At 44.2% G+C, this 72,089-nt stretch overlaps 1 protein-coding gene across 2 annotated transcripts; it reads right to left on the reverse strand.

Annotated features, from left to right (window-relative positions):
* Window positions 1–17,467: 17,467 nt before the first annotated feature.
* ZWINT (ZW10 interacting kinetochore protein) lies at window positions 17,468–50,100 on the reverse strand. 2 transcript variants are annotated; one of them, XM_060643024.3, is made up of 9 exons: window positions 49,989–50,100; window positions 48,908–48,998; window positions 48,694–48,817; window positions 48,392–48,558; window positions 48,225–48,281; window positions 47,523–47,665; window positions 47,287–47,446; window positions 47,095–47,198; window positions 17,468–18,083 (listed from the first exon to the last, which is right to left on the reverse strand). In XM_060643024.3, exons 1-8 carry the CDS (start codon window positions 50,027–50,029, stop codon window positions 47,121–47,123), a joined length of 861 nt encoding a protein of 286 aa, XP_060499007.3. In that variant the 5' UTR covers window positions 50,030–50,100; the 3' UTR covers window positions 17,468–18,083; window positions 47,095–47,120. The 2 variants fall into 2 exon arrangements, with proteins under 2 accessions (XP_060499007.3, XP_060499008.3); XM_060643025.3 differs by lacking the exon at window positions 17,468–18,083 and adding an exon at window positions 36,225–46,659.
* Window positions 50,101–72,089: the final 21,989 nt, after the last annotated feature.

A 72,089-nucleotide genomic window follows, 5' to 3' on the forward strand; every position in this document is an offset into this window, starting at 1 on the left:
TCTATTTAACATGCAAGGTATTGCTGTGGTGATAAGTTAAAAATAATCATTTTTAAGTGAAAGTAGCTAGAGTTTTGCTTTCATTAAACTCATAAAATGGAAAAGACAAAATTGATCATCAGTAAGGGATTATGTAAAATACTGAATCCTTTTTTGATTCAGAGACAGGTACCTGAATGAGTGTCTGACTATTTGGCACTGGGGCGTAAGGGGTGTCCTGAAAAGCTGTCAGAATTTGAAGTGGACTGAACACGTTTAGTATAGATTGTGACATTCTAGAAAAGACAGCAATTTATTCCACACAAAAAGACACAGATGTGTAAGTAGAGAGAAAAGGAGGATGCTGATAAAGATGATGGAAATGATATTAGAATCTATATTGCATTATTTCAACAAATTTATTTATTTATTTATTTAAAATTTTTTTGGATTTTTTTTTTTTTTTTTTTTGAGAAAGAGAGGGAGAGCATGAGCAGGGGAAGGGCAGAGAGAGAGAGAGAGAGAGAGAGAGAGAGAGAGAGAGAGAGAGACAGGATCCGAAGCAGGCTCTGCACTGACAGCAGCAAGGCCAATGTGGGGCTCAAACTCACAAACCACGAGATCATGACCTGAGCCGAAGTCAGACGCTTAACTGACTGAGCCACCCTGATGCCCCTCACCAAATTTACGATGCAGGTATTGATAGCTATTCCCATTGGACTGCTAAAGGACTTATGTCTCAGAGAGGCTGAGTTTTGCCCAATGGGACTGGTCAAATCTAAAAATTCTAAAATCTACCCTTGTAACACTGGCTGGAAGAAGAGTTTGAGTATTTCTATGACAGACAAAAACTACTGGGAAATAAAACTCATATATCCATATATCTTTTTAAAATGTTTATTTATTTTTGAGAGAGAGAGAGAGCGTGTGCACACAAGTGGGGGAGAGGCAGAGAGAGAGGAGAACACCGAATCCAAAGCAGGCTCCAGGCTCTGAGCTGTCAGCACTGGTAATATGACGCAGGGCTTGAATGCATGAACCGTGAGATCACGACCTGAGCTGAAATTGGGAGTCAGGTGCTTAACCAACTGGGCCACCCTGGCACCCCTCCATATATCTTTATGAACTCTGTATTTAACAATGCATATTTGAAAAGAGTATCTGATACAAATGAAAGACATTCCATGCTCATGGATTAGAAGAACCCATATTGTTAAAATTTCCATACCACCCAAAGCAATCTACAGATTTAATGCAATCCCTGTCAACGTACCAACAACATTTTCACAGAACTAGGACAAATAATCCTAAAATTTGTCTGGAACCACAAAACACCCTGAGTAGCCAAAGCAATCTTGAGAAAGGAGAACACAACTGGAAAGTATCACGATCCCAGATTTCAAGTTATATTACAAAGCTGTAGTAATCAAAACAGTGTGGTACTGGCCGAAAAATAGACACACAGATCAACAGAACACACAGCCCAGAAATACCCACACTTAGATGATCAATTCATCTATAACAAAGGAGGCAAGAATATACAATGATGAAAAAGCAGTCTCTTCAATAAACAGTGCTGGGAAAACTGGGAAGCTACATGCAAAATAATGAAACTGCACCACTTTCCAACACCACATATAAAAAAAAAACACAAAAAACAAAAATAAACAAACAAAAAAACCCTCAAAATAAATTAAAGACCTAAATGTGAGACCTGAAACCATAAAACTCCTAGAAGAAAACATAAGTAGTAATCTCTCTGACATCAGCAGTAGAAACATTTTTCTAGGTATGTCTCTTTAGGCAAGGGAAACAGAAGCAAAATTAAACTACTGGGACCAGAACAAAATTAAAAACTTTGCACAGCAAAGAAACCATCAACAAAACAAAAAAGCAACATACTTTTGGGAGAAGGTATTTATAAATGATGTATCTGATAAGAAGTTAATATTCAAAATATATAAAGAACTTGTACAACTCAACACCAAAAAGCTCAAATAATCCAATTAAAAATGGGCAGAATAGACATTTTTCCAAAGAAGACCTACAGATGGCCACTAGACGCATGAAAAGATGCTCAACATCACTTATCATCAGGGGAATGTAAATTAAAACCACAATGAGATACCACCTCACACCTGTCAGAATGACGAAAATCAACAACATAAGAAACAATAGGCGTTGGCGAGGATGTGGAGAAAGGGAAACCCTTTTGTACTGTTGGTGGGAATGCAAACTGTGCAGCCAGTGTGGAGAACAGTATGGAGGTTTGTCCAAAAAGTTAAAAATAGAACTACCCTATGACCCACTATTTCCACTATTGGGAATGCACTCAAAGAAAATGAAAACAGTAATTTGAAAAGATATATGCACCTCTATGTTTACTGCAGCTTTATTTACATCAGCCAAATTATGTAAGAAACCCAAGTATCTATCCATGGAGGAATGGATAAAGGAGATGTGGTATACACACACACACACACACACACACACACACACGCGCACGCATGCACGCACACACACTGGAATATTACTCAGCCATAAAAAGAATGAAATCTTGTCATTTGCAACAACATGGAGGGAGCTGGAGAGTGTAATTTTAAGTGAAAAAAATCAGTCAGAGGAAGACAAATACCATATAATTTCACTCATATGTGGAATTTGAGGAAAACACAATGAACAAACAAAGGGGAAAAAAAGACAAATGAAAAGACTCTTAAACATACAGTGCAAACTGATGGTTACCAGAAGGTGTGGCGGGGGTGGGGAGGGGGGTGATGGATTAAATAGGTGATGGGGATTAAAGAGGGCACTTGTTGTGATAAGTACTGAGCAATGTATAGACGTGTTGAATCACCACATCATACCCTTGAAACTAATATAACACTGTATATTAATTATACTTAAATAAAAAAGAAACAAAAAATGAAAAATGAAAAATGAAAAAAGAAGAGATCAACTGGTAATATCAGAATTAATTAATTAATGTGCTTATTTGCCGGCTGACAGGTCACTTTTTTATTTAAATTTCTTAGTTCAATAGACTTTTTCTCACCCTCTGAAATATAGAGTAGCTAAGGTAAGTCATTTTGCCACTTAAAGTCACTTTCAACCAGTTCCTAAGCAACTGAATATTTGGGGGCCATTCCTGCTTTGTGCCTGTTATTTCAGTCCCTACAGGTAAACTATTAACACATAATGGAAATTACATAGTTTTGGCACTTAGGTAGAGCTGGGTCTGAATCCTGGTTGAGACCATCACTATGTTGTGACTTAGAACAGGTAATTTGTCAAGATGAGGCAGGGTGAATGCAAAGTGTGGTACATCCACAATCCACGTCTGGCATTCTTTTGCTACTAAATAGACTCAGTTTTTCTGTCTGACATTCTAACCCCCAGGGAGATAACTCCTGCTTGTAGCCTCACCGCAGTTACTTGGAATCCTTCCTTCTCCATAACTCTTCTCCACCTGATTCTGTGGGAAGCTGGACCGTGGCTTCATGCTATATGTGGACTTCTCACCAAGGACCATGGAAGACTATGATGGCTGTTGGTCACCTGAACAATGTCCACCATGATGTTAACCTGAAGCTTCATGGATATGGCATGTTGTTTGATATACAAGAGTCTTATTTTCCTCATCTCCACACAGGAAACAATACTATCAACTCAATGGGTTGTTTTAATTAAATGTCTATCACCAAACATTTATCACAATGTGTCTGACACATAGAGACTATTCAAAATACAATAGCTAGAGTTATAACTGTCTTTAGTATTATACATGAATGGATATTGTAACATTCCTAAACCAAGTTCAGGCCCCTCATGTCCCTTTTTTCTCAAGCCTTAGATGATTAACTGCCGTAACAGAGGGAAATTCCACATTTCAGTAATTTTCCGTGGGCCCTTACTCCACTTGGTTTTGCTTCTTTTTCTTGTTATTCATTCATATTTGTGCAACATCAGACTGTAGCTAATTTAAATAAAGCAATGTATCTTGTACATTTGGGATTGCTCTATAATTCTCATGGTAGAAAAGAGACTTAGAATATGGTGCCCAGTACAGTGAGACTTTGCCCCACCATAGGCCATCTGAATTTGTTAAAAATAATTTAACTCTAAGTGATACCTTAGATCTTCCAATGTAAATCAACCCTCTTTTATTTTTATTTATTTATTTATTTATTTATTTATTTATTTATTTATTTTAAATATAATTTATTGTCAGATTGGCTAACATACAACCCTCTTTTAAAGTTAAATTATAGGAAAGGCTCGGAATAGTCTATTCATGAAATTCTTATACTTCACCTTCATATATTCTCAAAATCTCTGATTCTTTTGTAGCTGACTGAACTCAGCCCCTGGAATTCTGAAGAAGCGCTGCTCTGAGAAAACACAGGGAAGAAGTGATACCCATCCATACATATGGTTCTTTGGGTGTATGATAAAACCTCTGGATTATTTTAGCATTTGTTCCACAAAGTCCTAGATGTGGAGGCAGTGGGGTAGAGTCTTCGATCCCTTCTATGTCTCCCTTTGTCAGAATGCTTGATCTAGAGCCCTGATGATCTGCTGTCCACTCTTTCCCCCAATTCATGCTACACTGACAATGAAGAGTCCAGAATGCGATGCCTGAGTTCTAATCCTTTCTGAGGGCATATTTTTTATGACTAAATGTTTTAGCTCTAATTAGCTTACCTAATGTCTGTCATTGCAAGTAGAAAATAAAATAATGATGAAATTCGAATCTAAAATGTAAAGTGATGGAGATAATTGTTCAACGTATATCTTTAGGTCTTGTTGCCACAGCTGAATGAACGAAGTCATATTGTACCAAATGAATGTGATTTGAAGACCTAAGCAATGATTCTTAACTGTCACCAGTTAATCAGGACCATGTTAAGTATAATAAGCCCCACTACTTACTGGGATTTAATGTCCAGACACATAGACTTCAGAGTCTTTGGATTCAACAGGCACCGCCTACAGGCAGGCTAGCTCCGTACAAATCCACCCCGCGACCCAGCTGCTCGACGCAGTTGTGTTTTAGGTCATTCAAATTATTTTATTATTTATTAAGAAAAATCGACCTAATACAAAAACTGCTATGTCTTTTAATCTTTGCTCCCATCCCATGATCACCAGTCATATGCTTTCAAGGAAACGTGGCCACGTGAACTGAACTGTAAATCTCATTTACACCATTGCCACTTGGGTGGTATCACTGTAACTAATAAAGCATTCTCTGTACGTTGTCAAGATTACCCTAAAATATTTTAATGTAAAGTAACGGTAAGTTTATGGAGCATATTCTTATATTTTTAGATACATTTTTTTTTTCAATAAAGTATCCATATTACTTAATTACACAGGTAGCATAATTCCTCCTGCTATGGACTAAATTCTTCCTTGCAAAGAGATGTGATGAAGTCCTAACCTCCACTACCTCAGAATGTGACTTTATTTGGAAATAGGGTCTTTATGGAGGTAATCAAATTTTAAAATAAGGTCATTAGGGTGGGCCCTAATCCAATATGATCGTGCCGCTATGAAAAGAAACAACTTGGATATAGATATGGATACATACAGAGGGAAGATGGTGAAGAGACACAGGGAGGAAACCATATGAAGGCGGATGCAGGGATTGGGGCTATGTTGCCACAAACCAATGAACGTCTGGGGCTGCCGGAAGCTGGAAGACACAACCCCGTGGGGTCTGGATGGAGTAAAGCCCTATCAACACCTTGATTTCATACCTCTGGCCTCCCAAATCGTGAGGCAGTAAGTTTCTGTTGTTGTGAGCCACCCAATTTGTGATAGTTTGTTACTGCTGTCACAGGAATCATACATCTTTCTTCCTTCACTTATTAATTTTATTGTGTAACACTTTGGTAATGAGTCTATTCCTTTATAATTAGAGCCAATTAAGACTTATGAATTCCCTTTCTAAGTGCAAGGTTATGTTCTAAATGTTTTGCATATACAAACTCATTTAATACCTACAACAATCCTTTGAAGTAAATGCCATTATTTTGCCTTTTCCAGACGAGGAGGCAGAGTCACACAAAGGTCAAACAATAGGCTCAAAGAAACACAAAACTTTCTTGGATACATTACGTGTGTTTGTCTTTCATATTGATGGTGGTGTATGTTTCCTATGGACTTCACTTTGCTTGATAGATTACCAACCACTCAAAATAAATGTGAATTACTTGGGAGTCAGGTTGCTTCATCCAAGTGGTTACAACCTCTCAAGCATGAACATGTAAACATGGGAAGTGACCTCATCTTGTTATAGTTGTCATTCTCCACTTGCTCAGAAAAAGAGACCAATGGAAAGACCCAAAGAAAAGGAAAAGTCAGTCCTCTTTATCCAAGAGGCTATTACTTCCTGCCACTCCTTATGTTTTGATATGTCCCAGACAGAATGGTAAGGCAAGCAGTAAAAAAACTCCTCAAGACTCACTTAGTTTCAGTGAATTTCTTTTGATGCATTGATGTTAAATTTGACTACCAATTCAGGAAGTGTGCCAAAATGTTTCCTTCATTCCATTTACTCACTTTCAAGAGATGTTAGCATGATATATCATAGCACACCAGTGTGGTCTAAAACACCCTTTTTACATAGCTGTCACACATTAATAATGATTTAAAACCAGTAGAAGAAACTTATTCCCAGTAGTAATTCTATTCAACCTGCGTTTGCAAATTATTTGCAAAAGCGCATCAAAACTGTAAAAAGTCTGAGATTTTGCCCTTCTTTTAAGTGAGAATTTACTCCGCCACAGTAGCATGAGCATTGGCAGAAGACATAGGATTCCTTGGTCAGAGACACAGAATTTTATGACTCTCAGAAACAGCAGCAGTCAGAATACTAACAGTTTCTTGTGCTGGTTCCCTAGGCGCTAATTCCCAAAGGGCTACAAGGAAAGGGCCAGATTACAGGTGGGTAGAGAGTACAAGAGAGGAAACCTGAAGTCAGATAACCCGAGTGTTTTATAAAGGGCACTAAACATGCCTGCCCTTTGCTCTGGAGGCACAGGTTATCTCTATCTTCCAAGACTGTAAGCAAACATGCCCTTCGCTTTACACGACAATGTCAGTTCTGTCTTCCAAGGAGTCTCCACGCAAACATCTTTGAAAAGATAATCAAGAAGAAGTTAGTTCCTCTGCTTACATGACACGCAGAAACACGAGAACCCATAGAGCTGTCTCCCCAAAAAGCGTGCAATTAATTCATCCTGACTGACCCTTAGAAATAAATGACTTAGTTGATTTATGGAGATCTAGTAATGTATTCGCTCAATTCCATTGACAACTCTGGAGTCAACAGTAATGAGGCTAATGAAGAAGCACATGTCACAGCAGTAAGAGCGGGACAGCAAAACGACTATGTAACAGACACAAGATTAGGAAAGGGGAGCGAAATAAGTGGATGTCAGGTCGACACCACTGGGTCTTCCACTTCTCCACTTCTGGCTGAGACAGACTAACAGGGATAGGAATCACCCAGAACGAATGAACAACTACACAAAGACACGAAACAACGGTGGTGAGACCGTATACAACACAGATTGCTGAGGAAGGGGAAATAATGACGGTATCCCCACGATTGCCTCACCTGCTGCCTCAAGACAGCTCCCAGGCTGTGGCCCCAGCCCAGAAGTCCCCCTGAATTGAGGGGGTGGAGCCAGAAGGCCAGGAGGCTGAGGAAGCCAGGACACACGGTGAAGAATACTGGACAGGAAAGAAGTGAACAGAGAGACACCAGCTTGGGGATGTGAGAGTCCTCCTCGTGTCGATGTGTTCTGAACACGTGTGTGAAGAGGCCACTGGCCTCCAGAGAAAGAACCACCGGAACAGAGCACAGGGCGTAACCACAGAGCCACACAGGGCTAAGAACGGCCGGGCCAGAGACAATATTTGGGTGGGGCAAAGGTTTCTTACTCACAGCACCACATGCATGGGCCGTAAAAAGAAACAACTGATCAATCATAATGCATCAACGTCAAGGATCTTTGCTCTTCAAAAGTCAAGGGAATGAAAAAGAAAACAAACCACAAATTATTTTCAGATCGTACATTCAATAAAGAACCCGTATCCACAATATATAAAGACTCACAATAAATAAGACAACTAATTTCTCACAAAGAGGCAAATGGTTTGAGCTGGCCCGTCAGCAAACAGGATACATGATGGTAAAAATGCACTTGGAAAGATGTTCAACATTAGTAGCTGCAAACCAATTAAAGAGTCAAACTCAAGGACACACCTGTTAAATCCCCATAAAAATGTCTAAAAATAACAAAGCTGCACCAAGTGTCGAGGACAGGGCACAACCGGAATTCTCGTACACGACTGTGGGATTGTAAAGGGGCAGAAACACTTGGAGAAGCTGTCGGCTTCTTCAAAAGTTCCTGACACTTCCATGTTATTCAGCCCCTACAGGAATGGGGATTTACCCTTGATAAATACGAGCGCATGTTCACACAATGACCGTACACGAAACGTAACAGCAACTTTACTCGTGGTAGCCAGAACCAGGGACAACCCAAACCACAAGCCCATTAACAAGTGATGGAAGAAGAGAATTGTGACAGGTCCATATAATACATTAAAAATAAAATAAAATAAGCCAAAATGCAACAAGCAAAGGATCCACACAACGTGGTACCTCAAACTGACTACACTGAGTGGAAGCCAAAGAAAGAAAGAGCGGGTATTACATGATTCCGATTCTATAAAATCCTAGAAAATGCAGGCAAACTCAGGGTGACAGACAGCACATCAGTTGTGCCTGGGGACATGGTCAGTGGCTGGCGAGGTGGGCTGCGAACGAGCAGGACAGTATTCCATGTGGTACATTCGTCATCGTGACCATCATAGTTTCACCTGTGTACATGGATGTGAAAAGCAACCAGATAGTACATTCTCAATATGTGTCGTCAATTGCTCATTTGCTCATAAGGTTGTAAAAAATATGGGCAAAAGTGTCCTACAAATAGTCTTGTTGATTAAGAAACAAAATGCAAACAGCAAAAACGGTTCATTTTGTAAAGTTGAAAGCCACAATATCCCCTTTATATATCACTTTTACATGATCTCAGTTTAGATAATACATATATTTTTAAACCAAATCCAGAGGGAAAACAATAGTCGTTTTCCCGCCAAAAGTATTTTAACGGGATTGTCATGGCGATTTTAGGAAACAGGTGTAATACACATAGATATAATTATGGAATTTTCCAAGCGAATTACTATAAAGGACTTTGGAAACTTAAAGCAGGTAGTAGGATCGTAAAAGCGCCATTGAAATACCAGCGAAGACAAGGGGTCCTTCCCCCCTTTGTAACATAGTTGGCCGCGTACTATTTGCCCAAACCGCCTGCAGGTCAGGTGCGGTGTGTGCTGCTTTACCCCTTCATGTTCCTAAATTCTACAAAGCACTAAACAAGGCCAAGCAACACAATGAACTTTGCCGGATAATAATAATGAAAAAGCAAACACTATTGATCACTAGGTAATAGAGACAAAAGTTCATGTTGTCAAGTATATGACTCCAGGTTTTTGACATAAAAGTGTAATGAATATAAATTCGTGTAAAAGGAAGTAGGCGGACTGTATTTTTTCGCAGTTTTGACTTCACGTTAAAATTGAGTGGAAGGGACAGATGTTGTCTTTTTCTTTCCAAATAATGTAAGAAACCGACATACTTTTAAAAATATATATATCATAACTGTGAATTAATTAGAAGAAAAACCAACCTTGAGGCAACATTAGTGGAGGTCAAGGTTTGTAATTTGTGTGAACACGTTATAATTTCAGTCCAAATAGTCTTTTACTGTTTGGAGACTCCCACACGGCAAAGTGCTTACTTTGGAAGTATATTTCGATGCTGTTTCTGAGGTCTGAAATCCAAGAACACAACCCATTTTTTTTTTAATTTTTTTTTTTTTTTTACATTTATTTATTTTTGAGACAGAGAGAGACAGAGCATGAATGGGGGAGGGTCAGAGAGAGGGAGACACAGAATCTGAAACAGGCTCCAGGCTCTGAGCTGTCAGCACAGAGCCTGACGCGGGGCTCGAACTCACGGACCACGAGATCATGACCTGAACCGAAGTCGGCCGCTTAACCGACTGAGCCACCCAGGCGCCCCACAACCCATTTTTAAAGTTGCCATTTGCTACGGACCTTGAAATTCTGATAAAAGGTTATGTGCTTCAGATATATTCCCTTTGAAAAGCCATATCCTTTGAGGTTAATTTTGTTTTATGATTACCTCCTTCTGCTTTTTACAGCTACTTCCAGAACCTTCCTTGGTCCCCCCTCCTCCGTGGTCGCAGGTCACACACCACAGTAAACCTCATGCTCTCTTCTTTCCCCACTCCGTCCTAACGTCATCTCCGCACCCGACACTTACGCCCTCGCGACTCCCGGTGACTTAAATCTTCACAGGCTTCATGCTTCTACGTCTCAGCATTTCTGCCCTCGTCCTTCCCCTGACCTCAGGCACCTGCTCCCGCAAACATGCCTGTTTCTCAGGCAGGACACACCAGATGACACGTGACAACATCACCAAACACACAGCAGCTGGAAACAACAAAAGGTTAATTCCCGTTCTCATAAAAGTTTCCATCAATCTAAGTCCTCAGGGGGGCTCTCCCCCTGCACTCGGTCAACATCCGAGGCCACCTCAGCTCATACCAGGTCCTTTCGCCAACATGACCCTCAGGTTTGTAAATGCTTCAGCCCAGAGGGCAGAAAACCACTCCCAGCTCTTCCTTTGGCCACAGCCAACCACATGGTCACGCCAATCCCCAATGGAAGGATTTGCTGAATCATGCTGTTTTCTTGGTCGAAACCATAGTTCTGGGTAGATTCAGTCGTTAGCCCACTGCGTATGCATACGTGTGCACCATGTATGTGCACAACACGGCCAAGCGGAGTAACGTGGCCCCTCGGTGAGGCCATCTTCCCACATCCCGGGATTCAACAGTGCTTACCTGTCCCACACAACATCTACAGACCTCGCTCTCTCCTCAAATCTCCAGCACATCCATCGAATTCTCTTTCTCGGCAGTTAAAATGCCTATCTCCAGAACCATACGTTTCTTATTTTTTCATAAGCCGTAAGGTACACAAGTCACTGCGGAAAAGGGTGACGATATTGCCCCACCGAACGAATAAAAGGCCTCAGAAGAGACCATCCCTCCCTCAGCGCCCACCTCCCTCCTGTGCCCTTCACTGGCCGCCCCCAGATCCTCTGCACCGAGATCTTGACACTCCCGTCTTTAAATGCTGGCCTCCTCCTGGGTCGTGCTTTTTTCTTCCTACCCTTGCCGAGCACACACACTCTTACGGTCACAAATGATGTCTACCGCAGAAGCATCCAAGGTCTTATTTCCACGTGGACCGCAACCCAACTGCACACTTGCGAATGCAGCTGCCGACTGTCCAGCCCTGGATCTCAAACCCAACAACCCCTCGTTGAGGTCCTAGAAGGTGGCACACATCTTCACACCACACCACCTGCCATATCTCAGTGTGAGATGGCTTCATGTCTCCAGCTCCTCAACACAACTGTCAGAGCCCCTATTTAATGACTCTAACCAGCACCCACCCATGATGACCCCTTTAACCAGCATCACACCCCGTGATGATTGCCTTTAACCAGCACCCACCTCATGATAATTGCCTTTAAACAGCACCCCACCCCATGATGATTCCCTTTAACCAGCACCCATCCCATGATGATCCCCTTTACTCACCACCCCACCCCAGGATGACCCCCTTTAACGAGCACCCCACCCCATGATGATCCCTTTAACCAGGACCCCATCCCATGATGATCCCTTTAACCAGCACCCATCCTATGATGACCCCCTTTAACCAGCACCCAAACCCATGATGATCCCCTTTAACCACCACCCAAACCCATGATGATCCCCTTTAACCAGCACCCGAACCCATGATGATCCCATTTAACCAAACCCACCCCATGATGATCTCCATTAACCTGCACCCCACCCCATGATGACCCCCTTTAACCAGCACACCACCCATGATGGTCCCCTTTAACCAGCACCCCACCTGATGATGACCCCCTGTAACCAGCACCCCACCCCATGATGATCCCCTGTAACCACCACCCCACACCATGATGATCCCCTGTAACCAGCACCCCACCTGATGATGACCTCCTTTAACCAGCACCGCACCCCATGATGAACCCCTTTAACCAGCACCCACCCCATGATCCCCTTTAACCAGCACCCCACCCCATGATGATCCCTTTAACCGGGACCAACCCCATGATCCCCTTTAACCAGGACTTACCCCATGACGATCCCTTTTAACCAGAACCCACCCCATGATGATCCCTTTAACCAGGACCCCATCCCATGATGATCCCTTTGACCAGCACCGAACCCATGATGATCCCCCTCCTCAGCTAGTTATCCTCTCCCCAGTGCTGTATTTTTATTCTCAGCACTTTTTGCTGCTATGTTTTATTTATCAGTCTGTTCAACACCTGCACTGAAGTGTAAGCAGCGGAATAGGGTAGAGGAAAAAAGAAGTCCTGAGCACACAACTACCACGCAGGGACGTAGGGAATTTAGTGCAATGGGCTCCTCGGATTAGGAAGTGATAGGAGCAAGGAAATAAAGCTGAAAAACAGGAAAAACAAAACAAAAATCACATATCTGCAATGGTATTTTGCCTCAATACTTGTTGATTGGAGTTCACTTCGTATAGTTAGGCGTCATACAGAAAATACCAGGAAAGCGAATGGAGTCTAAAACCCAATACCACATTATGCTAATACTCACAGTTTATTTTACGCAGTTACCTCCATCTTGCAGTGTTTATTTAGGCCCAAGACATTTTGGAAAAAGCTTTCTGGCATCGTAAAAAGAATGTGAGTTTGGGGAAAAGAAATGCTGACATTCTCTGTATCTGACTTCTTTAACAATTCTGAAAGTAGTCTCTCATCTGAATTATTTTTATAAATCGCTACTGGGAGAAGTGTGTGCTATTGTGTGTGACTGGCAAGTAAGCGTGTCCTGAGACGCTGCACAAAAGAGCAGAGTCGAATGTGAACTGGAGATGATGTGTACCAGATGCGCCGACGGCCACGCTGGACGAGCCCGGGCCAGCGCGGTGCTTGGCAGGGAGGCCTGGCGTCCCGTCCACACCTGCTGTTGGCTTCTGGTGATGCACCAGGTTCTCAGGATGGCTGCTTGTGCAGCAGTGAGGGAGGGACTGTACGGTGGGCACATTTATCTGTGAGTGCCTCAACGTGCCTCAGTGGGCTGCATCACTACTTGACATCCAGCTCCTGGACCGTCCGTGTTTACGAGACACAAAGGGGAAAACCTGGCTAAAGTCAGTGCTTTTCTTTCTAAACGTTTTGAGGAAATGATGCTCAACATCACTCATCATCAGGGAAGCACAAAGCAAAATCACGATGAGATACCACCTCATACCTATCAGAATGGCTAAAATCAACAACAGGTGTTGGTGGGGAAGTAGAGAAAGGGGAACCCTCTTCCACCGCTGGTGGGAATGCAAACTGGGGCAGCCGCTCTGGAAAACAGTGCGGAGGTGCCTCAAAAAAGTTAAAAATAGAACTATCCTATGACCCAGCAATTGCACTACTGGGTATTTACCCCCAAAATATAAAAACACTAATTCAGAGATACATGTAACCCAATGTTTATAGCAGAATTATTTACAACAGCCCAATTATGTAAACAGCCCAAGTGTCCATCGGCTGATGAATGAAGAAGCGTAATGTATACACAATGGAATATTATTCACACATAAAGAAGAATGAAACCTTGCCATTTGCAACTACGTGGATACAACTAGAGTGTACGATGTTAAGTGAAATAAGTCCGTCAGAGAAAGATAAATACCATATGATTTCACTCATGTTTGGAATTTAAGAAACAAACGAGCAAAGGCAGGAAAAGAGAGGGGGCAAACCAAGAAACAGACTCTTAACCACAGAGCACTGATGGTCACCAGAGGGGAGGTCGGTGGGGTTTGGGTGAAACAGGGGATGGGGACTGAGGAGGGCACTTGTCTGATAGAAAAACATAAAAACAAATAAATACAAAAGGGAAAAAAAGAACTCAATTTGCACATTCCCATTCTTCGTTTTCTTAAAGCCACACAAAGGCAAACAGAAATAAGACTTCAGGGAAACTGCAGCCATAATAACCCACTCCTAAAAACAGGTACTTGGCACGAATTTATATTTAAATCAACCATCAATCCATCAGGACATAATTTCTAAAGTTAGTAACATATAACCTTCCCAGTTTAACCTCCCAACCACCATATGCATAGCGTCATGCTTTTTACCAAACAAGGTGCATTATTTGATGTTTAACCATATAAACACCTTGGGATTATGTTCCTTCAGCCCACGAATTATATTTTAAATACCAAAGACAATTCTTAGGGGCACCTGGGTGGCTTAGTCGGTTGAGTGTCCAACTTCGGCTCAGGTCATGATCTCACAGTTCATGAGTTTGAGCCCCACGTCGGGGCTGGAGCCTGGTTCGGATTCTGTGTCTCCCTCTCTCTCGGCCCCTCGGCCCCTCCCTAGCTCTCACTCACATTCTGTCTCTGTCAAAAATAAATAAACTTTAGATAAATAAATACATACATACATACATACCAAAGACAATTCTTAAAAATGGGGAACAGTGCTGGTAACCCATAAATACTGAAGGGCGAAAACTTAAACAGTGAAAATAACATCACTGTCTCGGCAGTTCTAGAAACACACAGCTAAATTCTCTCATTTATACTGTATTTGGTATAAAGTATATACTTTCGTGTAGTATGTGATATTTAAATACAAACAGTTGACTTGGGAAAATTTTGTTATGGTCTAACACTCAACCCATCGAACTTTGCATGACTTTTTATACAAATCAAAATAAACTTTTAAAATATATGAGTAATACATGCAAATAGTCAAATGTTCAGACAATAACAAAGATACCGAGATAAAAAGGCTATGATGAAGGAAAAAAAAGTTTTGAGAAAACTTTTAACCCTGATGATAAAATCTTGGGGCACCTGGGTGGCTCAGTTGGTTAAGTGTCCAACTTAGCTCAGGTCACGATCTCACAGTTTGTGGGTTCGAGCCCTGAATCAGACTCTGTTTTGGCACCTTGGAGCCTGAAGCCTGTTTCGGATTCTGTGTGTCCCTCTCTCTCCGCCCCTCCCCCATTCACACTCTGTCTCTGTCTCTCAAAAATAAACCAACATTAAAAAAAAAATTTAAAAAAAAATCTTAATGTGTGAGTCACATGGGCTGGAGAGGAAATAACATCTCTTGCCCTTAAATATCACACTTCATAGGTTCTGAGGTTTTTGAGGGAAACTGTACCAAACATCTACCTCCTCAAGTGGAGGCAGCCTTCATGAGGGAAAGGTCTCACGCGTACGTTAGAAATCTGCAAGAGAAACTGAATGGCAGTATCTTTGGGAGGAAAATCCAAATGAGGTCATTTGAGAGTGGCTGCCCCTGTTTGTCCAAAGATCCGAGATGAGAATTGAGTTTAATATAAGAACCAGAAAAAAACTCTCCTTTTCCTCGCAAAAATACGTTTCCAGGAGAGGATTAGAAAACAAGTTTTACTGTCAGCAGCTCCGACAATTACTAAATATCCAGCTTTTCAGAGACCAGCTTCTTTTCTGTCCAGACCTCTGGCGCCCACTGCACAGGGCGTCGGGACCTTGAGCTGTAAGCTCTCCTTTATCAACTAACCAGTCATTTTCAATCTCACTGAGCCTCAGTTCCCCTATCTTTAAATTTTTTTTAATGTTTATTCATTTCTGAGAGACAGAGAGAGACAGAGTGCAAGCGGGGAGAGAGGGAGACACAGAATCCAAAGTAGGCTCCAGGCTCTGAGCCCGACACGGGGCTCGAACTCACAGACGGTGAGATCATGACCTGAGCCAAAGTCGGACACTTAACTGACTGAGCCACCCAGGTGCCCCCTAACTATCTGTAAAATAGGGTAAAGTGTCTTAAAATCTGAACTCTTGACAGATAAAATGAAAGCAGTGTATTTAGCACGGCGTTTGGTTCCCAGATAGCAGCCTGGATTAACAAACGTAAGGGAGGACATTCCTTTGTGGTTTCAAATGTTCCTCATCAGAACCAACGTGGCCAATGCCTGGCCTCACACATCACTGACGGGTCACTAATTACAGAATCAGCATGAAGGAGCAAGACAGCAAGGAGCCCAGGCCACCCGGGACGTGCGTCCTGGGCAACAGTCACTTCCACGCTCCCCCACGCGGGCAGCTCTTCTCCCGGTCTACACCACCCCCAGGTCTCTGTTCCAAAGGCTGGCTGCTCACGTCTTTGATAACAACGTGATTTCTGCAGTCAGTTTACCTGACACAACAATTTCAAATGCAAGTCACGTGTAGGCACACGAAAAAGAGACAAGGAACCGGCAGTTGCCAATGTGAGTTGGAGAATCACTCATGATCAGAAGCCCCACGCGAATCGTCTGTGACACATTATATCACAAAGGCGCACAACTGGCTCTGACAAACCAGAGTGTACATGGATCATCAGGACACGAAGAAACTAAGTCACGTTTTTCCACACAACGCGCTTGGAAAAAGTACCTTCTAGGAACTCTGCATGGGCAGAAAGGAATCCCAGAGGGGGTAGTATTCTCATGGAGACTTCGGGCAAATTATACAAAAGTCATCATTTCTCCCCTTTCTCACAGTTGACTGGCCAAAACTGGGCTGATAAAAATTTCCTACCTAATGTGTATGCATTCACTTTATATTCCAATTCTCCACAAAAAAAAAAAAAAAAAAATAGGATTTATAAATGTTTACTATGAATTTTCTGGAGACCTTACATACGGTTTTCTAGAATAGAGTTTTGAACATTGTTCCTTCTTTTTGTGTTTGCTTTTTGTTCAGCTTTGAGAAATAACTGACAAATAAAATTGTAATATATTTGAAGTGTACCGTGTGATGATTTGATACACGTGTACATTGTGGAAGGATTCCCGCCAAGTTGATGAACACACCCATCATCCTACCTATTGACCTTTTTATGGGGGGGAGGGTGCAAAGGGGAGAACACTTATGTTCTAGTCTGTTAGCAGATTCCAATCACGCAACACCGTCATGTGAACTCCAGTTATCAGTGCACATTCGATCATGAGACCTTACTCGTCTTGTAACTGACAGTCTGAGCCCTTTTGCCAACTTCTCCCTATGTCTCTCCTCCCCAGCCAGGCAACCTCTATCCTAGTCTCTGTTTCTACAAGTTTGACTTTTTTAGATTTCTCATGATACCTCATGTTCTTCTTAAGATTGCTTTGGTATTCACGATCTTTTGTGGTTTCATAAGAACGCTAGGATCATTTTTTCTCATTTCTGCGAAAAACGCTTTTGGGATTGTGATAAAGATTGAATGCAATTTGTAGACTGGTTGGGCAGCATGGATATCTTACGATATTTATTCTTCCATTTATCCCAATCCATGAACATCTGTATCTGAAGCTAAAATGTACGGGTCAAGGAACCAAGGTGTGGTGGTTAGGAGTGACCTATCTCATTATCATTCTCAGGATCCAGCGCATAATCTATACTTCTCTCCCCTATTAAATCAGTCTATGTAAACAGGTTCTGTCTTGGAGGAAGGCTGGGTGGGGGACATTCTTCGTAGCAGAGACTTGAATTTCGACAAATAGAAAGCTATGACAACCAATGGTTATTTGAGTTTCTCCTGCCAGTAGACTGGCAGGTGGCCAAGAGATAAAATACTCTACTACCGGAAGCCACTAACCCTTCGGTCGGGAGGTGGGATTGTGACAAGCAAGGACAAAGGTGGGTGTATCCGGAGCTCAGGAGATTCACTGGGGTCCCTCCTGGGCCATCCAGCCTCCGCGAAGACCTTCAGTGGGCAACTGTAGGAATCACGGTCTGGGAGCACAGAACCCAGATGTCCGTACACACGAATATCTTGATCACTTTGCGGAGCGGGCAACCTAGATCGTCACGTGTGTTGATGCTGGATGCGGTAAATCTGGAATCTGCGGTACAAAAGGGAAAACCTGAGTGCAATACGAGAACTCTGTTATTTCTTAACAGTGCATGTGATTTTACAATTATTATCTAAAAACAGAGTTTTTGTAGGTGTGCAGTACAATCCTGAGTGGCCGTGACCTTGCTAAAGCAAGGATGAGCCCTGAGGAGCGGAACGTGAGACCAAGGCGGGCATGGGGTGCCGAGAGGGGGGCGCAGAAGCCGCCGGTGCCCTGCTCGCTCTGCTCTAGCGCTGCCTTGTCTTGTACGGAACTCTGGCAGCTGAACACACTGTGCAAGCGGAGAAAGGACCAGGAGGGTCATCCTCTGAGCAACCCGAACGCAGGACGACCGGCAAACACATATCCAGCCTGGCTTTCCTGCCGCCTGGCACACCGTACACGTTTTACACACTGGCCCAGAGATGCGAGCGGTGGTGCCCTGATCACCTGCAGCGGCAGTGCAGGAAGGGCCTCCCTCCTTTCCCTCTCCCATGCTTTCCACACTCAAGGCCAAAGCTCCAGAGAACCGCCTCCCGAATTACATGTGCTCAGACCCTTATGGCAGGTGGTCTGCTTGAGCCAAAGACAATTTACGCTATGACTGTATCTGAGGGGACTTACTTTTGCCTCCAGCACTTTAAGGAATATCTGGAATAGGAGACAAACATGTTTGACCACACGGCATGTTGGGAAACAAAATTAAGAGCACAGCACTATCGCTTTATTCCTGTTTCCAAATAGGTGTGCGGGACTTGTAAGTATGCTTGCCCCCTTATTAAGTCCCCCAGTTTTGCTGACACTCTTGGCAGCTCTGAAGGCTGGAAGTGGCCCAAGCCGTCTGGTGTGTCCCCCAGCCTTCATGCTCATCCCCTAATTCTTCCATGATCAAAAAGGTGATCTCTCTTGGCTCTTCTGAGGACCCACAGGCGCACGGGAATTACCTCCCCTGGGGCACATTCTGTCCTGGAAACATGATCCCAGGTCTCTCCATGTGTGAAAAAGGGAATAGATCGGGATTTTATTTTTTTTAATGTTTATTTATTTTTGGGAGACAGAGACAGCGCGTGAGCAGGGGAGGGGCAGAGAGAGGGGGAGACACAATCTGAAGTGGGCTCCAGGCTCTGAGCTGCCAGCACAGAGCCCGACGCAGGGCTTGAACCCACAAAGTGTGAGATCATGACCTGAGCCGAAGTCGGATGCCCAAGCGACTGCACCACCTAGGTGCCCCTCCAGTCGGGATTATTTTTGTTAGGGTCATCATATTTCCTCCTCTTGCATCCTTTCTGTCCAGGCCAGAAAGCTCTTTATTGTGCAAAATCATTGCTTCCTGACATTCTTATCCCGTTCAGTTCTGCAACCTTAACTGTCTACATCCACCACTGTGAATTGATCTTATTTCTAATAGTATTTCATTGAAACCACAGAACGTTAGAGTTGGAGAGACCTTTGGTTCCCCCAGCATATAGATGAGGACAGCGCGGTTCTGACGGCCTGGTTCACGGATGAAGACGGTCGCTCACATAACCTCAGGGGATCACTAAGGAGGACAGTAAGTTCACGACAGAGCTAAGACCTGAACAAATCAGAGTCTGACTGTGTTCCAGGGACGAGACAGACAGAACGTGAAAACACTGACATGGCATGCATATGCAACATGCAGTCGATTTTTCACTCTTAACCAAGCCAGAGGACAGCTGTTAATTCATCAGCGCAATACTTCTAATTGCATTGGTTGTAAGACTCACATGATTGTGAAGATATTAAAATGTAAAAGCGGGCATGTTAGAATTCCGTGATGAATGACATTTACAGAATGTCATATCCAAGTGGCACACGTATATTACCGAATCCTCACAACTTTTGTCGGTCTGCTCTATCACAAAATTAAGTCCTCCTCTATACCAGTAACCCAACACTGAACTACTTGGAAATTATTTCTTCACTCTTTTAAAATTAAGAGTCCAGGGGTGCCTGGGTGGCTCAGTCGGTTAAGCAGCCGACTTCGGCTCAGGTCGCGATCTCGCGGTCTGCGAGTTCGAGCCCCACGTCGGGCTCTGGGCTGACAGCTCAGAGCCTGGAGCCTGTTTCAGATTCTGTGTCTCCCTCTCTCTCTGACCCTCCCCCGTTCATGCTCTGTCTCTCTCTGTCTCAAAAATAAATAAATGTTAAAATAAATAAATAAATAAATAAATAATCTTAAAAAAAATAAAAATAATATAAAATTAAGAGTCCAAAGAAGTCTTACCTGTCATGTCACTACAGAAAATAAATAAATAAATAAATAAATAAATAAATAAATAAATAAATGCCACTGGTTCACACATTTTATTTTGCATTAACATTATCTGGAGTATTTATTAAACAGAGATTCACGTGGGGTGCCTGGGGGGCTCAGTCGGTGAAGCAAACGACTCTTTGATTTTGGCTCAGGTCATGATCTCATGGTTCATGAGTTCGAGCTCTGCGTCGGGCTCTGTGCTGGCAGTGCGAGGCCTGCATGGGAATTTTTCTCTCTCTCCCTCTCTCTCTGCCCGTCCCCTGCTCATCCTCACTCTCTCTCTCAATAAATAAAATCAACATTTAGAAAAATCCCACAGACTAACGGCCTTCACTCAGTAATCGGGGGCGGGAACTCAGAATATTCTAAGAAGTTCCCTGCGGATGCTGCTGGTCTTCAGAGGATGCTTTAATTGGCATTTGCTTAACAGTCCTTTTTTACATTTTGTGTACATTAGTCTTTTGAGAGTTAAAAAGTCATCTTGCACGAGCGAGTTATCTAATTTGCGTGTTCTACAGTTTACATAGAGTTCGAGAGCGTATCAGTCTGTGTGCTCTCTGGTCACAGACACTAATAGGTGCCGTGATACGGGCACCAGGGTTCACAGTGTGAGCGGTCGCCTGAGGAGAACGGGGTGCAAACTGGTAAAAAGGGCCACCAAACTTAAGCCTCCAAAGCGCAGAGCAGGGCCCCAGAGGGAGCCGCCTTGAAGCCATAACAGCAGAAAAACGAACAAAGAACAAGGTGCCGCTGTGCTTCTGCCACGTTTCTGCAACTGGCGGCTCTTCTGTTCATGCCCCATGACTTCCTGAGCGGGTGCAATGTGCCCACCGTCTTGCACGTGCAACAGGCCCCTTTATCCCTTATTTCCCACCCACCACCCCCAAAGGGGATCACATAGTAGAAAGCACACTCTTCTCTGTAGTCACTGGCATTAGGGTGTGAAAGGGAAAACTGTCACCAGAGCTACAGGACCCAGAGAACAAAGGACTCCCTCGTCACAAGTACAGTAGCACATTCTTTAGGCCTTCTAGCCTCCTCCTCCCCCCTACACATACCTTCCAAGACCACTGCAAAGGACGCAGCGCTTCTGACATTAGATAATCTTGTTATTTAAGAAACGGTGAGGGTAGAACACCACAGAGAATAGGTTGGAATAATTTGGTCAGGTCTCCAAAGCTAACATGTAATGCGGCCTTTTCTATTTATCATAACATCCTAGGCAGCTGCCAAATGATCTCATATTTATTAAGTTACTTGTAACTAGCGTATGAATAAGAGACTCAAAGACAGATCCGAAAGCGTAACAGCTTTGGAGTTAGGAATAGGATAGGAAGAAAGAAAAGGACGGAAGGAGGGAGGAGAGGAGGGGTAGAGAAGGGAAGGAAAGAAGGAACCAAACACGCAGACTGAGTCCTAGTTGGGCCACATGTTCTAGGCAAGCTCTTGAGAAATTACTCGAATGTTCACAGCTCCATTCTCTGCTTTTTAAAAACATCTGGTTTTCGAGTTTGTTGTAAACCTTAAATAAGATCAATATGGATCCCATCTGGCGGCATTCTAACAAGATCAACTGTTTCGAGTTTGATGAGAGCTTACAAATATTAATATAGCAAGATACTTGGTGTATATTAAAATTTTACAGCTGCAGCCTAATTATTTGTTTGATGCCTGACCGCTCCAGGATCTTCATCACTTGTCCTGCCCTCTAATAGCAGTGTCTCTGGTATACGTCACAGATCATTTTAAAATTCCTTCTCAAACTGCTGCATCTTATCAAGTATATTTAGTCTATGTAAATTTTTTATTAGCAATTATCTGGACTAATTTCTATCTTATTTTATACATTCCTTTACTACGTATTTATTTTTCTTTTCAGGCTTCTATTGGATAGGATGTTTTTTCCCAGAGACAAAAAACTTTATTACTCACAGCACACTGAGTAGCAAAAGCATCCCGCTCCTTGGGGCCCAGTCCCACGGGGCCAACGTGGAGGGCCCTAGTGTGAGCTACACATACAGTGGGTTTGTCACATCGGAGGAGCACAGGCCATGGGAGGCCATGGGGGTCATCTTTTACAGAAGACAGCGAACAAACCCACTTTCTCCTAGAGAGGTCACTTCCTTCCTCAAGGTGGCTGGCTGCACATACAACCCTGAGAAATCGCCCAGGCAGGGTGGTCGGACTGTGCATTCTTGCCATGCCCAGCAGTGATGCTCAGGCAAGGGCTGTTTGCCTGCCCCAATATCTCACCCTGCACATTCCTGGCGGAACTTGAATATTTCTTCACATGAGTATACAGCTCCATCTGTCATCCTGATCAATCTGACCAACAGAGAGTCGGGCTAAAGATATTTAATTTGTCCTGCACAGAGTATAATTATGGCTATTAACAATAGTACTTCCAGCAGCAAGATGAGGCCAACCCATGCACCGGCTTCAACCAGGCTGCCCAGTCACTTGTGAGTCCCAAGGGGACAAGTAGGTCTTATTCAGACATCCAGGATATAGTCCAAGGCAGCATTCAGGGATCAGAACAAGACTGTGGATATTTGGAGGGCAGGTCCTGACTGCTCACCCTGACTTCCTGCCAGCTGGGGGCAAGCTACTCCGGGCGCACGCGCACGACTGTTTGCCCCGCGGCTTGGGCTTCAGCAAAAGCAAAAGTTGCTGAGCTTAGAGACGAAATTGACTGAAATGAATCGCAAGGCATCATCTAAGCCATCCCCTGCAAGTTGTAAGGTTTCAAGTCTCCAAAGTTCCAAAATAGGTGCAGGAGGCAGGTTCCATCAGGGCAATGTGTTGCCCTGGTGGGCCGACTGATTCCTGGTGCCTCCTACTCTGCCTGCTTCCCAGGGTCCTCTCCCTCAAGTGTCTGCATCAGCTACGTCTCACGGGGGAGCCAGGACGAAGCCAGAAGGACACCCCATGGGGGCTCAGAAGGATGGGGCCAAAAGGACACCCCACTGGGGCCGAAAGGACAGAGGCAGAAGGACACCCCGCAGGGGTGGAAGGACGGCACCGGAAGGATACCCCACGGGGGCCGGAAGGTCAGAGGCGGAAGGAAACCCCTGGTGGGCGCCAGGATGGAGACGGAAGGACACCCCACCGGGGTCGGAAGGATACCAGCAGAAGGATACCAGCAGAAGGACACGACCATACTTTCTCACACTTGGGTCTCTTGTATTTTGCTTGAATCCAACTTATGCAAATGATAGAATTCACTTCTGAATGAATGATGGATTCAGCATTTATACTTCAGTTCTCTTTTCTCTATCGTTGCTGACATTAATGAGCAGAAGTGACATAACCAACGGTGCCACATGCGTGAAAACATGAGCTAAAGAACTATCTGAAAATAACAGAAGATAGTGGCATTTCACGTTTTACTAGGATAAGGAAATAAATGGCAACACCTATTACACATTTATAAAGTGTAACAACCTTCAATTATGTATAAATTATAAGCAAACAGAACAGCATATTGATCAAAAGAAATATTTGTGGCTACTATTCATGAACATTACATTTTAACACGGAAAGTAAACTATTTATAGAATTTTGTTTCCTTTTAGAAGCCTCTTCACGTATATTCTGTGTTCTATTTTCCATGCTATGATTTCCGAAAATAAAGAAGAATCTCCTTTTGTACACAAATTTTCTTCATGGCAGTGTTAAACACACAGGCCTCAAGTCCTAAAATAACCAATAATAATTTTTTTTCGGCAGTAAGCAATATTAAAGCAAACTTATTTTCTCTGGGAATTGAAGGGCCAGTTTGTGAGTTTTCTGGATGGTTCTTGCATTTGAATACCATTGAGTTCCTTCCACCTTTATGAGCCTAGTTTATTTTTCTAGTGACCCTGAAGTTGTTTGTGGTGAGTAAGTTAAGGAATTCCCTGAGCTTGCACCAATCAGTTAACAAGGCCCAGGACAAAAGCGCCCGAGAATAGATAAACAGGGCAAAAGTGCCTCAGCATAGTATAAAAGCAGAAAGCTGCTTCCACAGGACTAAAGCCTCCAGAATAGGTAAACAGATAAAACAGGGCATACCACCACAGCAAGGTGAAACTTCCAGGAGCTAATTAGTGAAAGAAAGGAGCCTTGTTGACCCTGCAGTAGCAGGCACCATCTGTCTTAGCCCCTAGACCAGTTAAGATGAACAGATACGCGCCTGGTGCCTGCTGTAAACAGCCATGTGCCCCGCGCCAGGATTTTGTTTTGTACTGACCCAAACCCCTAACACCGCATATCTTCGTAACCCCCTTTCCCTCACACAAGAGTTAATGTTCACGGTTTCACTGTCTCTTTGTGCATGTCCATCACGCTTGTAAGCCTTCTGATCCTAATAAAGAGGGAGCAAGGACGCTTCCTCCCGGCTCTTGTTTCCTCCTGGACATTAGCCTCCCTCACAGTTAATTCTGCACCCGATCTCTTGCTGGACAAGAGATTACTCCAGCCTCAAAGTCTGCAACAGTTGTTCACTGTTTTTTTTTTTTTCCTTCCATATTTTCTTAGGTTACATTCCTTCCATATTTTCTTATATTACGGCTTTTTCTGCCATATTCTTATAACCTTATTTATCAAAGAATTTGAGCCATATTCTCCTAGGCCAGAATCAAAGGATAGTTGAGGTGTATCATATAGTATTATTCTCCAAAGATGCTCCCTGCCAACAATGAGCCTTTCCTCCAGGAAAATGTCCAGAGATGGGTCTGTTTTACCCTCAGGGAAAAGTTCACAGACAACCTGTAACACTCTGTGAAAGGCTGGGGCAGGTGCATATTGATTTAAGAATCGGATTCTGTTTCCTTAGGTCCCAGTAACTTGTTCCAGTGCCCTCTTCACTATTTTCATAAGGGCTGCCTGTTGACCTAATCCAAAGTGCTCCAGGTAGCTGTGTCCTGAGTAGGTACACAGAAAACTCTTCTCATGCTCACTTATACTGTATCAAATTTTAAATTACTATCTACACTATAAAACCATAGAGTTAGATAAAACAGAGCCTTTAAAAAACATTTACTTTAACATTCTCATTTTACAGATAAGATGACCGAGTCTCCAAAACACTAGTGTTGTTATTCACCAGGTTTGGAACATGAATCCATGCTTCTCGAAAGCAGAGTCACCACCCCCTGCACTAAGACATGTGCCTTCAGGATGAAATACAGTCTTCAATCACAGCAAGGGAACTGATACGTCCTAGTCATCAATTTCAGTGGTGTAACCATATGTACGCCACATGCAAAAGTGAGAGGGAACAGCTGGCTGGAAGAGAAGGAAGCTCTTACTGCATGAACAGTAAGTGCTGCTGCCGATGATTTCCAGGACAGAACACAATGTAAACAGAGTGCAATAGACAGAGGTATAAGCCAGATGGGGGACTGAGATGTTCCAGGCCCTACTTCCCTCCCTTAAACATTAAAATACACACGCACACACTCTACCAAGACTGAATCGTTAAGAGATAAATCTGAATAAATCTCTAACTAACAGGTTGATTGAATCAGTAATCAAAACCTCCCAACAAAGAAAAGCCCAGCCCAGTGTCTCCAATGAATTCTGCCAAACATTTAAAAAGGAATTAAGCCAATCCTTTTCAAATTCTTCCCAAACATTGAAGAGGAGGAAACACTTCTGCTAGAGATTGTTTGTGTCCTCCTAGAGTTTATATGTTGAAATCTTAACATCCAAAGTGATGATATTAAAAGTTGGGGTCTTTGAAAGGCAATTATTAGGTCATGATGATGGAGACCTCAGGAATGGGATTCTCGCCCTTATACAAGAGAACCCACAGAGCTCCCTCATCCTTCTATCATGTAAGGACCTAATGAGGTCAGGGGTATGAATGAGAAAGAGGGTCCTTTCCAGACACTGAATCTTCCGGCACCTTGATCTTGGATTCTTCAGTCTCAACAACTGTGAAAAATAAATTTCTGTTGCTTATAAGCCACCAGTTCATGGTATTTTTGTTACAGCAGCCTGAACTAAGACAACTTCCTAATTCATTCTATGCAGCTAGCATTACTCTGATATCAAAGTGAGACAAAGAAAAACAGTAACAACAAACCTACAGACAATTATTTCTCATGAACATCGATGCAAGAATCTTCAACAAAATACCATCAAACCAAAATTCAAATTATATATTAAGAGAACTATTCACAAAACCAAGTAGGATTTACTCCTGGAATGCAAAAATGGTTTAACATATGAAAATCAAACAATGACATAAACCACATTAACAGAATGGAATAAAAAAAATGATTATCTCAATTGATAAAAAAAAAAAAAAAAAAAGCTCTTGACAAAATAAAACACTCCTTCATGATAAAAGCACTCAACAAACTAGAAGAAAACCCTCTAACAAAATAAAGGCCATATATGAAAAATGCATGGTAACCACCAAATTCAAAAGTAAAAATCTGAAAGTTTTTCCTCTAAGATCAGGAACAAGGCAAGGATCCCCTCTTTCTGCTTTTATTCAACATAGTAATGGAAGTCCTAGCCAGAGCAACTAGACAAGAAAAAGAAGTAAGAGGCATCCAAATAAAAGAGGAAGAAATAAAATTATTTTTGTTCACAGATAACATGATCTTACAGGCAGAAAACCCTAAATATTCCACACCAAAAAAAAAAAAAAAAAAAAAAAAGAATAAACAAATTCAGTAATGTTACCAAAAAAATAATAAATCCTCACATGTATGGTAAAATATTAGACAATGGTACCATGACCATTCGATGGGAAAAGGGCCCTTTTCAACAAATGGTGTTGGAAAACCAGATACTTGTGTGCAGAAGGATGAAGTTAGACTCTTACTTATACCATATACAAACTGACTCAAAGTGGATCAAAGGCTCAAATCTAAGAACTAATTAAACTCTGAAACTTGTAGAAGAAAACACAGAGGGAAAGCTTCACTACATTTGATTTGGTACTGTTTTCTTGGATAGGACACCAAAATCAAGGCAACAACAAAAAATTAGGTGAGTTGGATTTTATCAAAATTAAAAACACTTAATATTAAAATATTTTTTAAAAAGGTGCATCAGGGCACCTGGGTGGCTCAGTCAGTGAAGCATCTGACTTTTGAGTTCAGCGCAGATCATGATCTCATGGTTCATGAGATCGAGCCCCTCATCAGGCTCTGTGCTGTCAGCACAGATTCTCTCTCTCGCTCCCTTTCTCTCTGCTCCTACCCTGCTCTCTCTCTTAAAATAAATATACATTAAAGAAAAAATATATTTGTCCATCAATGGCTGTAATAGAGCAAAAAGGTGACTCATGGAATGGGAGAACATATCTGCATATCATATATCCAATAAGAGATTAATACAGAAAATCCAGAGCTCCTACAATTCAGCAGCAAAAAATCAAATGACCTGATTAAAAAACAGTCACAGGACTGAACAGACATTTCACCTAAAAAATGACCAACTAGTTAGTATATGAAAAGATGCTCGACACTGGTCACTGGTAATTGATGGGGAAACGCACATCAAAACCATGAGATACTACTTCATACCCATTAGTGTGGCTATTATCAAAAACAACAAAAAAAGCTAGAAAGTAACAAGTTTTGGTGAAGATGTAGCATAAGCGGAACCTCTGTGCATAGCTGGTGGAAACGTAAGATGCTGCTCCCACTGTGGAAAACAGTATGGTAGTTTCTCCAAAAATTGAGCCTAGGATTACCTTATTATCCAGCAATTCCACTTCCGGAATTTCAGGAGAAGTGAACACAGGGACTCCTACGGATATTTGTACGTACACATTCATAGCAACGTTGTTCAAAAGAGCCTAAACGTGAAGCAACCTAAGTGCCCACTGATGAATGAACAAACACACAAAATGTGATACATACATACAGGAGGAGAATGTTATTCAGACTGAATGAAGAAAAATTTGACATTGAAAACACCGTGCTAAAAGTAAGCCAGCCACAGAGGAACAAGTGTTGTGGGATTCTACTTATATTCAGTCTCATAATAACTCTAAATATATTAAGTCTCATAATAAGTCTCATAAATTCATAGACACAAAGTAGATGGTGGTTGTCAGGGGCTGGCCTACTGTTACTGGGTAAGGAGTTTCGGTCTGGGAACATGAAAAAGTTCTGGAGGCAGACAGTGGTGACTGTTGTACAACAGTGTGACTGCACTAAACGCCACTCAATTGTACACTTGTAGTTAGAATGGCAAATTTTGTCATGTATGCTTTTCCACCATAAAAAAATTCCAACATCTGAGACGCCCAGGTGGGTCAGTCGGTCAAGCATCCAACTCTTGATCTCAGCTCAGGACATGAAGTCACAGTTCACAAGTTCAAGCCCTGCGTCAGGCTCTGCACTGACAACGTGGAGCCTGCTTGGGATTCTCTCTCTGCCCCTCCTTGACTGTCTCTCTCTCAAAATAAACATTTTTTTAAAAATTGCAAGATCTATATATTTCAAAATGTTACGTTGTAGTACGAATAACCTCTCTCCTTCATTTGGAGATTTCCTGCAACGCTGCATCTGCCCTAATTCGTGTGCAATTTTAAACATATCTTGACCCGTGCCTGGCTTGAACCGAGTCCGAGCCCCTGAGAAATAAGGTTCGCAGGTTATAAGAAGAATAAGGAAAGAAACAACTCTCAGGTACCTGTAATGCGAGGGGCAGTGTATTCTGTAGTAAGAATACACAAATAAGGAAGAGAGAGTGTCAGCGATAATTTCCCTAAAACATGGGGAGTGCCAGGTGGAACCGGGCCCGGGGTGCGGAAGGTCACAGGAGCAATCTTGGGGCTCTGCTCTGAGATGCGCCAAAGATTGCTGAGGTAAGAACAGCTTTTCAAAAGGTTTGTCAAAGCGTCGCAAATATATTACATATTTTTAAGGTAACAATCATAAAGTTGTGATAGTTTCACTGTCTATAAAACAACTTCTAACTGCTGATAAATGTGTACTCCACTGAAGTGTTATGAAAACATCAGTGGAAACACCGGAGAGGAGAGAGTACCAATTAGGAACAGACACGATCAAAACACTTCATATTTAAAGTTTTCTTGCATTTCCACCGCTAACAGGTTGCCATGGCAACTCAGTCATCTGGAGATCCTCCGAGATTAGATTAAAACACCATACTGTTCAAAGTCAACATTTTCACTTTTACTAATTATACTTTTAACAAAAAGATGACAATTATTTGAGATTCATTAATTTTTTTAAAAGATACTGTTGCTCATAGGGAAAGTCTTGGAGACCACTGAGGTCAGGAAGAGTCTGTGACAAACGGCCGCCCCCGAACCCTCACCACCACCACCCCCCAACAGCTCTCAGCCCCCCACCCATGCGGGCTGCAGGGGGAGTCGGTGTGGGCTGGCTGAGGCCTGGGGAGCGCAGAGGGGGCAGAGACTTCATCACAAAGGAAATATCAAACAGAACAGGACCAGGACCGCACGTGAGACACGTGACTTCCGGAAATCAGAGCAAGGAGGAAGGAGCTCCTGGCTTTCAGAAGTCTTCCCAGGAGCCCCCGAGTCCAGGCCAAGCACGTGGGCCTGGGGACCGTCGGAGGGAACTCGCGGGGCAGAGGGTCACAAGCCCCCCGGGAGGCTATACCTGTGTCACCGTGGGGGAGACGCAGCGACGGAGCAAGCCCGGGACCCGAGGCGCCTGTCACTGGTGTGTCACTCGGACGTGTCGCCGGGGCCCCAGGTGACAGGTGAGCACATCACACACCTGGTTGCAGGGCAGGGCCCGGCCGGGAGGGGTGGGGTGCAGCCGTCCCTCCGCTTGGTTCCCCTGGGACGCAGGGACGTCAGAGGCCCCACGCGCTCCTGGCTGCTCCCGAAGGGGCAGGGCTGAAGGTTCCGGGGGGCGGGGGGGGGGGGGGGGGGGGGGGGCGCACCTGCCTCCCCAGGTGAGGAGCCACAGCGGCATCCGAGCCCAGCGTTCCAGTGCCGCCCGCAGGCTTGTCTCCCAAGAGGAAGATGCGTGGAGTGACAAGGGACAAGTGGCCGTTTCCGGGCACACGATCCTGTCACCGCAGACACCTGCCCGGGCACCAGGAGCGGATGTAGACGGCGGGGACAGCAGGATCACGTGCCTGCCACCTGACACAGCTCTGTCCTCGCTCGGCGCAGGAGCACGGTGGGGGCCTGGGCAGGGCCACCGGCAGGCCTGGACTCCCGTCTCAGCCGGGCTGCACCCGTGGGGCCTCACTCAGCGCACACGAGCTTCAGGTCCGGGGACATCTCATCACGTTCTACTTATGCCTACGACAAACTCCGGCAAGTCGGCTCTTCGGAGACGGAAACGTGCACTCCCCGATCAGGAGGTGTGCCCGTCCTGCACAACTCCGCAGGTGCGTGTGTTACACACTGCGCTCGCACAAGCCCGCCGTCACACCTCCTCCAGCACAAGTTCCACTGCCTCAGGACCACCCCCTCGGCCTCAGGCTGCGTCTCCTGCCACCACCGCGTCCTGTCATCCCACCAGGCCCCAGCCGTCCCGGGAGACCAGGCCCTCCCTTCCCTCCCGCCTCCCCAGTCCTGCTCAAAACGGGTCTGTCCATGGCTTCCGGGTCTCCAGCCCAGCAAGCCGGTAGCGCCGAGTGTGCCAAGATCGTCATGGGAATCATGCAGCGTTTCTCACGAAACAGCCCCTAAATCCACTGCGTCATAATCACGGGAGGGGGTTGGCAAATTTGCAAAATCTGAACAGGGGATTGGGAACTGGAATCTTCAGAGACAGCCGAAATCGACATTTAAAAAAAAACACGTCTGGGCCACTTGGGTGGCTCAGTCGCTTGGGCGTCTGACTTCGGCTCAGGTCGTATCTCACAGCACATGAATTCGAGCCCCTCCACGGGGCTCTGTGCCGACAGCTCGGAGCCTGGAGCCTGCCTCGGATTCTGTGTCTCCCTCTCTCTCTGCCCCTTGCCCGTTTCTGTTCTGTCTCTGTCTCTCAAAAATGAATAAATGTTAAAACAAAACAAAACAAACAACAACAACAAAAACCTCAACATGAGTTTACTGCACATCACACTTTAAGGTTACCTATCTGTCTCCCCAGATAACACATCTGGGTCACTGCAGGGAGTCACTGTATGTGCCAGTGACCCGTGGAAAGAAACCGAGCTCCATGGCCCCGAATATCCCGACTGCTGCTACAGTCGGTTTGTTTCTGTAGGTGAAACCACAGATCCTCAGTTATTTATACTATAATCGGTAACAACGCGATGTAACTAGTTAATGCCTAAAACCATTAAATGTCTATTACCTATGAACTGACTAATAATCCTGATTTAAAACTGTACACCACAGGGGCACCTGGGTAGCTCAGTCGTTAAGCGTCCGACTTCGGCTCAGGTCATGATCTCGCAGTTTGTGGGTTCGAGCCCCGCGTGGGGCTCTGTGCTGACAGCTAGCTCAGAGCCTGGAGCCTGTCTTCAGCTTCTGTGTCTCCCTTTCTCTCTCTGTCCCTCCCGTGCTTTCTCTCAAAAATAAATAAAACATAAAAAAAATTAAAATTTATGCTGACAAAACTGCTATTTTCACTAAGATAATCTAAAAGATGACAAAATCAGTATGAAAATAAATGGATAATAGTTTAAACATCTATTTGCTTTTGTCTCTTACCTTCCAACTCCTTTTTTAAAAATCTTTTTTAATGTTTATTTTTGAGAGAGAGCCAGAAACAGACAGGGGGAGGGGCAGAGAGCAAATCTCCATGCAGAGCGTGGGGCCTGTGACCCGGGAATCATGACTCAAGCAGAGATCAAGCATCAGATGCCCAACCCCCGGGACACTCAGGTGCCCCAAGGATGGAGAGTGTTCATCCACATTCCTGCCAAGCATGTATACTTCTGTGGGGACAGAGATGCCTGGAGGAAGACAGATTTTTAATTTTTCTATAATTTTTTATTATATATAATTTCATATACTTAACCATCTAGGAAATATTAGATAGGCTTCACCTGACATTGAACAAAATGAGTGCACTCTGTTCTTAATACAAAATTTAAAATGAGCCAGGCTGTCCATTCAGCTTCCTTAGAGGTAAACTAGATTCACAGATAAAAAATAGCAGACCATGGATAGCAATCAGTCCTACGATGAAGTGAGGAAGGTTTCCCGTAGCTTCCGGGTGACTTCATGATTGAAATAAATGACTCCTTAAGAAATAGCACAAGATAAAATTAAGCTATAAAGAAAGAACAATGCCTGCCTTCAGTTTAGAATTTATGTAAATGCACGTACACTTAAAAAATATGACACTCAAGATACTTCGCCAGGAAAAACAAAACACAACACTAAACAGCTTTATAACTTAAGTTTCCAAACTAAAATTAAATATTATAACCTGTCTGACCACAAAAACTGATTTTATGGATGAGTCACTTAACAAAGACATCTCCCTTAAATCGCGCTCTCGTTGACTGGGAACCAAGGTCTAGAGACAGGTGAACTACAAGGCAAAGGCCACACCTTCTCCCCCGTGGGCAGAGTGACCCCCGCAGCAGCTATACAGGCTGCCGAGGAGGGGCCCTGTCTCCAGCAGCACCTGCACGTCTGAGGACCACCCAAGACCGGGGGAGGGACAGGACAGGGAAAGAGGAAGACGACAGTGGCAAAGCGCCGTGAAGAAACGGGCCTCATGCCATCTGCTTCAGGACGTCAGCAGCAGGATGGCCCTGGGCCCCTGGAGGATACCACACCAGGCCCAGAGGGACCCCCAGAGCCCCAGGCGCCTAGCCCACAACTGCCCGGGCTCTGCCACCAGCTCCCTGTGCGCACGCGTCTGCCAGAGGAGTCAAAGGAGAAACCACGCTCCAGCTACGGAGCCACCTTCCAAAAGAAACAAGGTTCCTAATGGCCAAACCGTTGAACTGTAAGATCCACAGTCAACAGAAAACCCTACTTAAGGACAGTGACTGATACTTCAGAGGCTGAAGCACAAGTGCATGTCTCCCAACACTATGAACAATCCCAGACACGTGGTGTCACAGACAGTAATCCTCCAGCAACACAACTCAATGGTATGGAAAACTGCAATCCGATAACAAATTCAGAACAGCAGTCATGAAGAAATTCAACAAGCTCCAAGAAAACTCAGAACAGTAATTCAGTGAACTCAGGAACAAAATTAATGAACAGAGCACTTCTTTACAAAAGAGAGTAACATTATAAGGCAGAACCAAGCAAATTCTGGAACTGAAGAATTCAATAAAGGCGGGGAGGAAGGAAGCATCGCTCCAGACAGAAGAAAGAACAAGTAACCTCGAGGACACAGAGAGAGTGCAGCTCAATGAGGAGGCGAACGAAGATTGTAAAGTAGGGCAGAAACCCTACAAGAGCCATCAGTTTCCATCAGAAAGGTCAAAAGGGCAAATAGAAGAGAGACTGGTATACCAGAAGGACAAGAGGAGAAGGGGACAGTCTCCTTAATAGCTGGGAACTTCCCAAACCTGGGAAGAAATTGGCACAGGTTCACAAAACTACTAGAACACCCTATTATCTCAATGTGAAAAGACCTCCAAGACACATTACAATGAAACTGTCGAAAATCAACGATAAAGAATCTTTCTTTAAAATTTTTTTAATGTTTATTTATATTTGAGAGAGAGAGAGAGAGAGAGCATGAGCACAAGGCAGGGAGGGACAGAGAAAGAGGGAGACACAGAATCCAAAACAGGCTCCAGGCTCCGAACTGTCAGCACAGAGCCCGACGCAGGGGCTCAAACCCACAAACCCTGCGATCATGACCTGAGTCGAAGTTAGATGCTTAACAAACTGAGCTATCCAGGCACCCCTCAATGATAAAGAATCTTAAAGGCAGCCAGGGAACGTAACCCTTAAAAAGAACCCTGTTAGGCTCTCAGCAGAAGCCCTACCGGCCAGGAGAGAGTGGAATGGCACATTCAAAGTGCTGACAGAGAAAACTGGCCAGCCAACTATACTTTACGTGGCAAAACCACCCTTCAGATACGAAGGAGAAATAAAGTCATCCCCAGATAAATAAAAGCTGAGGAAGGTTGCCAACCACAAGAGTTGACTTGCAAGAAATGCTAACAGGAGTTCTTCAAGCTGAAATGCAAAGGTGCTAATCGGTGACACGAAATCAGGACAGTGCACTGCACTTGGGTAGGTGAGAAGTAAACAGCCAGAATTAGAAAACCAACTCTGTATTGGAAAAGCACCGTGGCCACTTAACTACAGTAAAAACACTCTATAATGTAATAAATTCACAGCATAAAATAGGTAAACTGTGACATTAAAAACATAAAAGAGGAGGAGTAATAGGGTGGAGCCTTTCCAGGGGAATGATGATAAGCTGCTTTCAGCATCAAAGAACTTTTATCTGAGATGTTTTACATAAACCTCATGGTAACCACAAAGCAACAATCTAGATTCACAAACCATTAGAAAAAGAGGGCACTGAACACATTACCACGGAAAACAACCAGAAGGAAAACAGTAAGATGGCGTTTCCAAGTCCTTACACATCAATAATCGCTCCAATGTAAGGAGACCGAATTATCCAGTCAAAAGACACAGAGTGACTCAACGGATAAAAATAATAAGACCCAACTCTAAGCCGCCAAAAGAGACTCGTTTCAGCTCTCCACACGAATGGCTCAAAGTGAAGAGATGGAAGAAGATACTCCATGCAAGTGGAAATCAAAAATACGGCGAGGGCAGCCATACTTATATCAGACAAGACAGACTTCAAGCCAAAAACAGTGACAAGAGACAAAGAAGGCTGCTATATGACGATAAGAGGGTCAATACATCAAGAAGATAAAATGATCATAAACATATAGGTACCCACCATTGGGACACCTAAGTACGGTAAGCAAATACGAACAGATATGAAGGGAGAAATAGACGATAATACAAAAATAGTAGTGAACGTCACTACTCTGCTGTCAGTTATGGATAGATGATCCAGACAGAAAATCAACAAAATAAACACTGGAAATGAACCACACTTTATACCAAATGACTTAACCGACACAGATACAACATTCCATCCAATAGCATCAGAATACACATTCTTCTCAAATGCACGTGGACCAGATTGTGACAGGACACAAAACAAATCTTAGCAAATTTAAGGAGACTGAAACCATACCAAGGTTTTTTTTTTTTTTTTCCTCACCACAATGGTATGAAGTAGGAATCAACAAGAGAAAAGGTAGAAATTCTACAAATATGTGGAAACTGAACGACACACTTCTGAACAACCAGTGGGTCAAAGGAAACATCAAAAGGGAAATAAAAAATTATCTTGAAACAAAGGAAAATGGAAATATATCAAATCTTATGGGATGCTACAAAAGCAGCTCTGAGAGGAAAGTTTAGTGTTATGTGCATCTGTTAATTAGATCTCAAATAAAAACCTAATTTTACACCTCAAGGAACTAGAAAAAGAACAAATTACGTCCACAGTTAGCAGAAAGGAGATAATAATGATCACAGTAGAAATCAGTGAAATAGAGACCAGAAAAACAATGGAAAGGATCAATGAAATTAAAAGCTGGTTTTTCAAAAAGGTAAATAAAATTGACAAACCTTTTGCTAGACTAATTAAAAAAGGGAGAAGACTCCAATAAAATTAGAAATCAACTGACACTACAGAAATACACAGGATCTTAAGAGACTACTATAAACAATTATATGCCAACAAATATAACCTACAAGAAATGGATGAATTTCTAGTAACACAGCGTATGCAAAGACTGAATAAGGAAGAAACAGAAAATCTGAACAGACCAATAACTAGTAGTAAAGTAATTGAATCAGTAATCAAAAACCTAACACAGAAAACTCCAGAACCAGGTGATTTCACTGGTGAATTCTACCAAAATTAAAGAAGAATTAACACCAAGTCTTCTCACACTGTTCCAAAAAAATTAAAGACCAGGGAACACCTCCAAATTGATTCTATGAAGCCAAAATTACCATGTAACCAAAGTCAGAAGAGAACACTACAAGAAAGGAAAATTAAAGACTAACATCCATGATGAATATAGATGCAAACATTGTCAATAAAATATTGACAAACTAAATTCAAGAACACATTAAATAACATAAAAATGATTATATACCATGACCAAGTGGGATTTATCTCTGGATGCAAGGATGGTTCAAACACATACAAATCAATAAATGTAATACAGCACATTAACAGAATGAAAGATTTAAATAATCACATAATAACCACAATAGATGATGAAAGGGCATTTGACAAAATGCACCATCCTTTCATGATAAAACTCTTAACAGATTGGGTACCAAAGAAACATGACATATAAAAGGCCATGTATAACAAACCCATAGCTAACATTACACTCAATAGAGAAAAATTGAAAGTTTTTCCTCTGAGATCAAGAAAAAGACAAGGATGCCCACTCTCACCCCTCTTAATCAATACAGTAATGAAGTCCTAGCTAGAGCATTTAGTCAAGACAAATAAAAGGCATCCAAATTGGGAAAGAAAAAGTAAAACTGTCATTATTTGTGAATGATTTCATTTTGTATATACAAAATCCCAAAGACTCTACCAAAAAACTGTTGGAACTTCAGTAAAGTTGCAGGATATAAAATCAACATACAACAATCAGTTGCAACTCTATATACTGATGATGTAACATCCACAAAAGAAATAAAGAAAACTATCCTATTCACAATAGCTTCAAAAACAATAAAATACCTAGGAATAAATTTGATCAAGGAAGTGAAAATCTGTACATTCAAAAATACAAGACCTTGCTGGAAGAAGTTGAAGAATACACAAACAAATGGAAAGACAGCTTGTATGTGGATTGAAAGAATAGTTGAAATGCCCGTACTACCCAAAGCCATCTATAGATTCAACACAATCCCCATCAGAATTCCAATGGCTTCAAGTAAACTAAAAAGAAAAAAGAAAAAAATCCTAAAATTTGTATGGAACCGCAAAAGGCCCTGAATAGCTAAAGCGATACTGGAGAAAGAACAAAGCTGGAGGCACCTCACACATCCTGACTATACTACAAACCACAGTAATGATACAATATGCCACTGGCATAAAAAATAGACACGTAGACCTAGAGAACAGAATACAGAGCTCAGAATTAAACTTCCACACGAAGAGGTAACAAGCGTGGCGAGGATGTGGAGAAAAGGGAACCTTTCCGCTGATGGTGGGAATGTACATTGGTTCAACTCCATCTCTGTGTGTACACCCAAAGGAAATGAAAACGGGGTGTCCAAGAGAGATCTGCACTCCCCTGTTCACTGCAGCATTCGTCACAATAGCCAAGATGTGGACATAACCTAAATGTTCATTGTTGGATGAATGGATAAAGAAGCAGATACGTTACACGTTATATAAAATAGTCTCCATATATATCGTACATATCCAGGTACCTACACATATCATTATCTATTATCCAGTGATGTTAAAGAACATCTGCCATCTGAGACGTGGATGGACCTTGAGCAGTTAAGCTAAGTGAGGTACGTCAGGCAAAGGCAGGTAATGTATGGGATCACTCATGTGGAATCTAAAAATGCCGAACTCATGAAAACAGATCAGAATGATGACTACAAAGGACAGGGGCGGGGAAAACAGGATGGACACTGTTTGAAGGGACAGACTTGTAACGGGTAGTAAAGAAGCCCTAGAAATCTAATGCACAGAACAAAGGAACCCAGACCACACTGTTATATAATCACCAAGCTTGCTAAGAGCCTAGAACTTAAGTATTCTAACCACTGAAAGGAATGATTATTAATGTGACAGAGGTACTAATTATGGTAGCTTCACACAACAATGGCAATCATACTACAGTATACAAACACATCAAATGAACATGTTGTACACCTTAAACGTATACAACGTTACGTCAAATATATTTTTATTAAAAAACGGAAGAGTAACTGACACATAGGTACTCCGAAATGTTCATTAAGTGCGTGATCGATAAATACTAACAGAACACAACTACCAGGGAGTTAGTACAATTCTGAATCTGCATGTAATTAACAACTTAGTCTCAAAACATAAAGGAATGAATGAATATGACTGCGTATGTGTGTGTGTGCGTGCACACACACACACACAATTTCAGAAAAAGAACAAACAAGGCAAGAAATTTGCCAGAAATTGTAAACCTTGTAAAGAAAATCTCACCACCACTGGCCAGGCCATCCCCTGTTCGAGCTGGACAATGGCAAGGCTAAATTGCAGGCACTGTGACTCACACCAGTAACACTGTTGTATAATGTCGAAAACAAGCAAACCCAATTCCATTATTTAGCTATAAAACAAATTGTTTTCCTTGAGGCACATGGAACTCCATAGTTTCAGTGTTTCGCCTACATAAAAGATATACCACATGCAATAATGACTACTAGAATTACCTGAATATCTACTAGCCCTTTCTTTCTGTTGTTATAAACGTAACATTGTTTTTCACTGCCTACTTCTTTAGACCACTGCCACCACCACCCTAACAGAGTTAATTAGTTCACTGGATCCTGAAAACTAAAAATCCCTGAGATGGGATAGAGATAGATGGAAGGGGGAAAATGGAAAATCTCTTCTTACGGTAGCAACCACACTTCTGTTTTAATCAAACAATATTTGTCTTATTCTTTCTCAAAAGAGTAAGAACAGCCTGTCGCCGGCACCAACAGTGACAAGACTCCTAACATAAAGCTCCTCTCATCTTTACATTCCGGAAGTCTCCGAATATTGTTCAATGTAATCATTAACACCAAAGTTATGGTAGTCACAGGGTAGTGTTTAAAAACCACAGTCAGTTTGCTAATTGATGGGAAATAGTTCACCATTCTTTATCACAAACATTTTAAATTATGGCTGAGGATTTTTCCCGTTTTCAACTGTAAGTCCCTAAAACCTTGATAAGTAGCCTACACCCGAGGCACAGTGAGTGATGTTGCGTTGTGATACTTTCCAAAATTCTCACGGAGTCATGAGCCTCCAGTAACACACCAAACAACAGTGACTGTGGGACAGGCCATCCATCAGTCTAGTTGTTCTGCACTTGTCCTGACGGTAACTGTCACCAGCCGAGAGCACTACGTCATTGAGCTGCTCTAGTGACGGTCTTCGTGGGTAGAACATGAGAGCTCGTAATCGTGATCACTACTGCACTTAGTGTGAAGCACCAGCGTTCTAGAACACAGGTCCATTCTGGAGCCTGAAGGATTTCAGCCCTCTGCTTGCTGCCACTGTGGCACGTGCAGGAGCAGGCAGTGGATGCTCAGGGAGACTGTTCACCTCCACACAGTGAAGGCAGCGGTACCGCTGGCTACAAGGGCATGTGCCAGGATTCACAAAGCCCTCCCCGGGGGCGGGTCTTCCCTGAGAGTTTCTATTTCAATGGGTTATAAGGGGCTTGGAGATTTTTTGCCAAAGGAGGAAAAAACCTTGTTCAGCAGGTTTCCTTGGCTCCTGGGTAAAGGCTTGGCCTCCCCCAGCCATCAAGGTAAAGGCCTCCCTGACAGTGTGATCCAGGCTCTGCCCGGCCTCTTGTGCTCCTGAGGTCACTGGGGTCACTTTCTGTGCTTTACTGAGGACGTGGCCATCCCGGTGCTGCTGAACATGCCAGCCCTCACTCCATGAGAACAGTCAGTACTGCTTGTTAGAGTTAGTTTTTCCTTCCTGTCTCTGAATGTAAACTCAGATTGTCTTTATCATCTTCCTTTTTTTTCTTTTAATTCTCAAAACTTATGTTGAGCACACAGCTGACATTCAATAAATGATGAAATCGGCCTCTGGATAATTGCATTTGTTTGAAATTGAGTTCAACAGGCAGCTCTTTGAGAAATCTTCCCTGAATATAATGCAATGAGCATTTCCTAAGTCCTTTTAAATTACGAGGGCACTGGTGTGAGTTCATTTGTGGACGAAAGTTACGCATATTCCTGAACAGAGGAACCAGAGCCAGTGTGAATGACAGGACCTGTGTCCGAGAAAAGGAGCCTGAAACCACTTCCCCCATCTGATCCGCGAGTTCTCCACCTGTTTTAGGTGTGGATGTGCATGTGTCCACGTGTTTATGTGACAAGTATGACGTACTCTGAACACACCCCTCCTTCACGTGTTGAAAAAGGCACACCGGAACAAGGATCAGCATCTCGGTCGCCATCAAGAGCAGAATCTAAACACGAAATCTGCGTGTCTTTCCCACACAGTCCTGACTTCATGGTGACCAAGCAAAACAACCAGAGATAACGCTAAACTTCACTAAATGGATTACTTTAATCCCTCTTTTAACTCTAGAACATCTGGCCCAGGTAATCCAGACCTTACAAACATGGAGATGGTGGACTGGCCTCTGTGCCCGGAGTGTTTTCCCTCAAAGACATGCAAAACATGACTTCTTGTCCACTTCTAAGTTATATGAAAAACTTGGGAATTTAATATACCTCCTTTTTAAGCTAGTATTTTAATTAATGAAACATGCTCACTGTTTATGATTGGTTTGTAAGATCAGACCTGAAGTTTTTGCAATGTAATTTCATAACACTGAGAATCATGAGGATATTTTAAACTCCTTCTTTCCTAAGACAAACCTCACTTTGATTACTCCAACTCACATTAGCTTCTCCTGTGATTTTTTATAGTATGTGTAAATAGAACACTTCCGTACCCGATTGCGTATACACATACAGATTTTTTATGGTTTAGTTCTTTTATAACGTTTATACGCGACAATCTCCTATAGTTCTGGATTGACTCCTTCTCTTTCCTATTTCAAAATGCAATTTTAGGTATATAGGAATCAATCCATTTAAGTAATTACCAACTCCTCACTAGGGCGTGACAGAGAAGAAATGCACGCTGAACCAAATCACGCGTGTCCACATAGGTGTGTCTGCTGGAGTCCATCTGACAGTTTAGGAGTTATAGGTACGTGGCAACAGGCATCCGACGCCTAGTCTGGCATACTGAGAGCCCTGTGAAGATTTTCCGAACTACGTCAACAGTTATAGAAGTTCAATTTAACAACATAAATAAAAGAATGTACATGCCCTCAAAAAACTGTTTAATAAGTCCTGAACACAAACTAAAAGCTATTGATTCCTGAGACTGAGATCTAATGCCTAGGTTATCCCAAATTTCAAAAGCAAAGTTGATCAAGACCCAAACACTAAATTCCTCAGAGCCCAGTGCTCAAACTAGCAAAAGGGGCATTTAAAGACTGGGTTAGGAATAATAATGAAATTAATTTATTTCATCCTGTGTATTTAAAAAAAATTTTTTTAATGTTTATTTGAGAGAAAGACAGAGACAGAGTGTGAGCAGGGGAAGGGCAGAGTGAGAGGGAGAGACACAGAACTTGAAGTAGGCTCCAGGCTCTAAGCTGTCAGCACAGAGCCCCATAAGGGGCTCCATCTCACAAACTGCGAGACAATAACCTGAAGTCGGATGCTTAACTGACTGAGCCACCCAGTGGCCCCTCACCCTCTGTATTTATTTCTTTTAACATTTATTTTTTTGAGAGACAGAGGAAGACAGAGCACGAGTGGGGGAGGGGTACAGATAGGGGAGGACACAGAATCCAAAGCAGGCTCCAGGCTCCAGGCTCCAGGCTCCAAGCCATCAGCACAGAGCCCGGCATGGGGCTCGGACCACAAGATCATGACCTGGGCAGAAGTCGCATGCTTAACTGAGCCACCCAGGCGCCCCCTCATCCTCTGTATTTTAAAACTTACGCATAATTGCCTCAAAGAAGACCCATAAAAATCACAATACAAAAAGTTGCATAAATTCTGTAAGATAGGAATGGCGTGTATTAACCAGAATGGCCAGAATAGCTTTCTTTAATTATTATGTAATTTGTTATTATTTAACACATGTCATATTTTATATTATTCTATTTTAGAATAGCTTTCTTTTCACAGTAGGGTAGAACATCCAAAGTGAAATCTCGGCTTTACAAATTTTAAAATTGTAAAGATAGAATGCAAGGGATTAACTTTGCTGAAACCATCCAAGTGTTGACAAGAATTATCTTCCTGGTGGAAACAGTCACATAAAAATAGAATTCAATGAAGAATTGTAGGGTGGCACCTTGGAAAGGAGGATAATGAAAGAACATTAAAGCAGTATTAAAATACAGCCAAAAGCTTGTGCTTTTGAAAGAGAAAATAGAAAAAAGTCTTTGAGAAATATGAATGAAAAAGAGTCTTCAACCAGCAAGAATGAGAAGTAGGAGAGACACAAGGAACATTAGTGCGTCCACGAGCTACTAAACGAAAACACACCCACCCTCTCCCCCTGTGACCAGCCACCAAGTATTCGCAACAGCGAAGTTCAATAAAAATGGACACTTGGTAGTAAAACTACATAAACCACACGAAGAAACAAGGAGCACATGAGGAAGGTGAGGACCTAGGCAGGCCCGCAAAGATGGAAACTACGCACACTTCCAACGCCGGGGAAAGACCGGAACATGTTGGATGAGGGTCAGAAAGGATCAGCTCGAACTGTAGGCCCGAATAACACAAAAACTCCAAATAACGTAGACTGGGGTCTAACAGAGCTGCTTAAAAATTAATGACAAAAAATGAAATTAACGATTATCCAATAGGTTAGTAACACAGTTAACAAAAGAGATTTAAACAAAGAAAATGCATCCTAGAGAGAAAAAAGTAACTATAAATATGGAAGAACGTTTATATAACATGAAGAACAAAGTTAGAAATCTAATTGATGTCTAGCTCGTGTGGAAGAAGCTTATACAGAAGATACTGAAAATACTCCTAAACTGTTGAAAAGACTGGCAACTTCAGATTTAGAAACCCCAACAAACCACAAGCATTGTGAATGAACGAATGAATGAATGAACGAACGAACGAATGAACGAACCGGATGTACAGGAAGAACTTTCAGCGGACAGCTGACTTCCCATCAGCAACAGTGAAAGCTAGAGTCATGTTCTAAACGAAAGCCCTTGTGCCCTAAGCATTCTCTACGCAATGAAAACCTCTTTCTAGAATGAGAACAGAATAAAAGGATTTCACAGTAAGAAACAGTGAAGTGTTGCACAGCCTACCGACCCTATAACTAAAAGAAAGTCCGACACATGTATTTCAGATGGGAAATCACCCCATGCGAAAGCTCTGACATATAAAATCAGGCAGGCAGAAAACCAAAGTGAATGAGTAAACATGACCAGAAAATGTAGGGAAGAGTCAGTCCGCTTTGTGAGGAGAGAACAGGCTGGAAGTAATGAACCGAACGGAAACATCTTACTAGTCAAGAGTGTGCTGACCCATCAGTGGTGCCAAGCTTCCTTTCTTGTTCAAGATCGAGACTCTTACACTTAACTTTAGACGTTATTAACTCAAAAGCTAAACTGGGGTAGCAACCAGTGACAACCTTCAGAAGAAAAAAGATAAAAGGAATGAAAACAAAATGATAAAAAAATAAAACCAAAGATAGAAAAATTATGAAACTGGCTTTTAAAAAATCATTCTTTAATGTGGTATAAAAGCAATAAAAATAAAAAGTGGGGGCACCTGGATGGCTCAGATGTTTGAGCGTCTGCCTCCTGATTTCTGCCTCAGATCATGATCTGCTAGTTCATGGGATCGAGCCCAAATCAGGCTCTGTGCTCACAGCTCGGAGACTGCTTGGGATTCTCTCTTTCTGCCTCTCCCCTGCTCTCGTTCACTCGCTCTCTAAAAACACAGCACGACACAAGGACGAAGAGAAGTTGAAACTCACAAGGCTGTCAGAGAGGCGGACGAGGCAAAGGTACACAGGGAGCTGCAGTTTCCTTGGTACCGACGCAGGCAGATCGCAAGGCTAAGAGACACTCGCCCGTCAACAGCGGTACAGCCCGGCTCAGAGGAAGACCCACGTGTAAACTTGTGCCCTAACACAGTAGGCGCAGGGCAGGGGAAGCAGAATCTACCAGAATCATAAGGAGATCATACTCGGAGACCTGAACACACCTCTCAGGAGATGACATTCAGAAAACAAAAAATTTGGTATCCGGGAGACAAAAACTGAAAAAATAACAAGCAAAATGTGACAGACACATAGAAACCACCACAAGGGACAATTCCAAAACAGACGTCCTTTCAAACCCCTGTGAAGCACAAAAAAAGAAAAGACAAGAGACCACATTCCTGGTTCTACCCGCATCCCTTGCCACCTTCCAAAGATTTCTTATATAGATGACATTCTCTGACCAAATCAGAGTAGACTTAGAAAGATTATCCTCCCATGCAGAGAAAACTACAAAAGTACTTTTCTAAGAAACTCACAAATCAAACAATGGGAAATAGAAAATTCTATGAACTGAATGTGAACATATTTAGAGAAAGCCACAAGAAATGTGTAGCCTTACATTTTATTTGAGAAAACAAAGAACCAGATACACAAGTGTATTACCTGATAGAAATTAAAAGTTCACAAAACAAGTACATCTTCTCCACCTAGAAACAGAAGGTAGGAAATGGCCAAGCCAAGCCTACGGGCCAATGAACCAGAGCAGACACAAACAAGAGCAGGTCACAAAAGGCAATTCTGAATCTTTAAATATGTGAAAATGAATGCACAGCTGAAGACAGATCAAAGGGAACATCAGATACGGCACAAAAATATCAGGAATACACATTAGGCCACCCTGCAACAGTGTGCACACGTTAAAAGAATAAAAAATATACTATGACGGTACACCAATATGCTTGAGAAATGAGAAATTCCTAGAAACACGTAACAGTAGCTGGGAAGCGGGAAATTAAAGCTAGCAAAGAAAAAGCAAAGCAGTGTTTCGCCACAGAAGAATATCATGTTTAAAAGGAAAACACCATCCTTAACCAGAAGAGTTTCTCTGGTGCTGGACTGAGCCGATGGTCCGTGTTAGTTACCATGGAGACTTCGGTGAGGACAGCGCAATGGCATCCAGACCAGCGGTTCAGGGACTGGCCTCCGTCCCTCCAGCAGGTGGAAAAGAGAGCAAGTCCCCGGCAGGCAGCAGGCCCACAGGCCCACAGGCCCACAGGCCCAAGTGCGTGTATGAGACCAGGGTCCCAGGATGGTCCGTAGGGGACCGGGAGCACAGAGCACCGCTACAGCCAGACCCTGCTCCTCTCGGCGAATAAGGCCCGGACCCCTAGCTGGTCGGTCAGTCTTGCAGCCACACTGGCAGGTGCAACACCAGCCCGCCCTCCCCTACGCCTCACGCCTCACGCCTCACGGGCGCACTGGCCCCGCCCCCACTCGGGGAGGGAAGCCTGCTTGCCAGAAGTTCGGGTGTGCTCGTGTGATCACTGCTCGTCCACCCAGCTCTTCCCTGACTGGACTGGGAGCGGCCTGGGGGGCTCCGGGGACTGTGTCTTCCTGTCCCTGCGGGCTCCATCAGCCACCAGCGCGAGGCACCGGGCAACCCCACAGCATCCCAACCGCACCCCAGCGCCCCTTAGCAGCTCTCCTCCCCAGAGCCGATGTGCCTGCTCTCCCGTGTAGAAATCCCAGGGCCCACAAGGCCACAGAGATAAGGCAGAAGGTCGGGGAGGGAGCCCCCCAGCAAGAAGAGGGGTGAGTGGGACTGGGCACCTGGGAGCTAGAAGCCTGCTCCCTCACACATGGTAGACGGAGAAGCGTCCTCAATCCCGACCCCTCACTCAGCCCTAAGGGGTCTTCAAACACCTCTGAGATCAGACCTATCTCACACCTAAACAACGGGGCCAACACGTCTGAAAGAACACTAGGGAACTCGGGGCTTCAGAGAAGCAGAGCCCAGAGCAGGACTCAAAGACCTCCCTCCGTCTCCACCTGCCGGAAGGCGTCTGAAAACACAGCCCCCGAGGCTCTTCCCAGAGCCGCTGGGGTCCCGCTCACGCAAGAAGGTCCCGCCCTCATATGGACGACGGGTCTTCCGCTGGGGTGGTCGCTGGTGTCTCTCACACGGCAGTCCTCACACTCCCCACAGGGACGCGCTGTCCCCCAGAGAGCAGTGCCCCCAGTGTGCCCACACCAGCCACACACTCAAGAAGAACGGAGACAGTGAACACGGAAACACACACCCAAATACGGACAGAAGTAGGAGCTCAGGCAGACGCAGGGCTTCTCTCTGCTCTCAGGGCTGCTCTTCATCCCGGTTGGTCTGTGCGGACCACACTCTGCGGGCAGGTGTGCGCGGCCGAGCCAGACCCGCGGCTGCCGGCCCCGGCTCGCAGCAAGGGGCCAGCCTGAGGCAGGGACGCCATCACCACTTCCGTCACTGCGCCACGTCCGACCGCCTTGCACGAAGCATCCTCCTCCTCCAGTGAATACGCTCGGCGAGCTGGATTCCCGTGGGTTTGCACAAGCAGCGTCAGGGCTGCCAGCCAGGCCCCTCCCCACCCACTCGCTCTCTGTCCACACTGGTCCCGGCACCTGCTGTACCGCTAGCTCCACGTGTGGCTCTGCCCACCGACCGACATGTGACCATGGACACAAAAGGGGGAACAGACAGAGCTCCAGGCTCGGGAGCCCACCCCACCCAGGTCCCGGTCAGAAACCAGGCTGCACTCCAGAGCCCCGAGCATCGCGCAACAAGGATGGGGGCGGGGCACGGTGAGAAGACAGACAGGGGTTCGCCCAGGGCAGGCTGGGCACAGAGCGAGGTGCTAGGCCTCAGCCACAAGATGAATCCTTGCTCCTTCCCACTTCCAGCCCCCGAGGGACAACAGCTCAGACACAGAGAGGAGGTGGACTGAGGCCGCCCCTCCCTCCATACCTGCAGTCCGGGGACGCCGTGCAGCTCTAGCTTCCTTTCCCGTGGCGCTGCCCCTCAGGGAGCCACAGCGAACCTATGTCCACAGCAGGCGGTGGGCCGTCAGCCTTGGGGACACACGGTACAGGTGATGGGTCAGGCCTGGCTCCCAGCTCCTCTGTCCACCACCCTGCCCCCGGCCCACCTCTCACTCACCTCGGATGGCCCAGCCCCGTCTCTCCCCACGGCATCCCCGGTGTTCCGCTGCTGGGGCTCATCCTCGGCAGGGTCCAGCTTCTGTGGGGGCTCCGTCTCTGCCTCGGGAAATGGCAGCTGACCCTGCAGGGTGTGCAGCAGCTGGAGGAAGGTCTGGTGCCTGCAGAGAAGAGGTGGCTGGTGAGGGAGGAAAACTGGGCCACACGGGGGTGTGCAGCCCACTCTCCCAGCCTCACCTCTGTAGCCTGTCCCGTTCCTGCCCCGCCTGCTGCCGTAGGGCTCCAAGCTCCTGATGCAGACGCCGGAGCTCCTGCTGGGCCCCCGTCTGCCGCAGCCTCACCTCCGCAGAAGCTTCCGCCAGCTGCTGCAGACACTTCTCCTACCGGAGTGAGAGCAAAACGCCTCAGCAGGTGTGGAGGTCCTTCAGCCACACTCTTAATCCCCAGCCTAGGCACGACTTGGGGTGCAGACCCACAGAGGGAAAGAGGAACTCTACTCACTTTAGGGGAAACGGGGGCCTAGAGAGGACTAGGGGTCAGAACGAGCTATTCTAGTGCAAAGTGTTCGGAGGAAAGACTAACACAAACGAACGTTAGTCTGTGATGTGCCAAGTACTGTTTTAAGCACTTGCTATACTGATGACGTCATCCACCTGGCTTATGGAGTAGACAAAGAAACAGCACAGGAAGTCAGGGGACACCCAAGGTCCTAACACTGTCAGTGGCGAGGCTGCGATTTAACTCCCTGCTGGTGCCCGAGCAGCGAGGCCTCACAGAGAAGGGGGTGAAGGTTTTCCAGGCAGAGGACATGGGAAGAGGACCTGGCCCGTGGGGGGAGGCCTCACAGAGGAGAAGGGAATGGAGGTTTCCAGGGCAGAGGACGTGGCCAGTGCCATGCAGGGGTGCAGAAGGGACACTCCCCCAGGGGCCTGGACCCACCTGGTGCAGCCGCCACTGCTCCTGGGCTGTTCTCAGCTTCTCCATGGCCACTTGCTTCTGCAACGAAGGGGAACAAAGAAGGAAGAGTGTTTCTCTGGTTGGATTTGGGAGGTGGCCAGGGGTCCACCCCAGCATGCCTGCCCTCCTCTCCCTCCTCCTGGCCCCACCTTGGCCTGGAGCTGTTCAAGGGCTTCCTGGAGCTGCGCCCGCTTCCTCTGGGCCTCCTCCATCCTGGGCAAGGCCAGGCTCAGGGCCCTGGTGATGGCCTCCACATGCTCTTGGTAGGTGGCCTTCAGCTCTTTCCACTGCTCCTTGGCAGCAATTGCCTTCTGCCCTGAAAGGAGCCACCGAAGACAAGAACAAAGATGAGACTAGCCTGCCTGTCTGCCTGCCACACTGGGGCCTCTGTCCTCCCATCAGCCAAATTGCTGACCTGACACACCTCCACCCCAACCCCCTTCCTGCTCACGGCTGGTGTCTTCAGAAGCCAAGGGCTCTGGTCCCTGGGCAGTGTCCTCCCGAGCCAGGAAGTTCTGCAGGAAGTCTACCACCTGCAGCTGGCTGCACAGCAGCTTGTCTTTCTTCCGGGAGTCCTGTTCAGAGAGAGGGCAGAAGAGGGACGTCCACCGAGTACCCCCACGAGGGGACCCCGGAGCTGCCCTAGCTCCCAGGCTTGCCCATACCATCACAAACTCCGCCAGGAGCTGGGCCGGCAGCTCCGCCTCCTCTTGCAGGCCTGTAGGCTCCAGGACGTGTGCCAGCTTGCCCAGGGCCCTGCCGGGGCAAGAAAAAGGGGAAAATTGGACACTCCTGGGGCACTAGTCCTGGCCGACCTGTGCGCACAGACGCATTCGCAGGTGCGCAACAACGCTGGGTCTTGCCCAAACCAGAATCTACAGGAAGGTCTGCAGTGCTGTCTGGGGACGGAAGGGATAGTAAAAACAAGCAGAGCAGGGGGAGTCAGGATAAGGGGCTAGGATCTCAGGCAGAAAAGGTCTCACGGAAGAGGAACCACTGGGTGGAAGGTCTGAAGGCCATCAGGGAATACGGGATAGGGAAGGAAAGGGGCAGCGCTCCGATGGGCAGCAGGGGATCTCGGGCAGGGGACATTTGGGGGCGGGGATCGGACAGAGAGCTGGGTGCCTGCTCTAGGCTCTGCGAGCCGCCTCACCAGCAGGCAGGGGTGTGGGTAGAACAGTCCCCCGGAGAGTGCGCGCTGACACAGGCCAGACCAAAATTAAGAGACCCTCCCAGACATCTGATGCCTGGACGGTGTTACCCGCTAGGGGACGCGGGGTCCTCAGGGATGGAGCGGCCTCCAGGACCCAGCTGGGTGGCGTGCAGGGAGGGGGGAGATGCCTGCCTGCACGCCCCGCGGCGAAGTCCAGGGACTCGGGGTCCGCAGGGATGGAGCGGCCCCCTGGACCCAACCGGGGTGCGTGCAGGGAGAGGGGGGTGCCTGCCTACACGTCCCGCGGCGAGGTCCAGGGACTCGGGGTCCTCAGGGATGAAGCGGCCCCCGGGACCCAGCCGGGGTGCGTGCAGGGAGAGGGGGGTGCCTGCCTACACGTCCCGCGGCGAGGTCCAGGGACTCGGGGTCCTCAGGGATGAAGCGGCCCCCGGGACCCAGCCGGGGTGCGTGCAGGGAGAGGGGGGTGCCTGCCTACACGTCCCGCGGCGAGGTCCAGGGACCCCGGGAGTACGCGGGGTCCCGCAAGGTCCTCCCAGCCCGCCCCCGGCGGCCACCCGGCAGCACACACTCACTCTAGCGCGGGGCCCCGCACCCCGTCTTCCTCCACCTCCATCCCGCCGACAGCGCGCTCCCGCTCTTCCGCGTCCAGCCCTCAATGAGCTTTGAATTCGCCGCTGTGAGCACCGGGGCAGGCGATTGGCTACCGGGCCAGTGGGCGGGAAGCGAGGGTCAGCGTGCACTCTGATTGGCAGGCGCCGACGAGCCGTTGGAGTGACGGCTGTTTGGCGCCGGCGCGGTCTTGGCTGGGCGTGGCCGGCGCGCCGGCGCTCTGCGCCTGCGCGCCCTGCCCGTAGGCGGTGCTGGAGCCTGGGTGCGTGGCGTGGGCCAGGCAGCGCAGTTGAGCAGGTTTTCGTCCAGCGGGAGACCGAGGGCCAAGTTTGAGTTTGGGCTCTGGGGAGACACTCGGCATCCAGTTGGCTTAAACTATGTTGGGGTGAAGGAAAGCACTGGGTCTACCTCCCCAGATGCTTGGCCTTAGTCGGGAAGAACACGTATCCCGGAAGCGCAGCGGTCTTCGGCCGGGGGCCGGGGGCCGCCCAGGAGGTGGGGGTCCGCCCCCCGGGCCCTCCCGGAACTGGCTCAGGGAATGTGGAATAAACAGCCGGGGCAGTTTCCTCCCATCGGGATGGGAGCCTCAGTGGCCGCGGGCCCTGCGCTGAGAGCTCAGACCCGTGTGCCTTCGCGGCAGGGAGCAGGTAGCGCTGGACTGCGAGCACATCACCGAGTAAGTGGCAGGCCAGAGCAAAGTAATATTTATAGAAACAAAAATGTCCAGCTGCCAGCGTCACACAATTTACAGTGTCCAGCAGCCAAATAAAAACTACCAAGTTTGCAAAAAACGAGGTAAAGAAAATCCATAGTGAGAAGTAAAAAAAAAAAAAAAAAAAAATCACTGATCAGAGCAAATAGAATCAAACAGGCAAGGATATGAAAAACAGTTATGTTCAAAAAATAAGAAGAGATAATGAAAAAGATGATAAAAGGTGAGGACGTGCGGAAAGCGGAATGTTCACGTTGCTGGTGGGAATATGAAATGATGCATCTGGGGGCGCCTGGGTGGCTCAGGTGCCTGTGTCCCATTCTTGATTTCAGGTCAGGTCATGATCTCACAGTTGGTGTGTTTGGGTCCCCCCATCCCCCACTCTGCTTTGAATTCTGTCTCCCTCTCTCCCTGCCCCTCCCCCACTCACTCTCCAAAAAAAAAAAAAAAAAAAAACCATTAAAGAAAAACTTACAATGATCACCTAGGGGGCACCTGGGGGGCTCAGTCGGTTAAGGGTAGGACTTCGGATCAGGTCATGATCTCATGGTTTCTGGGTTTAAGCCCCCGTGGGGTTGTGTGCTGACAATTCGGAGCCAGGAGCCTGTTTTGGATTCTGTGTCTCCCTCTGTCTCTGCTCCTCCCCTGCTTGCACTCTGTCTCTCTCTCTCTCTGAAAAGTAAAACGTTTAAAAAAAGTTTTTTTTAAATGATTCATCTGCCTGGGGAAACAGTATAGTTGTTCCTCAAAATGTTAAACATGAGTGACCATATGGACCACAGTTCTTCATGTAGGGATAGATCTGAGAGGAATGAAACTGTGTTCACAAAAACTTACACACGTGTGCCCACAGCAGCATGATTTACAAAAGTCAAACAGTAGAAACAATCCAAATGTCCATCAGCTGGTGAACTGGAAAACATCTGCATCCACTCAATGGGGTATTTTCAGAAATAAAAGAATGAGATATACTTACTGAAGCATGGATGAACGTCGAAAACATTGTGGTAAGCGGCAGAAACCAGTCACAAAAGAGTACATGTTGTATGATTCCATCTACATGAAATACCCAGATTAGGCACTTGTAGAGAATCAGAAAGCCGACTAGTGGTCATCCAGGGTTGGGGTGGGGGCAGGGGAGCAGGAGGGTGGGGAGATGGGCATTGGTTGCCTGTTGAGAGCAACTGCAGGAGGACATGGGGTTTCTTTTAGGAGGTAAATGTGGAGAAGGTTACATATTTGTATATAAAAGCTATTCAAGGGGTGCCTGGGTGGCTCCATCTGTTAAGTATCAGACCCATAATTTCTGCTAGGGTCACGACCTCAGGGGTCTTGGGTTGGAGCCGCGCACTGTGCTTAACCCGCCCCCCCCCCCCCGTACTTTCTCTCTCTCTAAACAAATAAACATTAAAACATTAAAAAACTATCCCAAGACGTACCATGATTGCACAGCTTGAAATCATCCATAGGAGAAAACCTTGAAAGCAGCTTTGTGTGGGAGGATATGTTATATACAAAGGAACAACAATAAGGATTGCAGTAACTTTCTTATTGCAACCATGGAAAAAACATGACACTAGAGCAGCATCTTCAAAGCACTGCTAGAAAGTTACGGGAAACATACCTTCCAAAAACAAAGGTTAAGTAAAGACACTTCAGACATACAAAAGCTGAAGGAATTTGTCATTAGCAGATCCATGCTACAAGAAATGGGCGAGGCATCTTTTAACTTAGAAGGAAACATTAGATTGAAATCTGAATGTATACAAAGAAATGGACAGTGCCAGAAATGGCGACTACATGAATAAAAATGTCTTTTTTTTACCACTAAATCTTTTTTTAAAAGTTAATAAACTATATTAATAAAAATAGCAATGGGGGAATTATATGCGCAAGTAAAATGTAGCCCAAAAAAAAAGTGTGGGGAGAAAAGAAACACAAGTAAACTACACATCTTTGTTGTTTATTTAAAGTTGTGTGTGAGGTGAAAGTAGACTGGGCTAAAGATAAAGCTGTGGACTGTGATCTCTTTAAGAAGCGGTGTGACCTGCCCCAGGGAGGCCACTAGTGAGTCACTCCCTAGTATAATCTGTTTGAGTGAAGGTGAAACTTGTGACTTGTTTCTAAACAACAGAATATAGTACTGGTGATGGGGTATCAATCTGTTGATTAGGCTGCATTAAGCAAATCACACACTCATATGATGCCCTTTCGTTATATAATGTTCCCCAGCAAACCAAAGGAGAGAGCTCTCCTGCCGGCCTCGGAGAAGCAAACAGGCGTGTTGCAAAGGCCAGTGGCGAGGATCACGTGGGATCCAGGGCTGGAGAAGAGATCCTAGCAGATAGCTTGGCCCTCCGTCACACAACCACGAGAGGCTGAACTCTGCCAACAGTCTAGATAAGCTTGGAAGCCGATTCTTCCCTAATTGAGCCTCCCGAGAAGAACGCTGCTGGGTTAACATCTTGATTGCAACCTTAGAGTCCCCCGAGAAGAGTGTAAAAATCCTGTCCCAGAGAAACTGCCTGAGATCCTGACCTACAGAAACTGAGACATGACATGTGAGTGTTGTTTCAAGATGCTAAATTGTGGTGATTTGTTGTACAGCAATAGAAAACTAATATAAGCAACTCCTAAAATATGAAAGTAAAGAGTCACAGCTAATAACCCCCCCAAAAAGATAAATTTGAATCTGAATAATACCACATTTGAAAGAAGGCAGAAAAAGGAAAGGAGGAAAAGATGAGGGAAACAGAAAACAAATAGCAAAACGATAGACTTTAAGGCTAATTGTATGAATAGTTACATTAACTGTAAGTGCCTTAAATACACAAAAGGCAGAGATGATCAGATTGGATCCAAAAACAAAACAATTACATTAAGAAATGCACTAAATATAAAGACAAATAGATACAAGTAAAAGGGTGGGAACACTTTATCGTGCTAATGCTAATTAAAAGAATGTTAGGGTGGTTATTTTAGTATATATACATATACTCAAAACAAAACATACTACCAGAAATAAAAAAGGTAATTTCATAGTGATAAAGTGGTCAGCTCATCACTTGAATTTAATAATCATAAAAGTTTATGCACACCTAATAAGAAACCGTCAAAACATATGAATCAAACCTAGCTGATTTGCAAGGAGAAATGACTGAGGTTTAATACATCTATAGTCACAGTTAGAATTTCAGTAAGCCATTTACAATATTTGATAGAATACTACCCCTAACAGGAGACTATCCATTCTTCCCCAGTGCACATCACATGGTCAAACAAGTCCATACATACTATTGGTCATAAAATGCATCTTATAAATGAGTAGAACCATGCAAAGTGTGTTTTATTTCTGTAAAGGATCTAAATAATTTCCTCTATGTTTTAAAAATGATGATGTACTCTAAAGAGCAACTGTTTTTAATTTTTTTTTAATTAAAGTTAACTCTTACTCTTTCTTTAGATTTCTGCTCAAAATCCTTTACCTATGAGCCTAGATGAAGCCTCTTTATCATAGGTTCACAAAACTCTGTGGACTTTTTAATACTGACTACAGTTAATTGTTACATTTCATTACAGAATTATTTGAAATTTTTTTTTAACATTTATTCATTTTTGACAGAGAGAGAGACAGAGCTTGAGCGGGGGAGGGGCAGAGAGAGAGGGAGACAGAATCTGAAGCAGGCTCCTAGCTCTGAGCTGTCAGCACAGAGCCCATCGTGGGGCTCAAACGCACCAACTGCGAGATCATGACCTGAGCCGAAGTTGGATGCTTAACCCACTGAGCCAACAAGGCACCCTGAATTATAGAATTATTTGATTGATATCTTTTTCCTTTCCTAATCAGCAAGCTCACTGAGGGCGTGAGATGGATATATGTTTGCTCATAACCAATGGTAAGCAATTAACAATAATTTGTTACATGCACGTTATAAGAGAGGTAGTTTATGCCAGGTCTTAGTAGGCTGTTTTAAGGATGCTGGTTTTATCATAGGAGGAATTAAAAGCTATTGAAGGTTTCTTGGTTATTAGATGGCAAGTCAGATTTCAGTATAGTAAATTTAAACCTGAATTCTGGGTAAAAAAAAAAAAAAAAAAAAAGAAAAGAAGAAAGAAAGAAAGGAAGAAAAGACTGGGAGATGATACCATTCCATTAGTTTTAGAAAAGATGAGAACATTTGTGGAGGATGACTCTGTCTGGTGCAGGGGCAGTGGAGGTGGGAATAACTTGATGTGTTCAAGTGGAATAATCCATACATGTTATGATTGAGTGGATCTGGATACACTGAAATTGCTAAACTGTGTATCAAGTATGAGCTGAGATTTCTGACTCTGCGACAGGATGAATTATGTTATAATTTCTTAGATAATGGTTCGAACAAGAAGAGAGTCCTGTGTGGGGAATGACAGGGAAAGATCCTTGACTTGTTCCTGTTGATCTTCTAGGAATTTTGGCTAACGAAATAGGTATTTTTAAGGCACATGGACAAGTAAGCTTAGGATGTGGAAGAAGGTCAGAACAGGAAATATATGTTTCATAGTTGTAAATATACAGGAACTCGAAAGCATGGAAATGGATGCCATTCTCTAGGTTGACAACACATAGTGAAAAGGAACAGATGGCTGGAACCAGTATAGTTGAGCAACCCTGGTAGCTTATGGATTTATGGAGAAAAGATGGTTTTTAATGAAAGGGAAAAGTCTAGAGTGGTAAAAGAAAATGCAATCAAGTGTGGTGTGCTGTTAGTCAAGGGAAAAGATGGTTTCCAAAAAAGAGAAATACTGAGAGGTCGAGTAAGATGGGGTGGAAGTTACCAGCTGGATTTAACAGCAGGGTGATTGTTAGTATTTATTGAGAGAAATGTTTGATAAAGCGGTAAGAACCTAGAAGCCAGATTATATAGAGTGAATACAGAGCAGATTATATAGAAGCATTAAAGCAAAGAAATGGAGGTATGTACTATGGAAAGTTCTCAGAAAAATTTTGGCAGAATGCATTGGGATGCATTCGTGCCAACTCTCAAATCAGTAGTTTTGCACTGAGGTTTTAATAAAGCTCCCCTGTGATTTGTGTTTTGTACGTACTTCTAGTCTAATGAGAAATGCTTTCCCTGTGCTAGCAGTAAGGAATCTTCCTGGGGGGCCTGGTGGCTCAGTCGGTTGAAAATCCGACTCTTAATTTTGGCTCAGGTCATGATCTCACAGTCGTGAGATCGAGCCCCGCATCAGGCTCTGTGCTAAGCAATGAGCACGGAGCCTGCTTGGGATTCTTTCTCTCCACCTCCCTCTTCCCCTTCCCCAAATCGTTCTCTCCCTCTCTCTCAAAATAAATAAATGAACATGTAAAAAAGTTTTCCGTGGAAATATTGACTTTCGAATCATTTTTTCCCCAAATATAGTAAATGACCTCACTTTAGGTCTAAATTTAAACATTGTTAGGGTAAACTAAGTAAAATGAAAAATTTAGTTTCTAAATGACATTAGCCACATTTCAATGCTCAGTGGCAATGTATGCCTAATGGTTTCCATACCAGACAATACAAATTTTATAATCTTTCCATTGGTAGAAAGTTCAATTGGACAGTAATGGTTCAAAGAAACTTTTAGGTACATTAGATATGAATACCCTGTATTTTAAGTGCACAAAGTTTACATTTACATTAATTTCAACATAACCAACAGGTTAAAATAATTCCATGGTTTAGAAAACGTCACATTTGCAGCAAAGAAGTTGCAAATACACAAATTGTGTTTATAGCTTTTAAGAGTGCTTGTTTGCAGCTAATCAAACTCTGATGCCCTCCATAAATTATATGTAGAAATTTTGTTTCACTCTTCCTCTGTTGCAGAAAATAATAGCACAACTAGGAAGGAAGTGAAGTGAATTCCCTTCCCATGTAATTGATATGGGCATTATATTTTCATTATTAGGATGGTAACATCTATTCAGTCACTGAACAAATGGAAGATAAAAAATAAAGCATATGTTCCTGGAAACAAAATTTCCTCACCCATGTTGAAGCTTTTATGTAGCGCATGTGAAATGGTTTTGAAAATAGTACTTATGTTAGCATTCAAATGGAACATCAACTGTTTTATTGGGATGCATGAAGTGATTATGGGGCAGATTCATCTGAAATTCATAGAGCATTAAGTAAATATAAGTAATGTCATAAGACAGATCTTTGCAATTGTCTACAGAAAAATGCCTCTAGTACTTTATAAAACATTAAAGACAATATATCATATTTTAGAGGCTGATTTCCCATTGCACAGAAACTTCTGGTTGGTATGTCCAGCTCTCCCAGCATTGTTTTAGGACTTGAAGTTGTGTTTCCAGACTTTGTCCTGTGGCAAGCTCCTCTAAGTGAGTCATGGGAAATCCAATGAATAAAACACTATATATAAATAGGTCTGTATATTCATATACACATTACCTATCTATCTCTCTATCTATCTACCTTTTGATCGATCGATCTCTATCTTCACACATATCTTCATATGTGTGTTTGTGTATCTTACACCATAAACATTAGCTGAAAAGTAATATTTTAAAATCTCTTAAATTTTCTTCTATAATTTTAACACTAGACCCTTTTCTCTACAGAATCACTGACTTTTTTGCTTTCCACATCACATATCACACACAGATTACTAAAATGTAATTCCATTGTGATTTGCATTAATTCAGAGGCTGCAATAATAGTGATTTGGGTAAATAAAGCACATGCGCCAGGATATTTTCAAAAAATCCCTAAATATGTATTAAATTTGATTCATTATGAGTGATATAACTGTCAAGAGTGTTTTCTCTTTCATATATGCCTAAACATAGGAATATTTCTATGTTTATATCATTTTAGACCATTGGCTGATGGATTTTTTTTCTATGTCTCAAATATTCTCCAAGTAGGACCTCAGAACTTACACAATTTAGCTTGCTGAATTTTTTTAAGTTATTTTGGTAATAGTAACTTATAGGGTGTTTTTCAATAGCTAGTATTATGAAATACATAGTGAAAATTTTATTTAAAAATTTGATAAATATTCCTTTGGTGCAGGTGTTTTAATGCATTAAGGCAAATTGTATATCTGATTGGAACATCTACGTAGTAAGCTAATCATATGGCAGAATACAGTTATTCTAAAGGTGTTCATAGAAGCTCAAAGTCTTGAGGAAAACTTTTGTGTTTATCAACCAATAAACCAATAAATATTATCAACCAATAATATTTGAAGTGTGTGTTGTGTGCGTGTGTGTGTGTGTGTGTGTGTGTGTCTTCACTTTTGCTCTAGGAATAAGGACTTCCAATTGGCTTACTTAATTTTTAAAATAGCTTTATTGAAATATGAATTATTAATTAAAATGTAAAATTCAATGATGTTATTATATTTACAGGATTGTACAATCAGTTTTGTCATTTCCTTCGCCCCTACGAGATCTGTTTTGCCTGTTTGCACTGAATCCCTGTTCCTGCCCAGAGTCCCAGACCAGCAGTGATGTATTTTTTTGCCTCTATAGAGACTTGCCTTTCTTGGAGAGTCCAGAATCATAGTATACGTAGAGTTTGCTTGCATCTGGCTTCTTTGCCTTAGCACAATGTTGTAAGGGTGCTCCATATTGTAGAATCCATCGGGAATTTGTCCCTTTTTACTGATGGATGTATTCCAATGTATAGACATACCACATGCAGATTATCTGTTCACCAGTGAAATTGGAAATTGGATTGTTTCTAGTTATTGACATTTATGAATAACGCTGCTCTGAAAATTCCCTAAAAAGTTTTTACGCAAACAGGTGTATATTGCTCTTGAGTAGATACCTAGTAATGGAGGTGTGCCCAGTAGTTTCGAGTATAACCATCTAGTGGGTATAAAGTGGTATCTTGTGGTTTTAATGTGCATTTTCCTCTAAAGACTAATGAGGATGACCATCTTTTCATATCTTTATTATCCATTTGCATACCTTCCTGGGTAAAACATCTTTTCAAATGTTCTGCTCATTTAAAAAAATGGTTATTGGGGCGCCTGGGTGGCTCAGTCGGTTGAGTGTCTGACTTCGGCTCAGGTCATGATCTCGCGGTCCGTGAGCTCGAGCCCCGCTCTGGGCTCTGTGCTGACAGCTCAGAGCCTGGAGCCTGCTTCCGATTCTGTGTCTCCCTCTCTCTGACCCTCCCCCGTTCATGCTCTGTCTCTCTCCGTCTCAAAAATGAATAAACGTTAAAAAAATTTTTTTTTTTAAATAAAAAAATGGTTATTTGTTTAGTTAGTGTTGAGCTGTAAGAGTTATTTCTATCCTACATAGAAGTCTTTTCTATCGGGTATATGATTTGAAAATATCTTTTTCCCAGCCTGTGGCTTGTCTTTCATTTTCTTAACCGTGTCTTTTAAACTGTTAAGAATACTTCGGCTAGCAGAAGTTATAAAATGTTTTTTTTTCTGTTTTCTTCTCAAAGACTTTTAGTTTTAATCCTTGCATTTACATTTATGATTCATTTTGAGTTAATTTTTGTGAACAGTGTGTGGTACAAGTCTAAATTCATCTATGTGAATATAGACGCCCCAGTTATCATACCACCACTTGTCAAGACAACTATTCTTTCGGCATGTAATTGTCTCGGCACCTTTTGCTAAAAATCAATTGGCCATAATACATTGTGTTTCCTGAACTGTCGATTCTGTTTCATTGATCAACTTTCTTATTCTTACAGTGGCACCACATTGTTCGGACTACTGCACCTTCCTAATCCATTTAGAAATTGGGAAGTATGTGTCTTGTAGCTTTTTCTTCATTTCCAGAAATGACTTGGCAATTCTAGATCCTTCGCATTCCTAGATATGCGGTGGCTGATCTATTTCTCCCAAAAGGCCTGGTGGGGAATGTTATGGATTGCACTGAATTAGGCTGGAAGATATGTGGTCTGGTTTCCATTTGCCTGGTTTTTCTTTTGTTTTTGTTTTTTATTTTTGTTTGTTTTTGGGGGGGGTTTTGTTTGCTTGTTTGCTTGCTTGCTTGCTTTTTTACCTTGTTGGTACCACTGTGTGACATTTCATAGCTTGGCTGCCAGTAATTTTTAGAGAAGACTTAGTCCCCTTACTCAAGAGACACGGGATCAACCGTTACCAGGTGTCCTGGAGCTGGTGACACCAAATTCCAGGCCAGTAAACTCTTGTTTCTCCGGATAAATATCTTAAACACAAACAGGGTTGGACCAGTTAGACTTCTGGAAAGAATTTTATATTCAAGTCAAAGAACTTGACACAATTACTCAACTTGTTTAAAAGAAAGTAGACATGGGGGCACCTGGGTGGCTCAGTCGGTTGAGCATCTGACTTCGGCTCAGGTCGTGATCTCGCAGTTCATGAGTTCAAGCACCGCATCAGGCTCTGTCCTGACAGCTCAGGGCCTGGAGCCTGCTTCGGATACTGCGTCTCCCTCTCTCTCTGCTCCTCCTCTGCTCACACTCTGTCTGTCTCTCTCTCAAAAAAATAAACATTTAAAAAATTAAAAAAAAAAAAAAGAAGGTAGGCATGAAGATTGAATACTTCAGTAACAGGACACCAATATATATTGACAAAGTCAAGACATATTAGGTACTTTTCTCCTTCATAAAAATGTAAAAAAAAAAACAAAACCCTACCCTCTCTGAAAATTTCATGACCCAATCATCTTAGTGTTTTGAAAAAAGCAACATCAAATTCTAAACCAAGGTGCATATTTTGAGATTTGGAAAAGAAAATGGACCACGCCTGGCACCTGTAGAAACCTTGTGCCGGATGGATGAAGTTCACATTTATTAATCCGAAAGCTCTAAACTCGAATTTTAAAAGTAATAAATATTCTCTCACTTAACTGCCACCCAGAAGCTCTCTGAACTTTTATTATTCCAAACTAATAGGACACAGAAGCTCAAGAAAGCATAACCAGAGTAACTTAACCAAGCCCACAGAGCTAGTAAGTTGCAAAACTAAATCTGGAAAAAATCCGTGCAACACCAAAGTCTGCTCTTTCCGTTACCTGCGCTCAGTGGAGTTACCTGCACCCACCTGAGGGGTTTGGGCCATGACAGCAGGCTTTGTGGAAGACTGTCTTCCCTCCAGGCGTCAGCATCTTAAGCCCTCCCTGGTTCTCAGTAAAAGGTTTAAAGTGGATTTGAAGTTGCTTTGCTCTTTTGTTCCTGTCCCGTTCTACGTACTTGCATTAGTAGTGGTTTCCCCCCAAAACACAGATGCCTTATATTTTGGTTTCTAGAACTTTAAAAACTTTATTTACTGATAGCTTCAGACACTGAGAAGGTGGAGAGGGCCTAATCACCTGTCAGTTACAGCGCTCCAACAACCAGGTTATTCATCATTTTATACCTTCAACTATATTTTCTATACATTTCAGATGATTGAAGATATTTCATCAGAGGAGATTAGTTGTTCCCTGAGGTGCTGAAAACCAGGTCTCTGACAGCACAGTTCATAGCAAAATGCAAAGAACGTGGTCTTTGTACTAAGAGATTGGGATTCAATCTTAGTTTAACTATTTGGGAGATTTGTGACCTTGGACAATTTAAGTAAAATCAAGAATTTGATTTCCTCATTTATTAAATAGGGATAGTGATGAGCAGCTTTCTTGTGAAAAACCAAGCTAAATGATTTTTGGAAGGTGTCCTGATGTGTGTCTGGCACAGAGGCTAATGTTAACATGAGCTCCCACTTCCATAACCCTCCTTTGAGAGCCATATTTGCACAGAGTCAAAACATGAATGGCTGCAGGAACTCTTAGGAACAGCCTGTCGTGTAAGTGCTCTCAGTAAATGCTTCAGTGTATACCACATGGATTAGACTTGTTTTCCAGTGAACTCTCTCTCTCCCAGCTGCATAAATGTTCAGCACGATTTACAGTCTTTACCTCTCATGGTTTCCCATCGTTCACTTTTTAATGTCGACTTGCTCAATAAACTTCAAACTCGAATTTTGGTTTCACTAAAACAGCAATTAAGAAATAACCTTCCCCAGGGCGCCAGGTGGCTCAGTCCGTTAAGCGTCCTACTTCAGCTCGGGTCATGATCTTGTGGTCTGTGATTTCAGGACACGCATCCGGCTCTGTGCTGACGGCTCAGAGCCTGGAGCCTGCTTCCGATTCTGTGTCTCCCTCTCCCTCTGCCCCTGACCCACTCGCGTTCTGTCTCTGTCTCTCTCTCTCTCTCAAAAATCAATAAACATTAAAAATTTTTTGGAAAAACAGAAAAAAGAAACATCCTTCCGAGCCTTACCCTTGAACTCATAAAGCTATTATTACTACTTGCCCATGAACTGTGGTGTTGAGAGTTGGCAATAGTTTAGAGTCAGCTACAGCCGGGCTTTGCTGGAGTTTTCAGATCAACACACGACTTCTCATTTTAGAGGAAGCTCCACGTGTAGCGTGTAAATTGAGAATCATAAGGCAAATCTTACCTTGCTTTGCTAGTTCCAGATGCATAGGTTGTCACTTGCACCCTGTTCTGTTCCTTCTTTTAGTCTGTCATTCTATCAAAACTCAGCATCCGTGCTATTTGGACACAGACCATCAACCAAACTGCGAGACCTCCATAAGGAAGGATGTCTCGCTAGGAGCCAAATGCCCACGAAAGCCTTTTGAATCGTTTCTAATCATGATCTGACCGTCCAGCTTCCTACGCTTTGTTTTCTGACAGTCGTGAACCAAAACACGGGGACAAAAGACTGAAAGTTAAAGGGATTATTTTCAGTTCTCAAACTCATGTTTATGGATCTGTTGCACTTCTAATCATGTTTAGATTGTCCCTGTTTCTTTCCCTCTAATTTTCAAGGGAGAAAATTTCTCTTCATATAAATATTTTCCTTTCATTTCAACAAGAGTTATGTTTCCCTTCGCAGATGAAGCTGAGTGCTGGGCTGATTTGGTTTTTACCGCTCAGTAGCCACGGAGATTCACTGAGGGATTGCTGTGTCCCACAGGCATGAAAGCTAGGGGCTTGGGGAAGCCTAATTCGGGGATTTCCCCCATTTCATTCATAGCCATCTACTGTCCAATATTGCAATATTTCCACAGAGATTGCCGATCCCTGTGAAACTTTTTTTCTGTTTAAACATGATAATGGGGAGAAAAGTCACAAATCTTCAGGTAACTTTACATTTGCATTAAATAAGGTGCATTAAATGATGAAACTCAGTCTCTCCTGGCCGTTTCCAATATCTCTTTGTATCGCAAAGAGACACGATTTCCAAAACCAACATGATTTGGACAGTTTTTTGGTTTCCGAGGAAGTGAAAATGTTTAAAAATCTTGGTGATTGCAATAAAGGCTTTCACTATTTCAATGTCACAGTGTACTGTGCCATTTTAAAAGTAGCAATTTACTGGTATTTTTGTCAGTTCTAAATATATGGCTATCAATATTTTTTAAATTAAGGTATACAAAGGTACTTATTTCCAGTATTAAAAGTTTTAAATGAATAAAGGTGCATCAAAAACTCTCCACTCATTAAAAATTTCCCAATTATTGTGTTACTTTAATGCTATTTCCCTTGGTATCTCTAGAAATTCTATCACTATAAACTTTGTCAAATACAAACAGTATTGTATGTGGGAAAGGGAAAGATTCTCTACATTTGAGAAATTTATTACTAATTAATAGTTGACTGTGCCCCTTAGATATGGTGAAAATTTACCACGTTTATTCCTTTGAGAAAGAAGGAAGCACACTACAAAAATGACGTGATTAACGCGTCTGTTGTAAGTGTTCATCCAGGACATAACTATTCCGCAAAGCTCCCAGGTGGGGTTGACACCTCTGAATACACCATGGAGTGGGAAAAATAACACCAAGTAAGCCATACGCTGAAAACAAAATAGAAATTAAAGACCGAAAAACAAATCCAGCTATTCTAGATTTCAAGGGTGACTTAGCTGAGTTCCCATACCCGAGTCACTCGACCTCTCTGGCTCTTACCTCTAAAATGGGAATAATTCTTTCTGAGGCTAAAGGCAAGGGGCTGTGAACGTCTTTGTGGGCTTCATTCCTACCGTTATTTGTGTTCATAAATTCTGGAAGCCTGGCTCTTCATCTTATAATTGTTACGATTATTCACTTTCTTCTGCTGAGACGGTTTAAACGTTGAATTCAGCCTATTTATTTCCTTGATTTTTTCCCATAATCAAAACGAAACCAAACTGTGTTCCAGCCATAAGTCCTTTTTACCCTTTACTCTCCTTCCTGGCTCTGGTTTTACACAGACAAATTCCTGCATAACTGCAGATTTTAATAACTAATTACAGCAATGCAGGATATGTATGCATCATATGGTTAGACACCCACTCACCTCTTAATATCTGCCAACATGTTTACTTTGTTTCTGACTTCACTGATTTTGATATCTTCTCCAAAACTGACTCCCCTTCTCTGCAGACAGTGTATATTCTCCATGTTGCTAAGCTCAGGACTCGTATTTGCACGTTCAGAGTCCCATTAGTGCCCCTGCTAAAGGGAAGACTGTACGTCTGTAGTCGTTTCATTGCCTTTGGAAGTGAGAGGGGCCGTCAAGAACTCAGAACTTTCAGTCTTCCGTCTCCCCCTTCTCTCTATGTGTGCAAATAGACATTTCGCACAGATAGGAATTTTAGCTACCTTCTCTTTACACTGAGCTTGAAAAGAGGTTTGTGGGGTCTGGGCTTGCGTGGCTGTGGCCAGCCTTCATGGATATCTAACTTGTTTGTATGTTATAAGTTTGTTTTTGTCTTTTTTGGTGATCATCGGTTGCTTTGTGAAAAGATAAATATTGGAAACAAAGGTTAGAGAGTAAGATGATGTAGAGTTTTTCAGCATTTTTATTCATGGGGTTTGTTTTCTGAATCTTCCTTTTCCTTTTTCCTTTCTATTTTATGGTGAAGTGTAACTGTTTTCCCAAGTTTTTAAAATTGAAGATTCATTTTCCATTATCAATCAGATGGAAGGTCTTCGCATACTGTACAGATCATTTTGTGACCCATCATAATTTATTCATCAGTGTTGTATGTTATTTTTGCAAATATCACTTGTAGTATATTTCGGAGGTCTTTATTATTGTACATTGAGATTCTCAATTTTTACCATTATGAGTAGAACATACGTAGTTGCTTGAATATGAATTGGTAATAAAATTAAGAGGGGAAAGAAACAAACTGCCTGAAGAAAAGTTGAAAGATGGTATCCGCTGCTGGACACACTGTCGCTTTTGGCCGTTTCGGGTGTGGTGGTCGCAGAAGGGGTAAAGCGGAAGAAAAGGAGGCAGGTGGGGTCAGCCTGAGGACACGCTCAGACCTGGACGGCTGGACTGGAGGGAGCTACACATCAGCTGAAGACAGAGAGCGCGGGGGGGGGCGGGGGGGGGGGCGATGGACCCTGGAAATGGCAGCACGGCAGCCAGGGTGACCTGGTTACCTTCTTGACATTGTAGCAAGACCAGGAGCCGCTTCCCTGCACCGGCTTCCCTCTCCCAATCTCCACAAAGGTGGTCCAAGTGGTCCAAGCGGTAGGGACTTGACTTTGGAATTGGGAAGTGGTGATAGATCAGATAGAGGGAGGTGGGGGGGGGGGGCGGGTAGACTTGAGGAGGGTGAGTTCAGAGAGGAGAGCTCTCCCCTGAGTCTGAGGAAGAAGTCGGAGAAAACAGTATTCCCTTCTCTTACTCAAAAAACACAACGTAGAATGTGGACTTTGCCTCGGGGTTCAGGTTTGAGTGGACGTTCTGAGAGGGCTCCAGAGAACCGTCTGGAGAGGCTGACGGGTCCTTTGCAGGCCCAGTGCCTACAGGCTGGTGTGTGACAGGTACGAGGCTGGTGTGCCCAACTGGTGGGAGGCTGGTGTGCCAGGTTGCAGGCTGGCCTCTGACAGGTGCGAGGTGGGCGTGTGGCAGGTGTGAGGCTGGTGCCTGTGAGGGGCGGTGTGCAGGCAGAGGCTGTGGGTGAGCTCCGCATTTGTGGGGGGGGGGGGGGGGGCAACAGTGCCCTTTCTGAAGACATGCGTGCGACTTAAATCAGCTCCGTAGTGACCCTGCCAAGGGGGAGAACTGCAGGGGACCATGTCCCCCAGCAGGAGCGCCTATCTTGGAGGGGAGTCTGGAGAGAGGAGCAGGAAGCAGGCACAGGGCAGGGGGAGAGAGTGCCCGTGCCGTCCCCCTGGCCCCCGTTCAGTCCCTTAGGTGCCCGGAACGCAGGGGGACAGGGAGGAGTACACATGTGTGTAGGAGCCCTGCAGCTACAAGCTCCCTGTCCCCACACTTTCCAGAGCTGTATCATCCAACCTGGAACATTAAAGCCACAGAGGCACTGAAACGTTAATCACCAAACTGGGCTCTTCAAAGCCAAAAAAAAAAAAAAAAAAAAAAAAAAAAAGGAGAAAAGGAAAAGAAGGAATGCTTGTCCATCTCTGATGTTCATCTGACTTGCACCAGGACAGCAGTGTTGGTTGTTAAAAACAGAATCCCTCTGTTGTGGCAAGAGTGTGTTCTGTCCCAGCCGCAGCAGGAACCTCCCCCGATTCTCTGGATGCCCCTGACCCCCCACCCCCAGTCCCCAGCCCCCAAGCAGCACTGAGCAAGTCCTGACACAGAGCCTCACATGGCCTGGGGTCTCTAGAACTGCAGGTCCTGTCGGCTCTGACCGGGCAGTGCCCACACAGGACGTCTTATCCCATATGTGAATATGGCTTGGGCCAGAACAACTGAGAAAAATGCGGCTTTGAGAAGCAAAGGTTTCCAAGGTACAAAACTAACAGTTGGTGAGCTTGATTCTCACACCCCGTTGTGACTCCAAGGCCTGTTCTCTATCTTGATGTAAACAGGCACACCTCGTTTTATCACATTCCACTTTGTTGTGCTTCACAGATAGTGCTTGAAGATTGTGCCAACGCGTGTCGCACAAATTGAAGATTTGCGCCAACGCGTGTCGAGCAAGTCTATCAGTCCATGTTTCTGTGACGTGTTTGGGGAATTCTTGCAATATTTCAAATTTTTCCTATTATTTATTTGTTCTGCTGATATGATCTGTGATCAGTGATCTTTGAAGTTACTATTCTAATTGTTTTCAGACACCGCAGAACATGCCCATATGAGATGGCGACTTACTTGACAAATGTGTGTGGGTTCTGACTGCCCCACCGACCAGCCGTTCCCCCGCCTCCCTCCCCTCAGGCCTCTCGATTCCCTGAGACACAACAATACTGAAATCAGGACAGTTAATACTCCTACAGTAATGGCCGCTCGGTGTTCAAGTGACAGGAAGAGTCACGGGTCTGTCACGAATCACAAACTAGGAAGGAGTCAGCTCAGAGAGGAAGGTGTGTCCAAAGCTGAGACAGGCTGAGAGCGAGGCCAAGGGATGCACCAAACATCAGCCAAGTGGAGGACCCAGAGGACAGGCTCCTGAAGCAAAGGACAGGTGCTTCTCCAGTGAGCGCACGGATGGCAAGAAAGCCACACAGCCTACTGCTGATACGGAGAAAGGTTGTGTGGTCTGGACTTACGATCGAACCGGCCCCGGCGTTCCTTCAGGCAAAGCCTAACCCGGAGCAAGGCCCTTCAATTCTGTGCAGGCTGAGAGGTGAGGAGACTGCAGAGGAGAAGTCTGAAGCGAGCAGAGGTTGGTTCGTGACCTTTAAGGAGGGAAGCCGCCTCCTTGACATAAAGGCCCCAGGCAAAGCTGCGGGTGCTGATGTAGAAGCTGTAGGAAGTCTTCCAGAAGATCCAGCTGAGACAGTGAGTGAAGGTGGCCACACCGAACAAGACTTTCAGTGTAGATGAAACAGCCTCCTGTTGGGAAAAGATGCCATCCAGCACTGTCATAGCTGGAGACGAGAAGTCTGTGCCTGGCTTCAAGGCTTCAAGGGACAGGCTGATGCTCTCGTTAGGGGCTGATGCAGCTGGCGACGTGCAGTTGAAGCCAGGGCTCGTGTACCGGTCCAGAAATCCTAGAGCCCCTAAGGATCCTGCTAAATCCCCTCTGCCTGGGCTCTATTGATGGAGCAGCAAAGCCTGGATGACAGCACATCTGTTCACAACATGGTTGACTGAGTGTTCAGAGCCCTCTGTTGAGACCTGATGCTCAGTTCAAATACAGCTGCTCACTGGCAATGCATCTGGTCACCCATGAGCTCTGATGAGAATGTACAATGAGATTAATGCTGTTTTCATGCCTGCTAACACAGCATCCGTCCTGTAGCCCATGGATCAGGAGTCCTTTCAACCCAAGTCTTATTATTTAAGAAATACACTTCATAAGGCTCTAGTTGCCATAGATAGTGATTCCTCCGATGGATCTGGGTAAAGAAAATGCAGAACCTTCTGGAATGGACTCATAATTCCAGATGTCAATAAGACCATTCATGATTCATGGGGAGAGGTGGTCATCAACATGACCAGGAGTCTGGAAGAGGTTGATTCCAACCCTCATGGAGGACAGTGAGTGTCTCAAGACCTCAGGGGAGGAAGTCACTGCAGATGTGGGGAACCAGCAAGAGAACTGGACTCAGAAGTGGAGCCTGAAGGTGGGACTGAACGTCTGCATCTCATGATAAAACCTGAACTCGAACTGACAAGTTGCTTCCTACGGATGAGCAAAGGAGTGGTTTCTACTCCCGGTGAAGACGCTGTGAAGACTGTTGAGATGACAACACAGAACATCACGTGAACTCAGTCGAGAAAGCAGTGGCAGGTTGGAGAGGACAGACTCCAGTTCTGAGAGAAGTTCTACTGGGGGTTGGATGCAATCAAACCATCACCCGCTACAGAGAAATCGTTCACGAAAGACGAGTCTATCGATGCAGCAAACTTCTCTGTTGTCTTACTCTAAAAACTTCCCATGGCCGCCCCAGCCACCTAGGTGCCCTGAACAATCTCCTTTCTTAATTTTGCTTTTTCAAAGTGGACTTTTCTAGTGGTGGTTTCACCTTACCTTCACAGTAAACTACCTTCGTGGAGAGTAACAGAGTTGAGTGTTTAAATGACTTTATCACGAGGCTTAGCAACCGTCAGTAGAATGTGCAACATTGAGTGAACGTCAAATATACAGAAATTACTAGAATTCGATCTGTTAACTCTTGATTCTGCTTGAGAAAAGGGGTTTCGAGTTCCTGTTGCCAAATATTTCCATTGCGCAGAATGCTAAAGGTATTTTTCTTTGTGAGTTACCATCTGCTAAAATTAAGTCAGTTAAAATTATATCTCTTATTGTTTATTAACAAAGTGGATATAGTTTAAAAAATGAATTAGCAAACAAGCAATCACTGGCTACAGTCCATGTAACAAAGCTTTCACTTGGTCGTTCTAGCTACAAAATCCTATCGTCTGAAGGTCAAAAGACACATTTGGAAGGTACAAATACCAAGTCCAAGGCCAGGCAGTTGAAAATTATAGCCACACACAATACCCAGTGTGACATTTTGGATGTTAAATGCAATACAATTCATTTGAGATTGGATGGCCATTGTCAATCCAGATCACTGTTTGATCTGCAATTTATATTGAGATGAAGCAGAGAGAAATTTTCTGCCTCAGCTTCCTGGCTTTTAACACAATGTTTCACAGATGTCTGACCTTTGGGTTCTAATGTGATAATGCGGCTTCCCCTGAACAAAAGCCTAAAAGCTGATTGTCAGACAGAAGTTGTTTTTCAAAGAATGATCCCAAATTGTATACAAAAAAAAAAAAAAAAAGATACCATGTATTTTTTTTTTTTTTATTATTAAATGCCTACACATGTCAAACATAGTTTCTCCCAGGGACATTTCAAGAATAATAGATAAATATAAAATGTTAAAAGCAGAAATTCATTTCTTTTTAAAGTTTAATCACTTGAGAAAAATGTTTGCTTCTTCTTGGGAGGTACTTTCATTCTTTATCACTGTCGTCATTTTTCTGGAAGCTTCTTCGCACACGTTGTTGTCACACGGGCTCATGGTTTCTTTTCCTTCTGTATTATTTCTATTCCACATCATTTGCTCACTCAAGTGTCTGCGTGATGCCTTCACACCCTTCTCCACAGTCTCGCCCTACGATAGCTGACACGCTGAGCTCTGATCGCTTTCCCGGCCTCCTCCTCAGACATTCCCAAGTTGATTCACAATAGGAAGATGGAAAAAAAGCCATTGTCTATATTTGACAGCTTTTTATCAACTAGAATTAACCAATATCCTCAATATGAGTGAGAGCTGTTTTTTAGCCCTTAAGTGAAGTGTTCATGTTGGTGTCAGTGTCTTTAAAAAATTTTTAGGTTTGTTTATTTATTTATTTTAAGAGAGAGCAAGCAAACAGGGAGGGGCAGAGAAAGAAGGGAGAGAGAGAATCTCAAGCAGGCTCCACACTGTCAGCATGGGGCCTGTGGTGGGGCTTGAACTCATGAACCATGAGATCAAGACTTAAGCAGAAACCAAGAGCTGGATGCTGAACCGACTGAGCCACCCAGGCGCCCATTGTCGGTGTACTTGAACTTGTGGTTCTGAGCGGTATCCATTCTCTACCCTCTTACTTGGTAAAGGGCCTGGGGGCGGCAGGGAGCGTGTCTTCACTCAGCTCGTAACCCTGTGGAACCGTCCTTCGACGTAAGAGAATGTTCCCTCCTTGCTGTTTGCGTGCTCTCCTGCTGTTTTACGGGAATCTCTTCTAACTCCGTTGTTGGTTAGTCTTTTAACCCCCTTCTTATCTGTTCAGATACATCTTGCCTTGGAATTAGCAAATATTCCTCACCCTAGAGGCTCCTTCTTCTTCTTTTTCCCCACCAGCGGCTGTAACACTCAGAGGCCAACCATCAGCAAAGGGTGAACAGAGGACACCATGTTCTACCCTCCCTGCAGCCAGATGCTCCCTCTTGACCCTCCTAGAAGCTTCCACCTGCCTCGGTTCCCCAAGTCACCCGACTCGGCTGCCATTTCCCCGCACCTGTCCTCGACCTTGAACCCACTGCCCCTGTGTGCATGCCTTCTGTCTTCCTGATCTCTCCCCGACTTCGGACTCTTTCCTCCTATTCCACATCCTGATGCTACATTTCCTTTTCTGTGCTTCCCGGATAGCTGTGCCCCCCAAGATGCCGCCACAGGCGTGCCTGCGTGAAAGCCACTTTCGCTTATGCTGATGCGTGAGCTTCGCTCTTGCAAACTCTCCCTTCAGAACCTCCATGGAGGTAGTTCCTCTGTGTCTTGATCCCAGATCCTCTTGACTAGCTTTGGTGCAGAATTTACTTGTGCACAGAAATGCCAAGGCCTCTTTCTTCTCACTATCTTCCTCCTTTATCCTCCCCAACCAAACTCAAGTCTCTGTTTTCTTGGAAGCATTTCTTATCCGTAGCTTTCTGTGCTGAGTCATCATCATTTTTCCCTCGCTGACGGATGATACATCACCATTTCCCAACAGCATTCATCCATCTTGTAACCATCCAGGTAATAACTAGACTCTTCTAGACGTTGTTAATGTCTTCTGTGTTTCACATGATTTCTCTCTGGTGTGTGTGTGTGTGTGTGTGTGTGTGTGTGTGTGACAGATCTTTAGTACAGTTTTCTCTTCTCGGCTATAATTTATGCTCTATTCTCTAAGGTTTTTCAAAGTTTATATTAATTCTGTTTTTATATGTGAAGTCCCAGTCATAGCCTGTTGTTTTATAATCCACATGTTTTATGCACATGACCATTCTTACGGATTTTCAAAACACCATAGAGGCACTTCTAAATTCAACAAACTTTATAAAACCAAGTCACGACGCTGGGAATAAAGATGCAAACAATTTTTATCTACCCTCAAGGAGCTGACGGTACGCTGGGATTACCGGGAAGTACGTGAGATAGTTCTATTTTGAGGAGAGTTACGATGGAGGGAGGGAGGCAGAGGATGTTGGGAGAAGCCAGAAAAGAAGCACTAAGTGCAGTCAGAGGGGATGAGCGCCTGGTTGGTGAGTTAGTTCCCCGAGGACAGAGATTCTGAAGGCCTACTGTGCCCCATCCGGGCGATTCTCGGTGCACACTGCACCTGTGTGCCTAGGAAATACCCGGTGAATGAATGTATAAATTGACACACGTGCAGATATCTGGAGTGTGCGTAGTGGCTAGAACTGTGCCCAACATCAGCAAACCAGGGATGGAGAGGGCACTGAGGGTTGGGGGGCCGCGGGAAGTTTGCCGTGACACATTTGTCAGATTCTGACCTGCCATGTGAAAAACGGATGTGGTTGGTAGAGAGGAGGTGCAGAGGAGGCTGTGAAGACCTCAGGTGCTCGGGTGATGCAAGGAGAGGGCGTGGTGGCCGGGTGGACCGGACACGGCGGTGGGGAGGACAGCCCTCACCCCGAGTGATGAGCATGCGGGGAACGAGTACAGGGAAAG

This window comes from Panthera onca, chromosome D2 (assembly GCF_046562875.1).
Source record: "Panthera onca isolate mPanOnc1 chromosome D2, mPanOnc1 haplotype 2, whole genome shotgun sequence".
NCBI classification, from domain to species: Eukaryota; Metazoa; Chordata; class Mammalia; order Carnivora; family Felidae; genus Panthera; species Panthera onca.

What these genes read in the sequence shown, in the direction of transcription:
- ZWINT (XM_060643024.3), bottom strand. Translation starts at nt 50,029, where the DNA reads ATGGAGGTGGAGGAAGACGGGGTGCGGGGCCCCGCGCTAGA. An exon ending in GGCTTCTGAAGACACCAGCC is followed by an intron (nt 48,559 to 48,693) that starts GTGAGCAGGAAG and finishes GGCTCCTTTCAG; the next exon opens with GGCAGAAGGCAATTGCTGCC. An exon ending in ACGGGGCTGGGCCATCCGAG is followed by an intron (nt 47,199 to 47,286) that starts GTGAGTGAGAGG and finishes TGTGTCCCCAAG; the next exon opens with GCTGACGGCCCACCGCCTGC.